This window comes from Centruroides vittatus, unplaced genomic scaffold (assembly GCF_030686945.1).
Source record: "Centruroides vittatus isolate TY-2023 unplaced genomic scaffold, ASM3068694v2 scaffold_2906, whole genome shotgun sequence".
In the NCBI taxonomy this organism is placed as follows: Eukaryota; Metazoa; Arthropoda; class Arachnida; order Scorpiones; family Buthidae; genus Centruroides; species Centruroides vittatus.
The window spans coordinates 204,478-276,566 of NW_027122695.1; the positions used below are offsets into that span (position 1 = coordinate 204,478).

Genomic DNA, 72,089 nt, shown 5'->3' on the forward strand with positions numbered 1-72,089 from the left:
TATGTAAGTTTTCCCTATTTTAATTTTTAATTATATGAAATGATTGGTATATAATATATTAAGTTTAGTATTATTATTGTAGAAAAGGACAGAAAAGCCTTGCATCTTTATCACAGATAAATAGAGAGATCAACAGAGTTGATCAAAATAATGATGTTAATGCTATTTTCACCCACATTCAAAAGTTTAGTGCAATTGGAGTTTTTAATTGCACGAAAATGATGCAAGACAATTATACTCTTCACATTCTGGCAAGAGAATTGTAGAATTTGGCCTGATTATTTCACCAGCTTTGCCATGGTTAGGATATACCCCATTTATTTGTTTATTTTTTTTCAAAAATGGTGGTTGAATGACTTCTATTCCTTTTTCTAAACAAAGTTTATCAATTAAAAAGCCTTTATCAACCATCATCAAATCACTATAAGGTGTTAATAAATTCAAGATGTCACTCTGTTCAAAGATTGCCTTGTCAGAAGTTCTACCTCCATATGCACTACTTAAAAATGTTGCAATTCCACCTGGCGAAACACCTTTAAAAAATTTTATTGTCGTGTCATCTTTATATCATGAGTAGCAACATATTCGACACTTTAAACGCTTCAGTCTCTGCACTCTAATTTCCAAGCGGTCCAAAATTACTCTTACATTACGAAACTCGTTGAAACATTTCGGCATATTTTCTAAAATATTTCTTTTTGATGGCCAAACAATTGCAGACTTAAGTACCAAAGCAAGGATTTTCACACCCAAGTAAAATATTCTAAAATATCTACTTACAGTTGTTACAGAACAATGAAAAAATAAAGATATAACAGAAAAAGAAATATTTAATTTCATTTTGATTAAAACCATAAAAAGTTTATCTTCAAAAGAAAAATTAGTATTACTGATTTGTTTTGTTTTCATAGTGTTGTATACGTTAGTTGGATCCCTATCGTATACAACACTGTGACAGGTTTTAGTCTGTGTCTCTGTGTTACGCACTACAGTGTTATTAGAAGTCGTTTATTGTGTTTTGTTTTACATACATCACTAAAAAGTTTAACAATAGCATTAAATAGTTTAAAAGTAGGTATACCAGTAATGGAATTGGAATTTAGTTGGGATTCCGTCTTAACGAAATTACGTATGTTTGCCAAAAATTCTGCGGTGGATATTTGTATGCCGACTGATCCGTGACATTTTAAATTTTTATCAGAATTAGAATTGCATAACATTAAAAATGTTTCTGCAGCTTCTCCATCACCAATTTCTGACTCAATTGCATGGAAAGTTTCTTCTGTTTGATATGTCGTTTCTGAAAACTTATTTCTTTTAATTCTTTTAGAACATGTTTTTGTACAAATACCGCTCTCCGGCAAAAGTAAACTTGGTACGGCAGTTTTCTTTAATTGTCTTCTTTTACATGCATATGCTAAAATTTAAATAAGAATTATTTCACAATTTGAATAGAATTACAGTTTATTCAAGATAATCCTATAGTATAGTTTAAAAACGAATACAAATATTAAATTACTTTATATTTAGAATCTATGCAATCTTTTTCGGTTTGATTTTTGGTTAATGTTACCTTAGGTAGCAAAGATGGCGGCTTGTCTCTGATTCCAGCAATAAGAAGACAGGGAACAGTGGGGATGCATGTTCTAACCTAACCTAACCTATTCTAATAAATTATCATAATTATCAGCAACCAAATTATTACAATAGGTTAGAACGTGCGTCTCCACTGTTTCTCTTCTCCTATTTGCTGGAATCAGAGACGAGCCGCCATTTTGAAACCATAGATAACATTAACCCAATATTCTAAACATATTTATAAAAACATGATAGCATACTTACATGACAAAATATAATCTTCAACAGTAAAATGTTTCGAACATACTACCATATATTTCGTAACTTTTTTGCCAATTCTTAGCAGTCGAATCCACTCTTTCCGTCGGCTACATTTCTGAGATTCTCCGAATTCTGATTTACGAAAAATCATCTGTTTTTCATGTGGGAATACATGAAAACTTATATCGGGATCACGCATGGCTTTGGAATTACAATTTGGAACACAACAGAAAGCTTTACTTTTCCTTTTACTTGTCATCTTTACTGATAACAATACAGGACAATCAAACGACCCAGATAAATTAGTTTTATTTTTAAACACCAGAGGGCGAGCGCGTTTTTCACCGGATGCTCGCCCTCTGGTGGTCATGATCACCGCCTCCGAATATAGTACAAGAATCAAATCTTACATTAACTCAACTTTGGTGTTGAGGAATTAAAACTTACGAAATTATCTGAAATAAAATGTTCGTTACACAAATAGATATATTTTGTGGGAAGCCACTTCGAACCATCTTCGTTGATTCTTTTCACAGCATTAATCCGTTTATTTCGCTTTTCTTCTTTAATAGGAAACACGTGAAGATTCACATTTTTGTTTCTCATCGTATTCCGATTATGACAACTCACTGCGCAACAACTTTTTGGCATTTCTTTCCCAAATAATCCGATCGCCGACCACGTGTTCGCACTCACGTATGTCAACCCGATCACAGACGCCGCATTTCTCTATACACCGGCTCGAGAAGCGCTTTATAGCGAACACACTGAAACTGGTTTCTAATTGGCCAACACTGCTCGTGACGTCATTTCGCTGCATAAAGAAACGCGGGGAGAGTATACACAAACAATCCGTCGATAGGCGGAGCTTATGTGGGCACATGGGAGTACAGCCAGAGAGGTTTTCTTCCATAAAATTAATCGATTCTGGACTAATTTGACTGCAAAATTTCTAAACACGTATAATTTTTCGGAAATGACACATATGAAATACGCTATAAACAAAAAATGGTAGGAATACTTGACGAATATACACTTTTCGCAGACGCCGTTGCTTAAGCTGGTTTTCGTCGCGGAGCGGCACACAGGAGGCGGACGCTTACGAAGCGTGTCACGTGACATTTCTCGGGGCCATTAAATCAACACCACCTAGCATTTTTGTCTAATACTTTTTGAAAAAAATTAGGATTTAAATCAGTTGTCAGAAATTAAAACCATCTTTAAATATCGTCTAGTGTAATTATAATTGACAAATAAAATTAAAATCCTTTATAATCCAGCACTAATTTTACTTTCCTGGCTCTGATATACGTATATAGCGTGACAGAGGGGGAGGCCGATGGCCGAGCGGCCAGGATGGCAGCCTACCGCTGTGGGAACCCGGGCTCGAATCCGGTCAGGTCGAAAAATTCCAGGGAATTTTTCGGAGAGTGGTCCGTTCGGTTGTCGGGCCCCGTCCCTCACCTCCCGGCCGCCCCATATGAGCCTGGCCGAACCTATAATGGGCTTACAAAAAGAGGCCCGTTTAATACCTGCAGGGCGAAAAGAGTTTAAAGAAAACACGAAAAGAGGGAGTCATGTGCCATATCTCGAATGAGGTCAGACTTCGTGAAGATTTTACTCGCTATTAGCATTTACAGTTTAAAATAATAATAATAATGATAAAATTCATCTCTACTCTCAAATTTATGAGTTTTGCCATTTTACAAGCTCTAATAATATACGGAATTCAATAAAATCCCCACCTTATGTGGCCGCAGGTATTCCTCGTATAACACGTAGTTAGGTTCCTTAAAAGTTCCGTATTGTACGAAACAAAGGACCAGTGCAAAGCGTACGATTAGGTTCCAAAAGTTAACGAGCAATTATTTATCGTGATGCCGGATTACAAATTTTAATCACATTCTTAATATATTTAAAATATACGCTCTCCACCTCAAACTAGTAATGTCTTGCCCTTGTAAATCATACTTTTCCAGTTAGCAATGGAGTCGTTCCGGTCATCTAACTCCTTTCAGCGGGAACTTTATGAATTGAAATCACGTCTATAGTTAATCGGGGCCTTCTGCCCTTAAGCTTTCCATATTGGTCTCGACTTTTATCTAACTCCGTTCTCGAGATTATCAAAGGAGGACAAATAGATAAGGGAAGAAAGACAGTAGGAATTTTGCCTACGATATTTTCAAATTGGAACATTAACAATTATTAACAAACAATCATTATTAGACGTAGTGTATTATACGTTAATGTTAATTTTAGTAAACTTTTCCACACACTACTTCAAAGGAACCAATATGGCGACTGCCGCAGTCGCCATATTGGTTCCTTTGAAGGGCGTTTTCTTTTTACAAAGTATCGTCGTTTTCTGAGCTTTATTGTTGGTCTTGCTCAGAAATACCAGCAAAATTTTCATATTTTTTATTTTTATCGTAAAAAATTTATGGATGAAATAATAAAAATACGTATTTATTTGAATGCATAAAACGGTTTTAGAGTAATTAAATGGTGATCTTTAACTTTGTCAACGGAACTTTTGATGCACTTCTGCTCATTAAACTTACACGAATGGTATTGAATATGATTTCAAGGCAACAAAAAGTTTACGTCCAATTTTTCTTTCACGACTTCCTACGCAACTACATTAATTATAAACACCCTGTACGTCAAATTAAAGTTCACAATTCAAAAAGATAAAACTCGGGAACTAATCAGCAGAATGACTTCATACTTCACACAGAGACTTTGTGATGATGAAATTTTATTTGAAGCAAAAAGTTAGTTACATAAATACCCGCTAGGTTGATAAATGGTACTGCAACACCATAGTGACTAGCTCAAAATGTATTGAAAAAAAGAAGAGACGGTTAGCATTCCCCTTGATATGGACAGAATGGCCTCTGGGCCTCAACACAAATATTGTTAAGGCACTGCCACCTACTTAGCCGGCACTTAACCAAATTTTGAGGTCAGATGGCCGAGCAGTCAAGGTTAGCAGCCTGCCACCCTGGGGGACCCGGGATCGAATCCGGACAGGTCGAAAAATCCCCAGTAATTTTTTGGGGGGTGGTCTGTCGATCCCCGTCCCTCACCACCCGGCCGTTCCATTGTGGGCCTGGCCAAACCCATAATAAGCTTGCAATTAGGGGCCCTCTTAGTGCCCACAGGGCGGAAAGAATTAAAAAAAAAAAAAAAAGCTCAAAACGTCACAAAACGTATGATGTACCGGTACATAGTACACTAGATGAATATGCAAGAGAAGGATCAATATGATGGTCTCCATTGTCGGCAACTTGCTGAAATTTCCAAATTGCACATTCGACGACAGCACTGTATTTTTGAGGCTAATATGTCAAGCATACTCATGTGTAACAACACTGCACACCGTATGCATCACAAATTTTGAGACATTTTGAGATGGCCGTGACGGTGTTGCAGTGCCATTTACCACCCTAGCGAAAATTTTGAAACTAATTTTTTATTTTTAAGTAAATTCCAAGACTTAAAAATAAAAAATTAGTTTCAAAATATTACGGTAGCTAGGTCTTGTGAAGTATAAAATCATTCTGCTGAGTAGGTCCCAAGGTTATATCTTTTTGAAATGTGAACTTTAATTATAAACACCCTATACCTTTAGACCCTTTTGAAAAGAAATGGATACAAGGAACTTTTGACTTATCCTGCATAGTTTTAATATTTAAACAAATCTTTGCACAAATCAAGATTAATATATTCAGACTCTGCTAACATTTAATAGAATTTATTGTTATTGTTACAATAGTGATATAAAAGTAAAATTTGGTTAACCATATCAAATTCAAGACCTAGCTACAGCAATGTTGAAATTCCTGGCAATGTTATGCAAATCTCTTCTTTTCAAGAGACGAAGTCGCTGCAGCCCTTCGTCATCAATGCCCAAATTTCGAATTTCATCCAATATATTTTGAAACGAAACTCCATCTTTAAGCTTACCTGCAATTATTATGAATATGAAATCATTATGCAAATTATTCTAAGCTCGTAATATAACTTAAAAAAGCAAAATACATACGTGCAATTTCCATTCTTGTTTCCTTACTCAAGTAAATGCGTTCTATATCTATAGAATGGCCAACATGTGTTTTCCAAAATTTGACTGCGATGCTGTTCTGATTTTCCAGTACTTCTATTCTGGAAGGGCACGCTGTACCAATTTTATTTGATCCCGAACTCTTCAAGGACCTAATATTTTGCCCAAATTTCCTGTAGTGATGCGAACGATGGCAGTTATAAAATTTCTTTTGTGTACCATCAGAGAGTGTGTTCATAGATGTATGCAAGACGTACGACGACGAACTTCTTGATTCAGTTTTGCGCTTCCAGCTTTCAAACTCTATCAGAAAAATGATTTATTTATAAGCAAAAGAATCTCAATTATTAAATTAACAACATGCCATACCATTTTTTGAATTAAATTTTATTTCTTTTAGCAGCAGCTCAATGTTATGAACATTGGTCAGATGTTCTCGTAGTAAATGATTGTGGTAAAATTTTTGAGAACAATTCTCTACGGGGCATATCAGCCGTCGCTTATATTCTCTCTTAATTTTCATACCGTTAACTCTGTGAATATTTTCAACATGGCGTCGAAGAGTTGATTTGCTAGCAAAGGTTTTGTCACACGACGAACAAACTTCATTTCCTTTTATTTTCTTAATAGCCGGATCCCTGTCTTCTATAAATTTATGTATTTTTCTCTGATGGGCATATAAATTTTTCTTTAAAGTAAATTGTTTGTTGCACTCTGAACAAACAACAGTTTTCTTTTTGTCTTGTGATTTTGCAGTAGAAATTGTTGCCATTTTATTTATCTGCATACAAAATAACATCACAGTAAATGAATAAATAAAATATTGACTCCTACATTTAGTAATAGTTGTAGTAATAAACTGGTGGAATTACTAAACAAATTTAAAATTACTAGAATAAACTAGTTGATCAAAATTTATATTGTGCAGAAGATAAAGTGCATTGCAGTTTTTCTAAAATTAAATACCATAGAATATTAAACAACTAAGTGAAATAAGTAATGATCAAGAAACATCTCTCACCCATAGAGGAAATATCTCTTTCCTCCATGGGTGAGAGGTGTTTCTTGATCATTAGAGCTGATATTGCATTGTTCTTGATGGATTCAAATGAAATAAAGATAGAGTCTATTCTGCCATCTTGTTGCAACCAAAACTCTGCATATAACTCTGAGAATAAAGTTTTAAGTTAGTTTTTATAGAAAACGTGCCGAGTTGCATCAACATCGGTTGTACTAATTGATGTGAAAATAGAACTTCTCGTATAACTTTTCATAAGTTTAATTGAAAGTTTGTATAATTTATGTTTAAACATAACAAACAATTTACCTTATCCTAAACCTCTTGATTGAAATATGAAATATGTCATATAAGTAGAATATTTAACATGGAATGTACGACAACCATGCAACATAGCTAAACGGGTTATATTTGTAAATTGATTAATCAATTTACTGTAACATTTCAGTATTCTCTGCTAACTCCAATGTTAAATTTAACGTTTGATGATGTATTAGCAGCTTGAAATAAAAGCTTCTCTCCTAAGTGAAAACTGGTTTTGGATTGAAGACAATTTTGTATTTTCGATACATCTATTGAAAATAAAAAATTGTCTCCATCTTTATTATTTATAAATAATTAACAGATAAAAAATAAATATTAAAGTAATGATAGCATGTCTGTCAATCGTGGTCTGAAATGAGGGACAAATTTCACGCTCCGAGGGACATACTCTGTGTGTTTAAAAAAAAAAAAATTTCTTTGAGAACAATAGTAGGGCATTTCCACTTTAAAAATATTCTAGAACATGAATGTTCTCATTCTTTAGAAATCAAGATAGTATAAGTTCGAAGCTATACTAGTTATTGTTTTTCTCCGCTCTACGTGAAGTGGTTTATGCAAGCGGCAGACATGAACTAGGTAGCTACTACTGTTTCCCAGTGCAGGATGTATCTTCCTTCCTTTGTCTTAATGTGCTTGGTACTCTGCAGCCACTTTAAGGGGCAATGTATCATCTATCCTCCTGTGTACTAAATGAATATATATTCATACAGAATAAAGAAGAAATGAAGATCACAGACCTATCAAACAGTGGAGGGTATAATAGTAAAATAGATTAGAGTTAAAAGTACTGACAATTTCAACTTAAGACAACTATTATACAGAAAACCCTACATACTGTGCCTAGACAGCTACGAATTAACATAACCTAGTGTTAATGCAGTTGAACTTACAAGTTAGTTAGTGATGTTTCACTGTAGAAAATTTATGATAGAATGCAGTTGAGAACTTTTTAAGCAAATCAATTTTCCAGGATTTCAAGGATTTCAGTCTAATTATAAGTAGAAAATTTTCTTAAATGGGAACATTTTATATAAGAAAAATTTACATATCTCTTATAGGAGAAACTAACAAGTTCTAATACATTAGGAATTGTACTAATGTACTAAAATGTTCTTGCAAAGTAATAAAAATTTAAGATAAAGTATTTAGTAGTAAAACTTTTTATTTAAATCCTTAGCAATTAGGCAAACTTCATACATTTTTCTTTCGTACATTTTCAATTTAAAGAAATTGCTTGTTAAAGTTTTTTTTTTTAAATGTACCACAAAAATACAGCAAAATGCTTAACTAATTTCTTATTGAATAATATAATATTAGATAAAATGGTGAAACCATACGTCTTGCATGCAGTTGAAATATACACAAAATGAATGTAAATATGTTTGATTTATACATTTCATCCATAAAAACCACTTAGACGTCTTTTAATCATTTTGAGTATTTTCAAAATTTCAAATCAATTTCTAAAAGAATTTATCTGCCAAAATAAAAGCAGTTATCAATAACTAAATATTCATGTCATCGCTATCGATCATCGACTCGTATTTTTGTCTCAAATTCTCGATATCGGAACTATCAAAGCATTTGCCTGTCTCGTCCCAGAAGTGTTGCTTCCAATCTCTAGTGGAAACATCACACTTCATGAGATCCTTACATTTGATTTGTTCGTAACGATGTAACAAACGTAATTTCGGATATAAACTAAAATACTCTGGTCCGCAGGGATGATTTTTATGTTGTGACATAACGGCACTTATTCGGTACATAAGAACCGGTTTGCGAATTAATGATACCGACACTTTAACGGGGCACTCACAACCTAAAAATTTCTGGTTTCTTCGTAGGTTTCTGCTTCGACGGCGAGCTTTGCCACAATGAATGCATGTGTATACTATGTAGGAGTAGGGATAGTCGGTGTTTCCGTCGTGTGTCTTAACTGAATTTTGAGTTCTCATTGGATGATAGTATTTCTTACACCAATTCTTAAATGCGTTAGAAAATGTAAAAAATGTTGAAAAAGTACTTCCGACTACAATTTCGTCTGGCGAGTCCATTTCTTGAGTAACCTGAAAATTTAAAAGAAATTTTTGTTATAATGTAAGTAGTTTATGTTATCTTTAATATAAATGTAAAACTGTGTTCAGACTGGCAATTAAGCCGCGTAAGGATCAAGCGCGACGGCCGTTCTCAAATGCAGAAATATTTTTGGTAAAGATGTTTTGTGAGCAGCTCCCGAACCATTAGCAAACTTCTAATTTCAGTCTATATGTGGCTTTATGTTACATCATGTTGAGGTTGCATCTCTTCATTGTTACATAATGTACCTGTATGAACATAAAGTTTTACAGTTAGCCAATCAAGCATCAACAGTTTTATAATTCTTTTCTCTAAAACTGTACGAAATGGGATCTTTTTTCTATTTCGATAATTAGGTTTTTATCTTTTAAAATGCTTTCCTTCATTTTTTCTTCCTGTCATTCATGTTAGTCTTGGTTAATGAGTGAGTGAGTCAATACAATGAACTGTAAATCAGTTGTGGTATTTTGGTCGATTCTCTGTATTCAGCATTCTTGAAACATCAACTCAGTGTTTGTGTGCTGCTTTCACAGACTGAAACTTCATATTTCAGTATACATTATCAACAGATAAATATCATCAACTTTTTCATTCAGTTTAAGTTATGAATCTGAAAATAGTAACACAGAGGGAATGTTTGTAATATCATATAGAGAGCTGAGAGTTTTGTTGTATCAAACAAGTCAGGCATTACACTCATTGGTTAAATTTCAACTTGTTGAAATTTAAGTGTATGTGAATAGTGAGGTTGAGGCCGAAGTTTTAAACGCGAAAACGTGTATGTCAGACATTCAGTGCCGCTTTCCTGTAAGCCTAGAAGTTTGACAGTGGTGTTTGGAAAGTCAGTGGAATCGTGCTCGACATTCCAAACGCCATTGTCAAACTTCTAGGCTTACAAGAAAGTGACGCCGAACGTCTGTCGTACACGTTTTCGCATTTAAAACTTCGGCCTCAACCTCGCTAATAGGGACATCCTGATACCAATACCTTATTGATACTTTCAATACCAAGTGCTTTTTGTACTTGATACTTTTGGTCCGATATCAATATTGATACTTTTCCTTGGGTATCATTCAATTTTTCACAGACGGGTAGGATCCAATTGAAATTGGATTTTGCAGCTTAATCCAAAACCAAACCTTATAATATCTTTGGTTTAAGTAAAACTTATACAGGGTGGGCCAGCGAAAACGAAACGGCAGAGTGTTCGTGTTCGTCCAAGCAAATTGCTCGGACAGATCGATTTTACTCTCGAGGGGACATCTTTTTAAATAAAGTTTTTGTGATTCTGAATACAACAGACAACAATAAATTCTAAAAACTCATTTATTTTGTATTAACTAAACAAACATTTATTTTGAAAAAAATGTTTGTTTAGTTAATATTCAGAATCCCAAAAACTTTATTGCAAAAGATGTCCCCTCGAGAGTAAAATCGACCTGTCCGAGCGATTTGCTTGGACGAACACGAACACTCTGCTGTTTCGTTTTCGCTGGCCCACCCTGTATAGTAAATATTAATGACCAAATATCTGTAAATTTATTACAATGAATTTCATTTTCAGAATCTATAGCTCAGAGTTCAGATTATTATTTATAAATAACTTGCTAAATATTTGAAAAACTTGGAAATAGATTAAAATCTCAAATCAACTGATACAGTACTGGTAATACTTAATTTATATTAGAAACGAGTTTTAATAATTTGTTAATAATAAATTATATACTTTATTCTAGTTAGTTATGTTAAAATTAAATGTTTCAACTACACAAAATGTTTCAAAATCAAGCCACAGACTGAACAGCAACAGCCAGCAAGATTTCCAGTTTTGATACCTGATGCAAATACTGGTTGATATCAATAACAGTACCGATACTGGTATTGATACTTTAAAACTACTCTTGATACCAGTATTGACACTTTTGTGGTATCAAATGTCCCTATTTGTGAATAGGATTTTGTCAACAAATCTTGTATCAAAACAGCAAGTCAACTCACTTTATTAAGTGAATTGACTTGCTGTTTTGATACATGATTTATTTGAGTGTATTGTTTTGCACAACAGTATATTTCCCGTGCACACACAGAATTATGAAACAATTTTGATTGGCTGAACATGAGATTTCTCCCATTAAAATCAACTTCGGATTGATTTCAATTAACAACATTGCCTCCGAAATGGCTTCCCGGCATATAACAGCATCACATTTAACCACCCGTGTTACGTTATGCATGCCTGTCTGAACGCAGCTTAATTTGAACTATAAAATAGTAAATGTTTTGGTTTATTATATTTTAATGCAGAATAAAAATATTCAAGAAATTTGAAACAATCAGTAGCCTATTTCTCTATATATCAGTAACCAATAAGAGTTGAAGAAGCAGTTATAGGATAATACAAAACTTGCAAATTTAAAATTTTGTATTATCCTTTGAGTTTTCTCATCAAATTGGCACAGAGAATAATCTGTCATAATTTAAGCTAGACCTGCTGTGTTTCTAAGTGATAAACATCCACTAAGCTACCAATGGTACGGTTCGTTTTATATGAAAAAGAACTATACCATTGGCATGTTCACTTAGCTGCTTGTCACTTAGATCCATGCAATTTATAAAATTTGCCTTTTCTGTTTTAAATGGAGCTGTGGATCAGAGTTGATAAAAATAGATGTACTCAGACGCCCATTTTTTTATTATGTACTTAAGACCCTAACAGAGATGTTAATGCATCATAGGAGCCTCCTGTAATGCAAGATCTTATGATGATTTCCTCTACTTCCTGATCTTTCTTTGCATATCACTAATTACTATTGATTTAGTTTTCAGAAAGCTGATGCAATTAAAGGAGGGGAAAAGAAAGTAGAGGTAAATGTGATGTCACCAAATATGTAATAATGATAAGCCAATTTTCTGAGCTTTTCAAACATATTTGTTCTGGATTGTCATCATAATGAAAGGTTTTTTAGTGTAAATGCACTTGGTGTTTGGATCTCGGAATTGTAGAAATTGTTTTTTATTTGTTTTTGTCTCGAAGACGAGGTTAGAGTTGAACACACCAGTGGGAGAGCTGGAATACTGCATAGCACAATTGGGAAAGAAGAAGGAGCATGATTCAAGATTTATTGTATAACAGTACATCAATGTAGAAGCATAAAATGTAGGGAAAACAACAGCACATAAACAGAAACAAAACTAAATAACAAACTTGTTTACAGAAAAGTGTTTACAAAACTAAATAAATGTACATAAAAGTTTAAATACATGCATACAACTAATATAAACACACTAGACAATACTGAAACATACAAACATGAAAGATATTCTTCCATGTTTGTATGTTTCAGTATTATATACATAGTTAATTTCAGTATATACATAGTTAAAAATAGAAGTGTATTTTTGAAGCAAATATATGTACAATTTGCAGTAGAATAGAATAGTATGCTTAGGCCAAAACTGTTAAGATAGTAAAAAAGGGGAATAATAATTATTATTGTTGTTGTTGTTGCTACTGTTATTATTATCATTGTTACTGTTGTGATCTAGGTAATTTTAATGTTCTTTAATTCTGCTATTTGTGTTGTGGGTATTTCCCCACAGATGGCGCTCTGGTTCTATGTATAAAAACAGAACCCTTTGTTGTAGCTGACCCCTTTTTTCCTTTGTGTGTAAAAGAAGACATGTGCTAAATAAAAGTGTTATACTAAAGTGATAAAATCTAGTTCTTTGTCCCTAAAGCATTAAAAACTTGAACAGGTTATGGGCCCAGGTTTCTCTTGCTGAAGAAAAAAAAAGGAAAGAAAGGAAGAAGGAAGAAAAAGAAAAAGTAAAATAATTGAAAAAAGAAATGGCAGGAGCAAGCATGAATGTTGAAGACATTACACACATTGAAAAGCTGGCTGATGTTTCTGACTTCCAGGTATGGAAATTCCAAATAACTATTTTGTTTAAAGCAAATGGGCTCTACAGTATAGTATCAGGGGATGTAAAATTTGAAGATCAAAAACTTGAAGAAAAGTCAAATTGGTTGAAAAAAGATGCAAGTGCTCAGAAGATTATAATTACTACAATTAGTAAAAAACTACTTATGCATATCATAAACTGTTCCACAGCAAAAGAGATGTTTGAGAAACTGTGTTTATTGTTCGGTAGAGACACTGAACAAGAGAAGTGCCAGCTCATGCAACAATTCTTCTCATATACTTATGAAAGAGGAACTGATATCGCTTTACATATAAGCAATCTTGAAAATCTTGCTTTTAGATTAAAGTCTGTAAATCAGCAAATAGATGATCAAATGATAGTTTCAAAAATTTTATCAACATTGCCGGACCATTTCAAATACTTTGGAACAGCCTGGGAATCGACCCCATCTGAAGAAAGAACCCTGACAAATTTAACAGCAAGATTGATGGCAGAAGAAAAGAAATTAAAACATAATGAAATTTTAGATGCTGTTGCCTTCAAATCAACAGAAAAAAGATGCTTTGTCTGCAAAAGTATATCTCATCTCTCTCAATCCTGCCCGAAACGACGACCTCTCTCGCAGAAAGGATGTTTTATTTGTAATGCTAAAGGCCACCAAGTGATAAATTGTCCTAACAAAACCAGATCACAAATAACATGCAAAATATGTAAAAAAGGTAACCACACTGACAAAGACTGTTACTTCAGGGCAAGATCTAAGTGGTGTGGTGTGTGTAAGAAGAACAACCATGCTGAAGAGGACTGTTATTTTAGACCTAAAATTGATCATAATACATTCAACAGAAGAAGTAGCCAAGAGAAAGTGTCCTTCTTAGCACAGTCAAATAGAATCCTAAGAGATAAAGAATTTGTGGTTGATTCAGGTTGTACAACACACATGACAAATGACATCTCTTTGTTGGAAGGTTTTTCCAGAAATACACAAAGTGTGATGGTAGCAAAGGACTGTGAATCAATGAAGGCATATGGAGTAGGAAGAATTGAAGGTGAAGACTTTATACTCGAAAAGACATTATATGTGCCTGATTTATGTGCAGACTTGTTGTCAGTTAATGCTGTCACTGAAAATGATGGTGAAGTCACATTTACTAAAGATAAAGTTATCATCACAAAAGATGATGATATTATCTGTGAAGGTGTAAAGCAGGAAAATGGACTTTACACAGTTGCCCTAAAAACGACAAGTAAGGATAGCTCTATGATAGTCCAAAGCAAGACTAAAGCAAACAGTAACAGAAGTATACCAAAAAAAACTGAAGCTCAACTTTGGCATGCAAGATTGGGACATCCTGGAATTAGCAGCATAAAGAAAACGATTAACCTAGTCAATGGAATGAACATATCAGGGAGAGATTGCGAGGAACTGGATCATACATGCCAAACTTGCATCAAAGCCAAACAAACGCGACTACCTTTTGTTAAGGAAAGACAAAGGGCAGAACGAGCTCTGCAAATCCTGCATACTGATGTGTGTGGCCCTGTAGAACCAGAAACATGGGATGAAAAGAAATACTTCTTAACGATTATGGATGACTACACCCATTATGCAGTGATATATCTACTAAAAAACAAATTTGAAGCCTCTGAATACATTAAAGAATTTGTACTGGAAGCAGAAGCTCTTCAAAATCTAAAAGTGTCAAAATTGAGATGTGACAATGGAGGAGAATACTCCAGTAATGAGTTTAAGAATTGGTGCAAAAACAAAGGAATTGTCCTTGACTACAGCATTCCCCATACCCCTCAACAGAATGGAAAATCGGAAAGGCTCAATCGAACGATTATGGAGAAAGCCAGAGCACTACTGTATGAATCAGGGGCTGAAGAGAGGCTCTGGGGAGAGGCTGTTAGAAGCTCAGCTTATCTTCTTAATCGTTGCCATTCAGACACAGTAGAAGTGACACCTGCTGAAAAATGGTATAAAAGAAGGCCAGATGTGTCAAACATAAAAGTATTTGGTTGTGAAGCTTACGCCAAAGTGCTAGGACACATAAAAAAACTCGAGTCTAGGAGTAAAAGACTGATTTTCATAGGATATGCTCCAAATGGTTTCCGTCTGTGGGATCCAGAGAAAGAGAAAGTAATTATTGCTAGAGATGTAGTGTTTAATGAACACAGAAGAGAAAGAGCCGAAGAAAAAAATAAAGAGGTGTACATAAGATTAAGGGAGGAAGCAGAAAATAAAGAAGGACAAGATACAGAGGAAGTGCAGGAAACGCAAGAACCGACAGAAGATGATGAAATTGAAGAGGAAATCCCTGAACAAATAGAAGTTGAAGAGAGCAAGACAAAAAGAGTAAGAAAAATTCCCAGCAAGTATCATGATTATGTTCTGATGACGTATCAAGAAGCAATTGCTGGAGATGAAAAAGAAAAATGGATTGCAGCAATCAAGGAAGAAAAGGAATCGCTAAATAAAAACAATACTTGGGAACTAGTTAATGAAAATGAAGCCAAAGGAAAACGAATCTTAACAAACAAATGGATATTTAGACAAAAAGAAGATGGACGATACAAAGCAAGGTTAGTAGTTCGAGGGTGTGAGCAAAAGAACACTCTAGATATTGAAGAAATATTTAGTCCTGTAGTGAATGCGAGCTCTCTCAGAGTTATCTTTGCATTAGCAGCCCAGAAAAATTACTCAATGATCAAATTTGATGTCAAGACTGCTTTCCTGTATGGTGAAATTCGTGAAGAGGTATTTATGAAAGTACCTCAAGGCTATAATGAACGAGGAAAGATCTGCAAGTTGAACAAAGCATTGTATGGTCTCAAACAAGCACCTGTAACTTGGAACAGAAAATTTACCTCAGTTATGAAAACTAAAGGATTGATGCCAATAACTACAGAAAAATGCATCTTTAAGAATAACAATGGTTCTATTATATTAGCAATATATGTTGATGATGGAATAGTAATAGGAAAAGACATCTCTGAGTTAAGAGACCTAGTGAAAAGTCTTGAAGAAGAATTTGAAATTAAAAAAGACGATGATCCAACAACCTTTCTGGGAATGGAAATACATAAAAATGAACATGGAATAAGACTGACTCAGACCAAATACTTAAAAACAACACTGGAAAAATTCAACATGGAAAATGCAAAAATAGTGAACACTCCAGGATTGAAAAATATTGATAGAGGCATAGAACCAGAAAAGAAGTTCCCATACAGAGAAGCTGTTGGAAGTTTGCTCTATCTTGCTACCAGAACACGTCCTGACATTGCTCATTCAGTTAACATAGCAAGTAGATACATTGAAAATCCCACAAAGGAAGATGTAATTGCTTTAAAAAGAATAATGAAATATTTGATAGGGACAACAGAAAAGGGAATACAATATAATCGAGAACATGATGCAGAAACAATTAAAGCCTTTTGTGATGCTGATTATGCTGGAGATGATGAAACAAGAAGAAGCACTACTGGATTTGTAGTAATGTATGCAGGAGGACCAATCAGCTGGTGCTCAAGGCGTCAACCTATTGTTGCATTATCATCCACGGAAGCTGAGTACATTGCAGCTGCAGACTGCTGCAAAGAAGTGCTATACCTAAAATCCCTCATCCAAGAACTTATATGCAGGGAAGTAAAAGTTGAATTAAACATAGATAATCAGAGCTCAATCCATTTAATAAAGACTGGAATAATAAACAGACGCAGCAAGCACATTGATGTACGCTATCACTTCATTCATGAAAAGTTTCTGAGTGGTGAGGTGGATGTGAAGTTTTGTCCCACTGAAGCTCAGATTGCAGATGCACTCACTAAACCCCTTGGTAAGACTAAATTTGAGACACAAATATCAGCAATAGTCAACTGAAGAATTAAAAAACTCTAAAATTAGGGGAAAGTGTTAAGATAGTAAAAAAGGGGAATAATAATTATTATTGTTGTTGTTGTTGCTACTGTTATTATTATCATTGTTACTGTTGTGATCTAGGTAATTTTAATGTTCTTTAATTCTGCTATTTGTGTTGTGGGTATTTCCCCACAGATGGCGCTCTGGTTCTATGTATAAAAACAGAACCCTTTGTTGTAGCTGACCCCTTTTTTCCTTTGTGTGTAAAAGAAGACATGTGCTAAATAAAAGTGTTATACTAAAGTGATAAAATCTAGTTCTTTGTCCCTAAAGCATTAAAAACTTGAACAAAAACGGGCATGTGAGTGGAACAATAAGAGTACAACACAGCCTGTGTCCTATTGGCTACAGTCCACACAAAAAAACTAATAATAATGGTAGTCTAGGCTTACGTGATAAAAGCAAAAGTATATATTACATATACTGTATATAGACACTGCTGACTAAGCTGAGAAAGCTTAGCCCCTTCATAACCCCCATAGTTATGGCTCTGATTAGATTAGCAAAGACATTAATAATGCACAAACAGAGAGTTAGGTTGCTTGTGTGTGGTTCCTTTTCTAAATATGAGGAAGAGTTTAAAATGAACTGATCTTTCGGCAAATTTTGTCACACAAAGAAAAAATGCTTACATTGCACCACCTTCGAAAGCAACTCCTTTCGTAACTGTATATTTCTGCCAACAGCCGTACCACTTGTCAAAACAGTCCTAAGGGGAGGACCAGATTTCTAAATTGGCAACAGGCCCGAGTCTATAGTCACAGATTTCAAGGGATGGCAAAATCGACAGGCATAGTGTAAAAATTCCACAAAAATGTAAATAATTCCAAATATTGCAATATTTATAATTAATTATTAAGTCATATTAAATAAATAAATAAAATGATTTAAATAATCTAATTACATCAGATAGATTACATTGTAAATAGTCAAAGCTAACATATGCCAATGTGCATTGTAGCCTGTGTGTATGGCTACAAAAGGATTAAATCTGGCCCTACCTAGAACTCATTTTTGTGATGTGTTGAACAGCTTTCATTGAAGACATTCAGCTTTCACCTTTACTACTGACTGTATGCTGTATTAAATAACAACACACAACACCGGAGTATAGTCAATAACGTACCCTATAAACTGATGATCGGTGTGCGATGAAAAAACAAACAAAAGAAAAATTCATAACTAACATTTTTGAACTCCCGAGTTCTTCTTCAGGTGTAAATGAATGTCTGATGAAATGTTAAAGCTTTTGGAATACAAACATTCAATGAATCATTAAAATCAGACATGCATGCGCATTTGGATGCCAAACAAAGCTTAACACTTAAAGGTTGGTTTTGTCGGTAGCCTGGCAGGTGCTGATTGACACTAACCTTCAAGTGTTGAGCTTTGCTTGGCATCCAAATGCACATGCACGACACGATGTTTAAATATTTTTAGTGCGTCTGATTCAAACGATTCATCGAATGTTCGTATTCCAAAAGCTTTAACATTTCATCAGACATTCATTTACACCTGAAGAACTCAGGGGAGGGAGTTCGAAAACGTTAGTTGTGAATTTTTCTTTTGTTTCTTTTTCATCGCACAGTGGTCATCGGTTCATAGGGTACATTATTGTATATTGTATAGTAAAACCTGTAACAAAAGTTTGGTTTTGTTGCACTTAGCTTAGTACAATCTCTTTAACCTGAACTTTTAACGCAGTAGTTCTCAACTGATGTTCTATAGAAAACGCATTCTGCAAACTTGCCTAGTGTTCCATGAAAAGAGATTTTAAAGTTTTTATTGCAGATTTATTCTAATGTACTACAGATTGTGTTATTTGTAGATAATTACATGTTTATAATTTATTCAATACAAGTTTATTGATTCAGTATTTTGTGAAAATCATAAACATGGAATTTTTCTTCAATTTTTGAATATATTGATAGTAATGCCCCTGTATAATGAGCAATTTTCAGTATGTGAATGGTGTTCCATGGCCTCAGAAAGGTTGAGAACCACTGTTTTAATTAATGAAAACAATCATATGAGAATTAGTTGGATAGTAAACAATGCAAGATTATAAATCATGTAGTAAAAAGTTAACTCAACTCCCACTGTATCTCTCAAATTTGGATACAAATCGTATTTCTACAAAATTATTTCTTCCAGCATGCAAAAATTCTATAGAATAAAGAAATCATCACATCTTCCTTATCAATGGAGCAAAGTATGTAGTATAATGCAAACTTAATTATAATGTGTACCAAATTTTTAGACCCCATCATATGTGTGATATTGGGTTTACAGTGTATTATAAAAACAAATATTCTTTAATGAAAAAATAAAACATTTATATTCAAAATTTTATTAAAACCAACTCTCTGGTATTCCCCAAGATTTCCAGACTGCTAGACTTGCAATCTGCAAATCTTGGTAGACTCTAGAGAGGATGTATGTGTCTACAACATAATAATTTATTGTGTTTGATAAAATCCTATATTGTACTTTAATATAATTTTATAACTAAGTATCATAAATTTAACCTAAAACAGGTTAATCAATTTTCCAGTATGCTTGGTTCCAAAGCCTGTCACACTGATGGTTTTACTGGACTATGAGTGAGAGATCAGATAATTATAACTCAACAATACATCCTAACCCATTCCCATGTGAACTTTAATTATGAACACCCTGTATATACACAACATACATACCCATGTTACTACCTCCTTGGTTTCAAAACTCGCCTGCAGACCTTACTTATACCCCGTTCGCACCGAGCATTTCAATCTAGATTGTGACCAAGGTCGGCGACTATGCCCTGGTGCGACCTCCCTCGACTGTTTCAATCTCAACTGAAACGAGGTTCAATTGCGATCGCCTCAAGAGAGTTCTTGAAACTAGATCCAGTCATAAGAGAGATCCCACAATCCCACGTGTGCGAGAAAATACAAGATAGCTGCAGAACACACGTCGAGCTATCGACAGAGAAATAAAAAAGATACTGTATTTGGAGAGACAATGACATCTGTCTATTATTACATATATGGCAAAAAAAAGTACTGTATTTATTTCTAACCAAAACTTCCATTTTGTTTGTTGGTGTTCGTGACTTACCACATAGTTATGTCAGTTTTATCATTGTGTGTAATAGCCGAGTTGTTCTCAAGCGGACTGCCTGTGTGAACAGCATGACGTTCGACTAGCGACAGTCACAATCCAGATTGTAGGTAAATCGAGATCGAAGTGAGTCGTGGATAGTGTGCAAACGTAGTATTAGGAAGAGAAATGTAATAACTGCAAACACCGCAGCATATTTACTGTTATTAAGCTTCTTTTTGTATGCATTAATTGCAAGGTAAAGAAAATCACAGGTAAAATAAATGGATATGGCAGATATATGTATATATATATATATATATATATTATCAAACTTACTAAGGAAAAGAGTTTTATTTCATAGCATCAATATAGAGAATGCTTTGGCAGTATGTTAGAGAGCACTGACTCTACACTGAATAAACAAAATGCTATGGCATTGACAATGGATTCTAGATAAGGTCTAGGTTTATTGGAGAAGCCCTATATTTATTTAAAGCTGGTGGATAAGCAAACAATCTGATTAATGGAGCAATGTTACGTACTGTATATCTTATGCAAGCTTAGAATTATTAATGTCCATGACTCCTTTGTCTTAAACAGTAGTTGGATTGCTATTTTATACTCATGATAAATTGAAAAGGACTTTTTGAATAAAAAAGTCCTTTCCAATTTATCTAGAAACAGCATCAATACTTGGGAAGTGTTTGTTGAAGATATAGTGTAGGTGGACATGAGTCTACATTTAACATTGTAGTGTGTTATATTTAATCCAATTCAAACTTTCCCTCTAGGTCTTTGCCACTTTTATGAATCCGCTGCAAGACTTCTCTGCATCTCAATGTGAGTGTGCAGATCTTCAGTTAAACAGACTAGTTCATCTACATTTCCTTTAATGAGCTCTGGTGACATCTGCCAGGGGTCCTTAGAAAACTGTTATTATTCTTTAAAGGCATCAGACTTCCAAAGCAATTTCTTGTGGAATACAAAATGAACCTTTTAGATCTCAGTGTTTTTGGCTTTACCCTCACCTGTACAATTTACAATCAAACCTCTCGTAACTGTCTAAATTAAACAAGGTGCAAGACCATCAGATGCTGGAAAATTGATAATGAGCCTGTAGTCTGAAAAATAGTTGTATTACTTTTACTCACCAAGTCATCAGCTTGAATATTATTATATTCTTCAATTTCAATACTATTATATTTATCCTCCAATCCGATTATTCTATGATGATCATATACGATATCATATGGCTCATCTTCCTCTTGGACTATATTATCTTGATCATTTTCCATTTTGGCAGTGTCGTAGTGTACTTCGACAATACTTTGATCATCTTCGACATTGACGACATTGTATCGTTCATCTTCGACCTTATACTGTACATCTTCCACTTTGACAAAATTGTATTGATCGTCTTCAACTTTTATGTAGTAGTCGTATTCTTCATCTACATTTACAAAATTGTTTTGTTCATCTTCCACATCAACACAATCATACTGTCTGTTTTCTAAACCAACACCTTTATAATCTTCACATTTGGGCATCCGTCTAATGCCGACGTTATTATTCCGATCCGATTTCCTTCGAACATTGAATTTATTTCCATCAATATCTGTAGGAAGAAAAAATTAAATATAAATCAATATTCAATTATTATAATATCTTCCGAAAAGAATTCTGCCATTTTAAATTAGTGTAATTGTGTTAATTATTATCAGAGAATATTGTAATGTACAGTACATTAATATATTGGAAAATCATACAAGTTTCACATTTGTCCATTACAATTTCTCAATGTGTACATTTCACATCACGTGTTAAGCATTCAACCAATACTCAAATTCTTCCTATGTTTACTACAGGATATCTGTTGTCACTACTCTCTTGACAGCCCCGAGTCTATGATTCCTGCGGATTACTTGTGCTGCATGACAACAAGCAGTTCTGACTTTGCAAATTGCAAAATGCATTCTTTGTGATGGAGTCATCATTTCTGTTTATGGTATTTCCTAGAGGCAGTAGATGATGAGATGTTCAAATGCAGACAGGAGATTAAACTCAAATGGTTACTCTATTGATTGGTGTATGTTTCATTCTTCTTGGAGAATAATTAACATAATTACAGTAATTAAAATGGAGGTAATGATTTTAAATGACCCTGTATTATAATAACTGATTACTAATAAGCAAAATGATCACCGTAATGAATTGGACTACTTCACTGCTACTGTTAATAATTAAATTCTAAATAAGCATTAGATCCATCTCTTATTAAATTTAAAAATTATAATTAAATTAATATTTACTAATTTAGAATATTCTAGAATAAAAGAATTGGCCTGGAGGGTGTCTGAAACCCACAACTCCTGCTTACTTTGCAGATGAGTTGCCAGTTTACAGTACCCAGACCTCTGTCTGATCCTTCACTTCCAAACATATTTAATTTTAGATATAACCATCCATGGTTACTTATTATGGCAATTGCTTATCTTATCATTAAAAACATTGGGCTTCAAGATGTCTATAGATCCTTATTACCAATTTTTTACATAATCAATTGCCATTTTAAACTGACAATCTATTCAAATTAGTTTCACACACAGGATTTTGAAGCAAGAGCTTAAATAGTCAGGTCAGAGGTGCAGAAGCTGTAGCCTTTTGCAGCTTCTGGTATAACCCAATATAATCTAAAATGGCATAACATCAAAATAAATTTTTGAGCAGTTGTTTCCTTCGCTTTTCAAATAAATTAATTAAGAAGTGTACAAACTAATAATAAGAAGACATTTTCATCATTTATCTTTATTATAAGACATCTGGGATATTGAACATATACTGAATACAATATACACTGATATAATCTCTACAAAGCATATGGTCTTACTGGATCCTTCTAAAATAGAAATGATCTTCTGATTAAAATGGTTCTCCACCACTGAGCTAGGTTATTACTTATCAGAGATTAGAGAGGGAAACACAAGTCAGTTTTCAAATATTAAAAGAAATTATTGACTATGTTCAAAACAAACCCTAAAGAGTGAAAGCAAAAGACAAACCCAAAGAGCCGTAGCATTTTCATTTAAGAACATGTTAGCGATCTCTCAATTTTACTTCATTAATGTAAATTGAAGCATCATTATCCAAAACATCTGGAACTGGAAACTCAAAGACATTATTTAGATAAAGGTCTGTTATAATGAATGCAAGCTTCCCAATCCATAGGATTGGGATGATGATTCAATTTCATTCAAAGACATTATAATTATAAAATCATGGCCTACTGCTATCCTTCTTGATTTACATGGTTACTTTGTGAAGGTGCTGTGCACATACACAAAGGAACAGTTAAAATATAGTAGTGTGTCATGGTGTGGTAGCACCATTCCCTGTCATGTTTAGTTGTAAACACGAAGTTTAAACTGGCAGCAACCACATTCTATTAGTGTATTTTTTAGACACAAATAAAACCGTTTTTTAAAGGTAACATCTCTCCGTATATGACAATACTACAAATCTCTAGAGAGCTAGTTATTTAATTAATGGGAAGATGAAAGAAATGAAAGTACACAAATTCAAAGATCACGGGCAAGTTTAACACAAAAAAAATTGTTGTAACTAATACAGGTGTACTCATTTGCTAATAGTTAATCACATTAATCAGTTCCTCCATTGATTAATTGTGAAGTGACTGGAGTAATTTGTAAATAATTTTTCCATTGGAAAACATAATTTAATAAGTAATAAACATTAAATTATGATAGCTTTATTAATAATGATAATTCAAGAAAATCTTGGCAACACATCCCAGTTTTGTTAGAAATGGCTAGCTTTTTATATGTCCTTAATTTGAATCTCTATTCAAGCTGAAAATGTTCTATTACATTATCAATAAATTTTTAGAAATTTATTCTTCAGTCTTATTTGTAGTGAATTATTATATCTGCTCAATTTGCAGCCTTTTGACAAGAATCTGAAACCGTGACCAAAATCTGTTTTATATAAAATATGTTCTTAGTCATTAAAACATTGCAAGATAAGTCATTTTGTGGGAGAGAGATGTTGGAAAATATTAAACAAGAACAACTTCAAAAACTAGTAAAATGTATGCCTGATAGAGTATTTGAATTAATTAAATCAAATGGTAGACCTACAAATCATTTTTTATGCACCTGTATTTATATCTGTGATAATTTTTTTTTTGTAATTGTCAGATAGCTCTAAAAATTTCAGAAAATGTTTGAATTGATGTTGTAAACAGCATACCAATATAATAAAACCATTAATATTGTTAATGTTTTTATTATTGAAAAAAGTTGGGTGTGTTTACAATTTTGAAACAGACTGTAGCTGTGACAGACGTTATATAAAAACAAGCAGAAATATTAACGGTTGCCCACGTTATAACGAGTCGCACATCCCACCATGGCATCATTTTGACGCCATGTTGGGATGTGCGATTCCTTATAAACTAGAATAGAGTGGAGTAAACTTAAATACAAAGTACGAAAATTTAAAATTATTTCAGTTCCCAGCACTACACTCGGATCGCTATGCACATAACTCCAAATTTAAATTTTATAATTGGGCTAATAAATTTATTAATATCTAAACGAATCTGGCATCGAGATAAGTATCGCCACCTGGTGATAATTTCGTGGAATATTTTAATAATTAATTTTAAAAATTTTATTCAAAACTTCTAATAAATAATTTCATTTTAGAGTGTAAACTTAGGTGCAGAAATCATATAAAATTATGAATTTAACTTAGAAAGAATAATTTAATGCATAAACAGCATAGTTTTATCAACAGCTCATAACCGAATAGCATATTCATAAATACTGAAGGGTACGAGTGTTGTCTATGCTAATTTTACCAAAACACGTGAATTATAGCTGCAACATTATTTAAATATTTAAATAAACTTTAAATACTTACTCTTTGAGAAGTCCATAATCGAAATTAATCATTTGTAGTGTTAAGACAGCATACACAGTTAGAAGTAAACAATGCAATCCATAGAGGTACTGTGTTTCGGTAACTTAATCGAACCTAATTCGAATCTAAACTTTCAAAAACTATCAATAAAAATAAATGTTAATTAATGTTATTTATTGCTAGTGAAATTAATATAAAATATTTACCAGCCAACTTGAATAATTAAATTTAATTTATATCAGAATAGAAAGATCGAGTAGCGACGGTTTGTAGTAGCAGAAGCTCCTTTTGTTTTTATCCAATCACAAATACTCCACTTCTGTCAATGTTTAAGTGTTGCCAGTTTTCGGTAAAACGTTACCGCCAAAATACCTCTAAGTATGATTGAAAATACCACGGATTAGGATCTGTGATATTTTAAATTTTTATCGGAATTAGAATTGCATAACATTAAAAGTGTTTCAACAGTAATTTCAAAATCAATTTGCACGGGAAGTTTCTTCTGTTTGATACGTTGTTTTTGAAAACTTTTAATTCTTTTAGAATATGTTTTCGTACAAATGTTGTACTTATGCGTCTACAGGCAAAAGTGAACTTGGTACGGCAGTTTTCTTTGTCTTCTTTCATATGCATATGCTAAAATTTAAATAAGCATTATTTCACGATTTGAATAGAATTACATTTTATTAAAGATAATCCTATAGTATAGGTTAAAAACGAATACAAATACTAAATTACTTTATATTTACACTCTATGCAATCTTCTTCAGTTTGATTTTTTAATACTATCGAATTACAATATTCTAAACATATTTATAAAAACATGATAGCATACTTATATGCAGTGGTGATATTCAGCGGGTTCGCACAGGTTCGGCCGAACCCGTTGTTAAAATTTTCAGTTTTCCAAACCTTGTTAAACACACGTAACATTTCTCAGTGGTTTTGTTTCTTTTAAAAAATATATTAAAATATACGTATTATACTCTGTAATACTACTAAACTAGAACCTTATACCGTGTTCGCACCGAGCATTTCAATCTAGATTGTGAGCAAGGTCGGGGACTGTCTCGACCGTTTCAATGTCGACCGAAACGAGGTTTAATTGCGATCGATTCAAGAGAGTTCTAGTAACTAGATCCAGTCATGAGAGAGATCCCACAAACCCACGCGTGCGAGATAATACAAGATGGCTGTGGAAGACGTGTCGGGCTATGGACAGCGAAATAAAAAGGATACTGTATTTCGAGAGATGATGGCATCTGTCTATTATCAGCAGTGCCATTCGGGGTAAAAAATTTCTCTGCCTAAAAGAAAAAAAAAAAGGTCGACAGCACTAATATACTATTGTTACATGGTCTTCGCCCAGGGCTCGTTACGTTTTCTCGAAAAGGTGTTGTATTTATTTCTAGCCAAAACTTCCTTTCGTTTGTCGGTGATGGTCAGGGAAAAATTTTCTGCTAGCAAATCGTTTGTTAACTATTTCGAATATCACCACTGCTTACATGACAAAATATAATCTTCAGGAGTAAAATGTTTCAAACATACTACCATATATTTCTTAACTTTTTTGCCAATTCTTTCCGTCAGTTACATTTCTGAAATTCTCCAAATTCTGATTTACAAAAAATCATCCGTTTTTCATGTGGGAATACATGAAAACTTATTTCGAACACAATTTGGAACACAACAGAAAGCTTTACTTTCCTTTTACTATTCATGTCTACTGCTGACAATACACAAGGAACATTCAAACGACCCAGATAAAATAGTTTTGTTTTTAAACACCAGATGGCGAGCATCCGGTAAAAAACGCGAATATTCTAAGGCCAGGAACACACATGCGTAAAATTGTGCACCCTTTGTACAGTACCTTCCATTTTTTCTCCGCTTCCTCTGCTATAATATAGAAAATTTAAATCAATACACTTGTATTCCGAATTTAAATAAAGAACGTGTGATCTAAATACTAGGCCTATATATCGATTCCATTAAACCTACCTGTTATTTGAAATTTTACACCTACAGCCATCCATAAACGTTGTTTAAATACAATGTCTTTATAAATGACACTGATGTGGTCGAACAAATTCAAAAAACCCCTCTATTTAATTTATTTTTCGTTTTTTCGAGACCGTCACAATTATAGGGTTAACCCTCATTGCCGCCATAGTTAGAATAAAAACCACGTGTTTACTTTGACGTCACACAGAAAATTTCTCTTTATTGGAGTAATTTTGACGTAACAATTCTACAGCATAAAAAGTAGAGACACGCTCTACTCTTTTTTCAGTTCTGTTTCAGCCAAAATGTCAGAAAAATTTCTCGCCTTTTGTTTTATACTGGATTTTACGCCGAATTTTACGCATGTGTGTTCCTGGCCTAAATCAGTGGAAAATGCCGCTAAACAAGCCTCCAAGTCAGAGGTCCCCAAACTTTTAAAGAGGAGAGCCATATTTCTAATTCTGACAATAGCGCCGGGCCTGAGCAATTTAATATTACAAATACACATACAGTAAATGCTGTATGTAAATGAAAAAGATAATAATAATAATAGAACTTTATTAAAAATTAATAAAATACATTACATATATCGTTTATTTTAGAAAGCAGTTACGTAGTAATCGAAGTTTTGAATTTTCCGAGAAAACGAGACCACTGTTTTAAGTAAATATTGCTTACTCTCTCTGATTTTAGTTCGAATCGTTTAACGCAACAAATTTTTTTCTTTTTTTAAATGGCGACATGTTTTAATTGTCTAGAAGCAACACAGCCGTACTTTGAGATCCTCGCTTCAAATCAATGCCTCTAAATGCGGGTTTCAAAGAATCCAGCGACAGGCTTTTTTAAACTCTTTCCGTCCTGTGGGAACTAAAAGAGCCTTTTTTAGCAAGCCCATTATGGGTTCGGCCAAGCCCACAATCGGGCGGCCGGGTGGTGAGAGATGCGAGCCGACATATCCGAACGGACCACACCTGTAAAATTTCTGGGAATTTTTCAACAAGTTCGGATTCGATCCCGAGTCCCCTACAGCGGTAGGCTGCCATCTCGACCGCTCGGCCATCTTCAGCAACGAGTTGAGCAACTTTATCGGCTGTTAAAAGTTATTTTTTAAAATCTCATATGTTATTAATCATCAATTTTGCGTGGTACATTCAGTTATGAGATTTTATTACAAAAATTTTTATACTGTTACATAACGACTGATGAGTGTTATAAAAAAAAATGAATGTAAATGCTAACAAGGAAAATTTTCCAACCTGTCTATCGTCTCACTCCTTCAAAATTTAATCACTAATGCTCCAAGTGACCAAACGTCACAGCAAAATTTCGACAAAAAGCGAAAGATTTATTAATTTTCAAAATAGTGTGAGCAACAAACATCCATACTTACACAAAAAATTCTCGAATTTTATTTTCGTTTTTGAATTTCTCAACGTTTCAAGCGGTTGAAAAATATAAAAATTTTTGGGGATCATTTTTCGACCAATCGCCACACTTTCTCTTTGTTATATATAACAACCAAAAAAGAAAAAATACAATTTTAATACCGACATATCGAAAGCATTCGATATCATTCCGATTCATCTACGAGTGTTCGAGTTGATAAAACCGCCGAACACTGGTAGTTAGTCGCGAGTTCGCGTCTCATCAATGGGCTGGCCACGTGGCGTTTTCCGGGTTTTCTTCACGTTTGTAACACCTAAATAGAACCAGTTTCCCATAAAATTCCTTTCACGAGCATCCTCCTCGGCAGATTGTCCACGTGTGATGTTGCCATTACCAAGTAAACCAAACCATCCCGGTTCAACTACACGATATTCATAAAATCGGATTCGTCACACCCGATAAGCATTGTGAATTTCTACGATTATCATTTGAAATTTCAAGCAGACAAGTAATGGTAACAATAGCAATTAAGTTAGGTTAGTGTATCTTAAACTGCAAAGTTGCAAATTTGAAACTACAACGATAGAAATGTGGTATTTGCAGTGGCGTAGCTAGGATGGGGCAAGTAAGACAAGTGCCGAGGGTGTCTTTCAAAGGGAGGCGCGCAAAATCGCAAATTATTAAATTTAAAAATCAAAATAAATCAATTCATATCAAACAATCTCGTCCGCGACTCACGCGCTTCGCGAATGAGTGGTGCGCGCAGGCGGTGCACTTTCTCGTTCGAATTTGACACTTCTCGCGCAGTTGTTTATTTTGTTTACATGTGATTTGTGATTCTGATTTAAATACTTCCGAGCGAGCGAGCGTTATTGAAGCTACTTGGTTTGTTATCTAATCGTCAGTGTCGAGATAGAATCGTCTGGACGCACAGTACGATTCCTGCCTTTTCTCGTTTCTTTTTATTTTATTTCAAATTAGTCAACGCTGCAGAAGTCGGTTGGAAAACGACCAGTAGTTTTAAATACACGATCGCTGATTGGCCGCGGATCATCAAACCATAGCCGGACCAACGACAGAGCTAGGTAGCGCTGATTTGTTAATCAAACTTAACTTTAATCTGTATAAAAGATTAGTTTTGGCGGGAAAAGGGGCGTTGGCCAAACAGACTGTTTTATTTAGTGTATCTGTTTTTTTATATTAAGATAATTTACGAAGGGGTGCAACTTTTAATGCGTGCCTTAGGCGCCATTTTCGATTGCTACGCCCCTGGGTATTTGCCTCTTCTATTATCTCCCTCTTCGCCGTCTTATCACTCCCCAAGGTTTGGTTTATTTGGTTACGGCAACGCGATCTGCCGAGCGGGATGCCGTGAAGAAAAGCGGAAAAACTTTACGTGGCAAACCCGTTGGCAAGACACGAACCCACGACCGTGTTGTGCTTTTATCCACCCTGCCACCAGTGGGCCAGTCCCAATAAAATAGTTCCCGATTAACGAGTGTACTGCCAACAACTGCAGAGTGAACAATTCCAGAGGTTGAATATTTTTTTTTTTGCCGAACGCCCTCTACAGTAGCGTTGATTTGAAACGTTTGGTATTTTGACGTCACATTTAGTGGAGGATTTCATTTACGCTACCTTCTGGTAGCCATAGCCAATCAAAGGTAGCTATGCCCACATCACAAGTGAAAGTACAGGTTATTTATGCGACCATTTTCGTAATCATGTATCTAAATCTGGAGGTAAAAGCTGGAAAATGGCAACCTTACATTGTCTTTTCAACCTAATGAGAATTGTGTTCTGGCTTTGCCTTCAAGTGTTGCCAACTTGGGAATTTCCCAGATCTAAAGGAAATTAACTATGCAGGGGCAAAATTAGGGACTTGTGTTGAGTACATGTTCTGTTTAGTTTAATTTTACTCAGTGGCGAGCATATTGCCACTCTGCTTCTGTTCTGGTAAGACTAGCAGACCAGATAAATACAGTAAGACCCCGCTTAATGCTAATTCAATATAACGTGGTCTGCTTGAAGCCTATAGTATGCTCAAAATTTATGCTGATTCAAATTATCAGCATTTCATTGATTCGTATATAATACGACTATTTACAAACACAAACCAATCAGCAAAAGGTGGCAATTCGTCGTAGCACTGTACTTTCCTTAAATCTATGTTTTTGTTCAATTTTGGAAAAAAATATATCATGATGAATGCCATAGGAAATATCGACTTCGCTTGGCAAGAACGAAGTGTGCAAGAAGTTATGACTAGAGGTATCCAAGAATTTGCAACGAGAAGAACCTATCGCTCTATCGTTAGGTTGACAATGCCCTTTCCCTATGTACAGTACTCTGTTAAAATGACCTCGTTCAACGCTTTGTCATCTAGGAACGCATCCCCCGCATTAAGCGGGGTCTTACTGTACTGTCCCAACCGTTAATTTATGTGTCATGTCTCCTTCATGCATAACGTGTGATTACACCAACTCCAAAGATGCTGCACCATCTTAATCAAAATATATATGAAGATATAATGTTTTAAGCCTTAAGTACCTGAAGGCTTAAACTAGGACATCACGCAACAGAATTATGGCGGAACCAAGACAATCCTCGTGCCAATTTTTTGTTAGGTGCGCGCATTGCTGTTTTTATTTTTGCCGCCTAAATTCCGCTAGACGCACTGAACTGCGTCAGGGAGTATTGAATATGCCACTTTGATCCCACTTTATCTCGAAAATGAAATTGTGCATCCCCATTTTATTACATTTCTGGATTCTTCATCGCAGTTAACAGAGAATGTTAAAGTATAATCAAAATCGATCGATCAAACTTGGAGAACGAACAATTCTGTGAGCCACACAGTAAACATTCATTAACGTTCCGCCTTGATTAAGGATGCAGTGTTCAGCGACTGCTGAAGACCAGGTAGGCAGGGACTCCCAAGAGAAACATATTGCTCTGGGGCCCGACAATGTTTTATTAGATATTTTAACTTACAATTAGTAGACAATCCTTTATTCTTCCCGATAAAAGAAAAATAAAGGATCATCTGCTAATGTGGCAACTAAAACTGTGAAAAGTTGGTTCAAAGATCAAAGCTTATTATCAGAGTACCAGAGCCCCCAAATTCTTTTATATGGTTCAGAGACTTCAAAAGTATGATCCAATCAGGACAAAGTGTTGTCATACCTCCTGTTCAACCCTAAGATTTATGATGACGATGATGAAGAAACTGGCGTAAATTCAATGTCCTTTTCTGACATACCTGCTAAGTTACCCAATGCAGTACCCATGAATTTCAGTTTGGGCTACTTAAAATGGCAGTTTGAAATTGTCAACACTAAACAATAAGACAGACTGCAAAGATTTCAATGACAAAAGAGATGATTTCAATGAGAAATTAAACCAAAATTCTTTAATAAGAGCCCCTTTTCAGTGGAACATAGGATGTTGGGCCAAAACCAGAAACCAGAGGAAGTAAATAGAGAATGGAGGAGGAGGAAGGACTTTTTCTGAATAGCAGATATTGTTTCCATAAGGCTGAAACAAGCTAAGTAGCCCACACTATGTCTGTCCAGCAACATCTATCAGGCATTTGTGGTTATACTCTGAGAGATAAAAAATAATGCATAAATGCATAAATGATTCTTCCAACGTAAGTAATTTATAGAAATGGTTTTATTTTAAATTTCATTGAATCGACGTCTTCTTGTATTTTTCTATCAAAACTTATCACTGAATGATATAATAATACGAGGAAGGAACAATTACATTATATGGCACGTTCCAAACAACACCATTATTAAGCTGAGGTGTTGGTAAAATAAATATTACGGAACTAGAATTCTGCAAATGATGGCACCTCAGATGCTCCGAAAGATCCTTCTCGGTTAAGTAACAGTTTCTGCAAAAGTTGCACTGATAATACTGTGACGTATTTACAAAAATGTTTCCTAGTTGATTGTCTCCGGCACCAGATCCCCAAAACTGGATATTTGGCTTGTTGCTGCAGTGTTTTTCGTGGCTTCTCAACTTTGAGATCATCCTGAAATTCTGCTTACATATAGTGCACTGAAAAGTTTTCTTTCTGCATCCAAATTTTTGATGTTGTGCTATAGTTTTTGCTCTATAACTTTTATTACAAAATTTACACTGAAAAAATCTCTCGGTGTTATGATAATTTACAGAAACAGTATTTATCCCAAAATTTTTTTCGCATGATTCGCAACAAAATAGATTTTCTTTTGAATTAGGATTTTTCCTACTTACTAAACAGGTTTTCGTAGTGAATCTCTTCTCGCAGAATCTACACTGGTATGACCTTTCTTTTGAAAAATACCTCTTGTGGTGCAATAAAGTTTTTTGGGTATAAAAGTAATTTTTACAAATTTCGCATTGGAAGGATTTGTTTTTCGAATGAATTATAATGTGATTCTTCAAATTCTTTTTAAAACTAAATGATTTTTCACAGATTTCACATTGAAAGGGCTTTTCTTTGGTATGAGTCTTTAGGTGCATTACTAAACTTACTTTTGCTTTAAAGTCCTTCTTACAAATTTCGCACCTGTAAGGCCTGTCTTCGATGTGGCATCTTTTGTGCACTCGTAAAGTTGATTTTAATTTAAAACTTTTCCTGCAAATTAGACACTCGAAAGGCCTTTGCTTGGAATGACACTGTAAATGAATTGAATAACTGTATTTTGTTTTGAATGTCTTTTTACAAATGTCACACTGATAAGGCCTTGTTTCAGAATGGCACTTTTGATGCGTAAATAAGTCTCTTTTCTGGATGAAACGTTTTTCACAAAGTTCACACTGAAATGGTCGCTCTTTGGAGTGAGAGTGAGTAGACCAATGATGCATTAAACCGGATTTCATTTTAAACTGCTTCTCACATAATCCACATTGAAAAGGCCTCTCTTCGGTATGGCACACTTGGTGAAATACTAAAGTTGATTTTGCCTTGAAACTTTTATTACATTTCACACACTGGAATGGTTTCTCATCAGAATGAAACTGGCGATGCTTTGCTAAACACGATTTTGTCTTAAAATTTCTACTGCAAAGTCTGCACCGATGCGGGCGTTCCTCGGAATGATATTTCAGATGCTGCGTTAATTTCTTTCTCATATTAAAACTCTTTTTGCAAATTTCACACTGAAAATTTCTTCCTCCAGAATGGCGTATTCGATGAATGTACAAATCTCCTTTTACTTTAAAACTCTTTTCACAAAATTCACATTGATAAGGCCTTTCTTCAGAATGGTATTTTTCATGAATTAATAAATTTGCCTTCACTTTAAACTTCTTGCTGCAGATTTGACATTGATAAGGACACTGAATCGAATGAAGTTTGCCATGTGTTAATAAACTAGACTTTAATTTAAAATTCTTTTTACAAATTCCACACTGGAATGGTTTTTTGTCAGAATGGACTACTGCGTGCACTTTTAAAACTGATTTTAATTTAAAACCTTTGCCGCAAAATTCGCATTTATATGGTCTTTCTTCAATATGACGTTTCTGATGAACAATTAAATCCTGCTCGCAGTTGAATTTCTCTTTGCATATCCAGCAATAGTATGGAATTTCTTTCCTGTGAAGTTCTTTATGTTCTCTTAAATGGAATTTGTAGAAAAAGTTTTCCTTACAGATATCACATGAAAAAGGCCTCTTTCCAATATGTACAAAAAGATGATTTGAATAAATAGCTTTGTAGGAAAAAAATTTTGTGCAGATTTTACATTGGTATCTTTCTCCTATACGAGAAGGGATAAATAAATATTTTTTTAAAAATGGCTCCTTTGAAAATTTCCTTTTACATGTGATATGTTTCTGAATTTTTAATATGGAGAAAGTCAAGGGATCTGATTTGTAGCTTTCACTCTTGTAAAAGTTCTTTCTGTTAAGACCATCACTTAACTGAAGATCACATTTACTTTCTTCTTTTTCATCTTCTGTAAATATAAAACTAATATAATTTATTTGAAATTAAATAAATATCTAGGGCTACTCATTAATTTTGTACAGTTCTGAGTCACTTTAAACCACTAAAAAAGTGCATGTGGACAGTGCGTTAATTTCTCCCCATTGTGTAATGTACTTCCTGCGACTCTCTCCTCTTCAAACTGTACATGTATTTAATGGATGGCCCCTTATAATTATTAATTACTAAAAACAAAATACAAAATTCAGAAAAACTATCGGATAAATGATATTTTATTCATGTTAATGATGCCATTTGACAATTATATTATAATCAAACAATTCTTGTAACTTAGGAATTTTATTAGAGATCTGTATTCATGGATTCATCTTTATATGATGACAGTTGTAAAATTTATTGTATAAAAAAAATGTGGCTGCTGTTCTCCACATTTACCTTGAGCAATAGCAGGCATGTAGCAACTTCAGTAAGATAGCTTGTTTTGTGAATACCCTGTTGCATGCTTTGTTATTAACTAACTAATAAAATTTTGATACAATATTTCAGAAATATGAGTGTAAAATGTAACTCATTATTGTAAAAAATTGTACATTAACAGAAAAATGTTTAAATGGTTTTATGTTTTACAATATTTTTGAACAGATTTAAACATTTTTCTATTAATTGTAAATGTGTAAGTGTTTACACATATATAGAAAATATCTGGAGTTGTTTGGGTGAGTACATATTTTCATGGAATTTTACACTTTTGTAGAGTCATGACATGTAATCTCCATAAATGTGGTAAACGAAATGTAAATACTTTTTGCTTTTGTCAGCTTGCTGTGAAGCTTATTTTGAAAATAAATCTTTGTTATAAAAATATGGCCAGGACAAATTTGAAGAATCCTTTTTAAAGATTTTTTTGTAATAAAAATAAATCTTTCATTTCGTTGGTGCACAAGAATAGTGACACAACTCAAAAAAATAGTTCCTCCAGAACAGCCACTTAAAAGTTTTGTTTCCTGTAAGGCTTTGTCACAATCTTGGATTTTTAAAATTTTCATATCTATTTTGGAAATAAATATTACTGTTTGTTCTTCCACATAAAAAATATAGGGAGTTTGCTATACATTTCTACAATAAACTCAAAATTGGAATTTTTTGAGTTGTGTCACTATTCTTGTGCACCAACCACAATATAATAAGACAAATCGTCTTATTATATCAATTAAACATAACAATGTTTTCGTACCCAAACAATTTTCTATATAATCAAAATAACTTCTGTTGTAGCAATTTTCATCTGTTAGATGACATTACCAACAATGTGTTTTTCATTAAACATAAAACCAAAAGTCTAACTTTAAACAGGGCTTAACAACCACTTTGAAAATTTTTAATTGCATCTTTATTCAATAGACTAATGAGTAAAACATGGAACATAAAAGAAATCCAGAATTTATAGATACCTTTACTGTGTTCAGTTTTCACTTGATAACGTTTCAATTCTAAGAGATTTTCTGAAGAAACGTCATTTGAAAAGCTATGTGTAGTTTTTCTATTGAATCTGTTATCGCCATCTTCAGAGATAATATCAATTCTTTGTAACTGCTCAAAATAAAAAAAAAATATGATTATGAAATATTACACTGCATTACTTGTGACAGTTTAACTCAATTGTAAAAATAATTTAGTTTCTTTTTCTTGAATTTTATCTTAAAATAGCAGGATTATCTTTGTGTGAGAACCTTGGCTAGTATTTTGTTAATTTAGGACATTTAATTGTTTAATGTTCATTCAAAGAAAAGAAAAGTAAGCCCAAGATGACAAATACAACAAAGGAAGTTTGCAAGATTTTCTCTTTGATAACCTTTCCTTCATAAATGACATCTTTCAGCAAAACCTACTCATCAAAGAAACTTTTGCCAAAAATTGATGATTGGATTAGCTCCCTGTTTAAGTTCAAATTTGGGCATAAGAATAGAGGGGGCAAGACCCCAAATAAAAGGAATGGCGAGAGGTCACACACAGAGAGTTTGTCCATTCTTTTATCAACTTGATGACTAATCATTCATTGCAATACTCTGCTGCTGCTGACCTTTTCGGTCACCTGTCTTATTTACTGGATCCTTGCTGCTACTTCTGGGTTCTCTGTCTTTCAACTCCCTCCTCTATCCCTTACCTGTAAGCAGCTGTCAATAAATTATGTCCACATTTTTCTTGAAAGTTTTATATCTCTTCCCCATACTAGAAGATCATTGGTTTTGGGATTTATTTGTGATCAACTCCTACAAATGAGACTGTTTAAGTATCAAGCCAAGAATGAATACGTCATAAATTTGCACTAGGCTCCCCGAACCCTCCACCTAAACTTTGTTCTCATACAACAACTTCCCAGACTCTCAGCGATTGCCAGAAATCAAGGTAATACAGGTATTTATTGCCATATGCGTAATTATAACTGCTCTCTCTCAAGGATAGGCATGTAAAATTGCTTTAAACTCACTCTATTTGTTTTACATGTATTTAGGATAAGATTGAATGAAATAAATGTTTGTTGTTTAATTGCTAACCAATCTACAGTGCATTACTTCTGGGTTCTCTGTCTCTCAACTCCCTCCTCTATCCCTTACCCATAAGCAGCTGTCAATAAATTATGTCCACATTTTTTTTGAAATTTTTATATCTCTTTCCCATTGTCCCAGTTTGTCCAAGTTTCTGTAACCCCTCCCCTCTTTGGATGTCCAACAAAAGTCAATCCCCTCAAAACCTTTAATATTTTATGAATGATATAATGCATAAACTGTATAAAATTTAATGATATAAAATGGATGTCCACTGAAGTTCAATCCTCCTTTGTCTGAATTGTCATAACCCCTCCTCCCAGTGTGGCCATCATTTATGGACAGCCCTAAGTTTCCTAATATGCAACTGCTCATGCATTTATTGAAAGTTTCCTGTGAGCCAGAAGTAACAAGTAGTGGCAGAGCTAACCTGAAGAGCACTGTTGACCTTTTACATTTGCACTAAAAATTTGAGATTAAATAAACATAAAATCAAAGATTAACAGTAGATAAATTAGTATTAAATTATATTGTACAAATGGCTGCTTGAACAACCAACAAATAATTAAATAATAACTTTGCATATAAAGGTTTGAGAGTGGTTATAGAAGTTGAAATCAGTTTGTGATAAAAACAATATAAAGATTAAGCATTGGGCTTTTGGGCAAGCTAAAACTGTATATTAAAACAAACTGCACATTAATTAAGAAGAACAGAGTTACTCTAATTATGTAAATCATAATAGTAATAACTTAATTAAATAAATAAATTGAAAAAATTTTCTCAATGCTTTCATTTAACTTAACAATATTCAATTATTTAAAATTCATTATTTGATTAATATGTTTCAAAAGGTAAGGTCATTAGATTAGGGAACAATGCTTTAACAATATTTTTTATGAGTTTTAAAAAAGTAAAGATTTCCCCACTAGATTTGACACTACTTTGAGTTTCTATAATTGAGTTTAAGTTAAGTATGAATTCTTTGTTTTATATCATTGATATAAAAAAGCAACTCATACAAGGAATTCATACCACTGTGGTGAAAATATAACCGTACTAGTTATTATATGACATTCAACATTTTAGAGGCATCCTAAGACATGCTCGCATGAGAAAAGGTGGGCATTTTTAACATCCACTCCATTAATTAATTATCAAATATCGTTTGACAGCTTGTTTTCAGGAGGTACAGTACTTTATCCTGTTAACACAGAGCATTTATCTGCTCATTATTCCATTGTTAGTAATTAAAATGATCACAGTTTCTTATGCATTCTCTTTATTAAACCAAAAAGCAATAAAACTTTCTAAACATTATTTACTCTATACAAACTCCTATTTACATCTGGATGTATTGCTTGATAAAGCAGCTTTAATACAGCTGGATAAGCAAAATAATGACAGACTGTTTTGTGAGAATCCGAATATACGATTAATTTATTTTTCTAAAATCTAAAACTTGATGTAATATTTCATCATTAAATTATGCACTTTTCCACCTTTTGTGGGAAATTTGGGGAGAACAAGGAAGTAAAACTTCCTTTCACAACCGTTTACTTCCTAAGAAAATTACTATTGCATTCGATGACTAAACTCCTAACTCGACTCATCGTCAGATGATCATAATCCGAACTCCAAATTGGAGAAAATTTCTGAATTTAATGGTTTTACACATCTGATTTGAGATGAATTTGGCCGTTCCAGCCAGTTCTCCAGAACTTTTATCTGTGCCTAGTCTCCTCTGATTTCCCAACCTCTGCATCTCATTCGAATCATCAAAGAAAGCAAGAACAGCGATTATATTTAGAGGTATTATGTCAAACTTTATGGAAACTCTCTCTCGCAAAGATTAGAGAATTTAGGAGTCGTTTATCTCTTAGTTATTATAAACTCTTGTATTTTATTTTAGTTATCTTTATTAAATTTTGTTGTTTCTTTATTAAAATGTTCTCAATGTCAGTTCAATCAAAATCAGACACCTATCAACTGATCCACAATCTCCCCACTTACAAGAAATCGAGCCCTCCTTTTTGAATGAATGAATTTTAATATCGCACGTTATGACACAAATATAACTATCCTAACTGGTGTCAGCAGGGATCTCACAATCCTGTGACAAATTCTAACGTATAGCCATCCAGTGACAAAGTGAGCGGTTCTTATTGAATCATTACCAATTAAGTGTCAATAGAATATCCCTATTGACCCAGTTCTCAGTTTCACCGTGTCATTGGCTTGCTCATCCAGCTGTATTAAAGCTGTTTTATCATAAAAAGCATCCTTGTCTACTCAATGCATTATTTATGCTACATAAACTCCTATTACTTCCTGGTCCATATACCCTCATCTTTTGAAACACCTCATATAAAAACACACTTACATTATCAGAATCCAAATATTTTAAAGTAATTTCAGTTCCATTTTCTTTTAAATCTAACTGATTTAATTCAGTATTCTCTACAGAATCAGCATGCCAATGAGGTTCAGTTTTGATATTCTGTACCTGTAAAATGTTAAAAAAAAAATTTGAAAAATTCACAAAATATATTAAAAACTGAAAGTTTATAAAATAAATAAAGAAGTTAAAACAGATTTCCAGAGTAATAATAAATTTTTTAATACGTTAAGACATTTTATAAAAAAAATTATAGTAATATTGTAGCATTGCTAATAATTACTGTAATTTTAAATATTAAATAATATTAGATCACATCACTCAAAATCTATTAATGATAAAGTGATTTAATACAAATGATATAAATTAATATATTTTAAATCTAATCGATTAGATAATTTCAAGTTATCAAGTAATAATTATGTATTTATTTAGGTTAAGATGTAAATATAAAAGTTACATAAAGATTATATAAAGTCAGAAAATACAGATGAAAATAAAATTTTTAAATACGATGGTGCCTCATACTTTGAATTTCATTTGTTTCAGGAGACCATCTGAATTCTGAATTGCCCTCTGTGTTGAACTCTGAATTGAATCTTAACAACACAATTAAATGCCCTAAATAATAAATTAAAACATGAAAACAATGAATAAAATATGTAAATACTGTATAATGAAATGAAAATTACATTTACTGTACCTTAGTGAGTTGTTAAGATTCCAATGTGGCTGGTGGAGAGGATGGTTAATTGTTGGAAGGGGAGTCAGTTTCCATAAACACACCAAATAATTGTTCCTCTGGTGTTCTCTCACTTTTCTGCCTCTTAGTTTTACTGGCTGAGGGATTAGGTTTGCTTTCCTGGTTTTCTTTAGAGAAGAACCTTTCCAATGTAGTTTGGTGTCGACGACGTTTCTGGATGTTCCTAAAGTAGGCCATTACTTTGTTATCAAAGAAGTTGATGCTCCTATTCACTGCTGCTATGTTAGGGTGCCATTTCTCAACAATGGCCTGTGTTCTAGCCCAAAGAGAGCACAGTTCCTTAATTTCAGTGCTGGAAATGCTGCTCTCGGCTTCTTCTTCCTCACTTGAATAAATTTCCTCTGCCATTTCTTCTATGGTTAGTTTTAGTTTGGTCTTGTGATCATCCACTAACTCCTCCACATCATCTTCACTTACTTCCAACCCCATGGACTTGCCCAGACACACAATTTCATATACCACAGACACTGGTTCAAAGTCTTCAAAGTTTGTGGCTGAAATACAATCTGGCCAGAGTTTCTTCCAAGCAGAGTTCATTGTCCTGAGAGAAACTTCTCTCCATGCTTTATTGATGTTCTTTAAGCAATGAAGGATGTTGTAATGATTCTTCCAAAAATCTCTAAAAGTCAGTTCTGTCTCATTGTTCACCTCAAAGCACATCTGAAACACAGCTTTTATATATAGTTTCTTGAAATTTAAGATGACTTGGTCCATGGGTTGGAAGAGAGAAGTGGTATTGGTGGGCAAAAACATTATCTTGATAAAGCTAAATTCATGCACCAAATCTTCCTGTAAGCCTAGAGGATGAGCAGGAACATCGTCCAGCACTAGAAGAACCTTCAGTGGTAGATTCCTTTTGGTAAGATAAGCTTTCACACAAGGTGCAAACTCCTCATGAATCCACTCAGTAAAGAACTGCCAGCTAACCGATGCTGACACGTTTGCCCTCCACATAACATTGAGCCTGCTCTTTGTTATATTGTTCTTTTTAAACACGTGTGGATTATCAGAATGGTACACAAGCAAAGGCTTTATCTTACAGTCCCCACTAGCATTACCACAAATTAGCAGAGAAAGCCTATCTTTCATAGGCTTATATCCTGGTGTAGCCTTCTCTTCTTTTGTAATGTAGGCCCTCCCAGGCAGTCTCTTCCAGAAAAGGTTTGTTTTATCACAATTGAAAACTTGCTGAGGCACAAATCCCTCTTCATCCACATACTGCTTAAAGCTTTTTACAAACTTCTCATCTTCTCCCACATTAGCAATCTCCTCATGCATCACAACACCATGGATTCCGGATCTTTTCCGAAATTTATTGAACCACCCTCTACTCCCCTTAAACTCTTCACTTTCAACACTGGTTCCAGGTGTGCGTTTCTTAATGTCATTATGCAACTGCTTGGCTTTCTCACAAATAATCCTTACAGAAATAATATCCCCAGCGGACTGCTTCTCATTTATCCACACAAGGAGACGTTTTTCCATCTCCTCAATAATATGTGATCTCTTGGAGGTTAATGTCGTTACACCTTTAGCCACATTTGCTGCTTTTATTGCGTTCTTGTTCTTAAGAATGGTGCAAACTGTTGACTTTGGCATCTTGAACATGGCTGCTAGATCCTTCACACGCATACCGCTTTCGTGCTTTGCAATAAGTTCCTTCTTCATTTCAATTGTTGATATTACAATCTTTCTTTTAGGCTTCATTGTTTCCACATTCTTCTTGGATACCATGGTTAATAAATAAATAAGCATTGTATATATATATATAAACACAACAAAAATGTTTGGTTGTATGCACCAAACTATTTTTTATCTATACAGCCAAACATAAGAATAAAGTAAAAAATGCATGAGAAAACATGAGCATATCAATTTTCTCAGTTGTCATCAGAAATGCTTTCACAGTGAGAGTAAATGACAACTTGGATACACAACAGATGGCATTATGCAGTGTGTGCCTTTTTCACTGAACATGCAGTTTGAATGCAGAAGCATTGCTTGAATTCTGAATCAAATTTCTCTTGAATTTAGGATTCAAACTCTGGAACATTGGAAGTATGAGACACCACAATATTTTGTTATTTTAACTATATTTGGGCTTATGTCTTTGTTCTTTCACTTGATGCGGGTTACCTTGTTCTTGTTTATTTTGCATTAAAAAGTACTATTCTCAAACATTTTTGAATAAAGAACAAAGGAAAAATTGTTAAGGGAAACCTAGATATAAAAAAATTTACAAAACAAGGATATAAAAGAGGAAGTGCTTGAGATTAAAACATGAGTTGTTCTTATATATGTATGTGGGTAGATCAGATTTGTGACACTCTGACTAGAATGAGCAATCATATATAAAAAAACCATCAGCATATCAGAAAGACGTCTCTCATATAGCATCAACAGGAAAGATTTGGATTTGAAAGACGAAGAAGAATTGTAAAAGAAGACAGGTGAAGGAGTGAGAGAAAGCATTTTTTCTGTTTATTACTATAAACAGAAAGAATTGTCATCATTATAAACCTGCTGAAGAGGGACCTTAAGGTCCAAAACACAGTGTGTATGGGTGAAAAACCAAGTGAAAAATAAAGATTTTGTTTTTCTGAATAATATCTCTATTTGCAAAAGCTGAAACAACACCAGTATAATAAGTCCTATTAATATATTAACTAAGTCCAACGTAGATAATGATATAATAAAAATTTTAATACGGAAAGGACATAGAGACAAAATAATCGACAGCAGAAATGTTCATGACCTACTACAATGGGTGTAAACACAGTTGGAACCTTATCATAGCCATAGACCAGGCATGTCAAACATGTGGCCCGCCAATACATAGGTTGCGGCCCGCCGAGACTTTTTAAAAATTTTTAAATACTGAGCTTTGACACTTCAAGTTGGAAAGTTTGAACTTTTTGGTTGATGCTGGCGTTGCTTGTGGTCGCGTGATCGCTCTGGATGCAGCACGCTGGCGCGAGGTGCCAAATGAAAAGCAGCGGCCGAAGCCGAACGGAAATAAAAACACAAAATGATTAGAAACATGATAGAATGTGGAGCGATCTAATCTGACACACAACACGTTTGTGTGGCCGTCAGTCATACTGATATTTGTATATTTGTACATATTTTATTATATTATGTTAGGCTTAAGAATCTTTCTTTGTTCTTTGTTCTAACTGTTCTAGAAATTGTTGATGAAAACTTACAAATGGAATTAATTGAAATCCAATGCAATAATTTGCTGAAGCAAAAATGTATGGAAGTTGGAATTCCAGATTTTAATAAGCCTACATATTTATCTGTAGATCGGTTTCCTAAAATGTTATCGTTTGTTACGCGTATACTAGCTATGTTCAGAAGCACTTACTTATGCAAGCAACTATTTTCTTTAATGAAAAGTAACGAAAATTCATAAAGGTCAAGATTAACCGATCAACATTTATCATCAATTTTAAAAATTTCATCAGCTGAATATATTCAACCAAATTTTGATGACTTGCTTTGTGAAAAACGTTGTCAAATATCTTCTAAAAAGTGATACTAAACTGTGACTTTGTTTATTTCTTATTATATCTTTTATTTTCGTTTTTTATAAAAAATATAAAATATTTATAGTTTAAGTTTAAAAAATAACATGAAATACAAAATGTCTATGTATGTATAATATACAATACCTTGAGTCTAATAAATACATAATATAATCATTCTAAAAGTTGTATTTTATTAATTTTTTGAACATTGAAAACATGCGGCCCTGACTTAATACAAAATAGATCACGTGGCCCGTAATATCATATGAGTTTGAGATGCTTGCCATAGACCATGCCTATAAGAGTAAAAAAAGTCAAAGGAACTAATGGTCTGTTAGCTTATTTTATGTTTAAGAATAGGCTAATGGCCTACATGTTAGGATTAATGGAGCTTGCAATGTGATTCTGACCATGTCCTGGAAATAGTAGGTGCAATGGCATTTCTCATGTTTTATGAGTTTTTAGTCATCTCTAGTAAAGTGGGAAAACAGCTGATTTTTTTCACTTTTAAATTTTACCCCATTTTTGAGGGTCTTCAAAAGTCCAGTATATCCCACCCAAAATCAGCCTATCTTGCAAAAGGTCACATACAGATTATCAGTTCCTTTTAACATTTTCATTCCTATGAGCATGGTCTAAAGCTTGAATTAGATCCCAACCACCACATTCAGAGTTGCATTTGTACCCTACAAAAGTATAAAAATATCCTTTATTATGACATTTATCTAAATCACAAGACAACTAACTCAATAACACAAAACTAGCAAAATGAACACACACAGAGAACTCAATTTAACACAGCAAACATTTTCCTCCATCTTGAATAGATATCTTCGTGCTAACATTCAGAAATAGAACCGCACATTAAAGTTTGAAGATGGAGCTGCTTCACATATGTTCTTTCTGCTGGATTTGGGTTATTTGGTTACTTGTCTCATGTAGTTAATCCATCAAGAATTTAACAAAAGTTTTCTCAGCAACATTTTCAAAATAAAATTCAGTTGATAAAGTTAATTATTTGCAAACAGCATAACAAAATCATCCAAAAGTATACAAATATACTGTAAGTGAACTTGATAGTAATAAGAATAAACACAATTATTAAAACTAGAAAGAATTCTATTTATTTCTTATATAGAATAATACACAGGTCAATTTACTGAGGACTAAATACTTATGTGAAATATTGTATAAAATGAAAAGTTAAGCATGAAACAAACAGCAATTGTTTCATTATGAAGCAGTCAACCAAGTTATGTTTTACATCAAGCATCATTTAAATGTGACTATGCAATTGCAAGGCATCAAAGAAACTGTTTAGTCTTGAGTAAACCCTGCAGTATTGTTCTTTTAATGAATCTCAAAAATAAACTTTTGTCTACAGTCTCACTAATCCTAGGGCTGCCACCAGTGAAAGAACAATGCAAAAAGAGCCTACTATGAGATGGCACTCCATTTCATAGTAAGCTCTTTTTGCATTGTTCTTTCACTGGTGGCAGCCCTAGGATCACTACAAGTTGGCACCAACTCAACAGCACATAACAGGGACAATAAAAAATAGGAGAGGAGAAAAAAGACATCAAGAAGAGCCAAAAAAGATATCAAAAAGGGCATGTTTTTTAAAAAATGATCGTTTGAATATCTTATATTATTTTAAATAAAAACTCAAGACTACATTGTTGTAGACTTACATATACAATTGTCTTGTACACAGTGCGGCAATTAAATTCCGGGACTGAAGCTATATCTCAGCAACCAGTAGCAACATCTGTTTAAATTTTATGTCATATGAAGTTTGGACATATATGAACATAACCTAAAACTTTTATTTAAATCAGTTGACATTTATCATTGTTTTTGATATTTTGTTTATCAGTTTATTTTGTTACATGTCGGAAAACAATAATGGAACAACGTGCTGTTATTAAATTTCACACTAAACTTGGCACAAGTGCCACAGAAACGTTCAAAATGATGCAAAAAGTGTATAGAAGTGAGTGTTTATCACGGTCAAAGACTTTTGAGTGGCACAAGCAATTTTTGGAAGGCAGACAATCACTGGAGGACAACAAACGTGTGGGAAGGCCAATAACAATTCGAACAGCAGATTCGATTCAAAAAGTGCAAGAATTTGTATCCAACGATCGCAATGCAACACTGAGAATGATGGAACAGGCATTAAACATTAACAAAGAGACAATACGACAAATTCTTAAAGAAGATCTGGGCAAAACAAAGGTCTGTGCTAAATTTGTTCCGCACACACTAACCAAAGAGCAAAAATTGATGAGACTAGAACATTCCAGAGAGATTGTACGAGCAGCGAATAACAGCTCAACCTTCCTCAAATCAATTGTTACTGATGACGAGACCTGGTGTTTTCAATATGACCCATAAACAAAACGACAAAGTGCCGAATGGAAGTCAAAATCATCACTTTAAGCCAAGAAAACACGAAAAGTTCCATCAAAAATCAAGATGATGTTCATTGTTTTCTTCGATAGCAAAGGCATCATCCACCGTGAGTTCGTCCCACAGGGTCAAACAGTTACCGTTGCTTTCTACTTGGGAGTTTTACAACGATTAATGAGAAGAATTCGTTGAATTTGACCAGAATATCGCAATTCTGATGACTGGTGTTTGTTACACGATAGTGCACCGAGTCACACATCATTGATTGTTCGTCAATTTTTGGCACGAAATCAAGTCTGTGTGTTGAATCATTCGCCGTATTCCCCCGATTTAGCACCATGTGACTTCTCTTTATTTCCAAAAATGAAAATGAAGTTGAAAGGATGCATTTTTAATGATATTGAAACCATCCAAAGAGAGTCTACGCGCATATTAGAGGCAATACCGAAAATTGAGCTTGAGCAGGCATTTGAATCACTATTGAATCGCTGTAAAATGTGTATTGAAGCAGGAGGAGAGTATTTTGAATAATTTAATAAAAGGATTTGAATAAAATTGTTTTGTTTCATTTTTATAGATCCAGTCCCGGAATATAATTGCCGCACTGTGTATATATAAGTCTACAAATATATTAATTGCACATAGTTTGATACCACAGTAATTGTGGTAAAAAGTTATTTATTATCTGCAATTTTATTCATTTGTTACTTTGAGTTTGAGTCTTTTCTGTAACAATACAGGTTATAATTGGTTTAAGGGAAAATAAAGGATGCATTAGTAATTTATCAAAGTTCTTACAAACATTATTGAACAATTTTATTTAAATAACAAATCATTTATTTACAAAAAAAAACGTTAAAAATGGCATCCAACAGCTTGAATACAGGCTTCAGCTCATTGACATAAGGATAGATGGAATTTTTCTGTTCAAACATTCCTGAGCAATTTTTGATTGAATTGCAACTATCTTCAATTCATTGCTGGAGTTCTACAAGATTCAGAATCTCTGCACCATACAACATAGATTTTAAATGGTCTAAAACAAAAAGTCTAGGGAATTCAGATCAGGTGGCTGTGCAGGTCAAGCAACACTCCCACTTCAACCTATCCACTGTTGAGGATAAGTGGTATTGAGGTAAGTTCTGGACAACAGGTTGAAAAGTGCAAGTACACCATCATGCATGAACCAGATGTCCTGTCAGATCATTACAGGCACGTCTTCAAATAATTGCCATAAAAAGTGTTCCAAAAAGTGCTGATAAGGACCAACGACGGTCATTACAATGCAGGCTGGGGACACATTAATTGCCCACGTCCTCCCAAAGGCACTCAACCGGCCATCGCAAACCCCGGCAAGGCGTATATATATAAATAAACAACAACTAACCCGTTATATATAAAGACCAACAACTGCCGAATTATCGGGCTAGCAAATGGCTATAGTAATATTAATAATTTAAGTCCGGGTAGCGTAACTGGTAACCTGTCTGCACGGATAGCAGAAGTTGCGGGTTCGAGTCCCGCTTTGGGCCGATTCTTTTCTTCCAGTTAGGCCTAAATTTATTTAAATTATTTAATTAAAATTCTAATTATTAAATTTAGCAAGAGATGGCGCCTAATGCCTAACTCTAGTACCAAATTAACTTAAATTATTAATATTACTATAGCCATTTGCTAGCCCGATAATTTGGCAGTTGTTGGTCTTTATATATAACAGGTTGTTTATTTAGTGCTGATAAGTAAAGCCAGTTGGGTTGCTGAAATAATATATTAGGTCCAATTAAATAATCATTAACAATTCCTCACAAAACATTTACAGAAAATTGCTGCTGATGACATCATACAATACAGAGGTTGAGGCACACATATTCAGCCCAAAATGTGAACAGCGGACGGATGAGCGCCACCATCTGGCAATTCTATGCGGTCAATAATGGTCTTTGCTCCGTCTAGAATGGTGAGTAGACAATCGAGTTAAACTTCTTTATTTTTTTATGTTTGTGATTAAAATTATGACCTATTTTATTAAAATAATGATTATTTAAGCATTTATACATAACATTGTAAAAACTAGATGATTTTAATTCAGAAATTATTTAATTATTTAATATTTTTTAATGTCATGTGAAGTGACCACACTCTCTAAGGCTGTGTTCACTTTTTCTTTTTTTTCATTTTCACACAGTAAGCATTTAATTAAAACTATATTTGTAGTCTAGTGATGAGGTATTACTGTTGTTGGATCAGTATGAATGTGATCAAGAAGCCATTTTATTACATCATATCACTATAGATATACCTGTGAAAAAAGCAAGAATGAATTTAAATAAAATGACTGATTCTCATTGCTTGTTTTATTTTCGGTAAGTGATATATTTATAAATTAAAGTAAATATTTAAAAAAAAGATTAATACTTATAAAATTTTATAATTTTAACAGGTTTTCAAGAGCTGATTTGTTTCATCTGCATTCTGCTTTATGTCTTCCATCCGTTATCATTTCTGAAAATGGATCATTCTCGCTTGGAATTGACGCATTATGTATTTTATTATGAGGATTAGTTTATCCTAATAGATTTGATGATATTTGTTTTGTTGGGAGAACAAAAACTGAACTTTCACGATTTGTGCACGAAACACTAAATATTATTTACAATAGCCATTCCAAATTGTTATTGAATATCAACGAAATAAAACTAACAAGAGAAAAATTAAAATTATTCAGCCAAGCAATAGCAGCAAAAGATTTTCCTTTGACAAATTGTTGGGAGTTCATAGATGGAATGGCACGTCCTATTTGTCAACCAAAAACGCATCAAAGCGGGGCTGTAAGTATTCAGTGGCTGTAAATGTATACATTGTTTGAAATTTCAATCAGTGGTTACACCCGATGGTATGATTGCTAATTTATCTGGACCAATAGAAGGAAGACGTTGTGACAGTGGAATGTTAAGAGAATCTAATTTGTTAGAGCACTTGACTGCAATTCCTTGTTCTGAGAACGGGACCCAATTTGTTTTATATGGAGATTCTTGTTATCCTTTGTGTCAACACCTCATTACACCATTCTGAGGTGCTAGTTTAACACCTGAGCAACAAGTATTTAACTCCAGGATGAGTTCAGTAAGAGTGTGTGTGGAATGGGTATTTGGGAAAATAATTCAAATATTTGCTTTTCTAGATTTAAAAAAATTTTGAAATTGTATCTTCAGACTGTTGGTAAACCGTACATTGTTGGTGCACTACTTACAAACTGTCACATTTGCTTATACGGTAGTGCAACGTCAGATTATTTTAATCATTTACCCCCGAAATTGGACAAATACTTAGAATGTAATCAATAAACAAATAAAGAATTTCTTCAATTTTATAAAAGTTTTTATTCAATTTTTATTCAAAGTTTTCAAAAGTATTTCTAATAATGCTTCTCTTTCTTTTCTCTCTAAATCATATTTTTCTAAAAACATTCTTCTTTCCTCTCTATCCCGCTTAAGTCTTGCTTCTCTCTCCCTTCTCTCTAAATAAAATTTTGCCTTTTCTTGTTCCAGTTTCAATCGTTCTTTATTTAAATTTAATTCTTCTTGTTTCAACTGATGCTCTTGGTCTTGCTTGCTTTGTAAGTATGAGACAAGAAAGTTATGCTTTCTTTCTTTTGAAAAGTTGGTATCTTCATCTAAAAATAATATATTTTTAGAAATGTATAATTTTTGTAGTAATTATATTATAAAGAATTTTTAAATTTACCAGATGGAGACTCGGGGGATGATTCTTATAAAGATGCCGTGGCCGCATCCGTGACTTGCTGCCCAAGCAAGGTTTGTGGTGTTGATTTCTTGGTTGATATCTGGGCCTCATATTTTAACTTTTTATTTCTTGTAGAAGTTGATTACGTTCTGTAAATTCCTCTTCTGTTCCAGATCTTTGTAAATGGCTTGATCATTCTGAGAAGAAAACTATGATGAACTATTTCATAATGCACAGCTATAAAAATTTTATCAACACTTCACATCACTTGCTAAAAAATTGAATAATTAAATAATTTCTGGATTAAAATCGTCTCTTTTTTACAATGTTATTTGTAAATGCTTAAATAATCATTATTTTAATAAAGTAGGTCATAATTTTAACCCCAAACACAAAAAATTGAAGTTTAACCAATCGTATACTCGCCATTCTAGACAAAGCGAACGCTATTATCGACCGTATAGAATTGCCAGATGGTGGCACTCAGACCATCCACCGTTCACATTTTGCACTGATACGTGCACCCCAACCTCTCTATTTATACTTCTAAAAATAGGGTATGTTCTACAGTCTGTTACAAAAGTATAAGAACACCATAAATTTTGTTTTTTAAAAATTTATTTTGAAACTATTACTGGAAATATTATTTAATTATTTTTTATCATTATTTTAATTATTTTATCAGGTTTTTTTTGCATTTCATAAAGCAGCGTAAATTTTTTTTCACAAATATTCATTTTTTATATATTCAACTTATATCATGTTTAACATCCAGGAATGAGAGAGAAGTTTTGAAGCTTATAACTAAAAAAAACATGTCAACGAGGCAAGCTGCTGCTGAAATACCAATAGATGTATCTCATGCAACTGTTTGGAGAACGTTAAAAAACTATGACAATGTAAAATACTTAAAAATGAAGTTGAAACCACCTTTAACTGCCAAACACATATCAATGCATTTAAATTGGGCTAAAGACAAGATGGGATGGACTGAAGAATGGCAAGAAATAATGTTTAGTGATGAGAAGTTTAATTTATATGGCCCTGATGGGTTTTCATATTATTGGCATGATTTAAGAAGAGAAAGCAGAGTTAAAATAAGCCAGTAACAAGGGGCTGGGTCTGTAATGATTTGGGGTAGTTTTGGAGGTAAATAGGATAGATGGGAAGGTAAAACTAATTTAGTATTTGTTGACAAAAATATGATTACATTAAGTGCATTAATTGGAGGTCATAAATGATAGTTTCAACAAGATAATGCTCCCATTCATGTCTCAATATCATCAAAAAATTGGTTTAAAAAAGAAAATATTGATGTAATATTGACTGGCCTTCATGTAGTCCAGATTTAAATCCCATTGAAAATTTATGGAGATTTTACCAGCCATTGTTTTTTAAAATGGGAAACAATATGAATCTGTAAATCAATTGAAAATTGCAATAATGGATACATGGGATGAAATTAAGAATGAACAATTAAAAAAATAATGAACTCCATGCCTAACAGAATTTTTCAAGTAATTGTAGCCATAGGGGGTGAAACCAAATATTAAAAGTGTTTAAAAATATATTTAAAATTTATTTTTATGTAATTTTAGAAAGTGTATCTATACTTTGGTAACAAGTAAAAAGTACTAACTTTTTTGTTGAATTTCGTCTTTAGGTAATTTTTTAATTCAATCAAAGAAGACACAGTCTGGCACACAGTCTTTTTACCTGGCGACCTAGCAGCCTCAAAGAAAAGGTCCAGTCGTCGAAAGGTGTTCTGGAACACGTAATAAGAAATAAATGGTAAATTCAAAACTATTTTTGAACAGACTGTGTTTGTTACTTAAGTGTATTCTCAACTGTTTTTTATCTTCTGATTTTCCTGGGATTCATCGAATAGCACTCTATTTCGGCTATAACTTCAATTGACTTTGAAAAAATGGGGAAGTTCATATTATCTCCATACGACAATAACCGTAAGTAATCATTCGGGACATCAACGCTTGTTAAATTTATAATTAATTTATTTAACCATTCTTCTTTATCTGCTATTGAAGGGTAATCAAATTTTTTCGTTAATTTAATACTCTTCTTTACATTATACTGATCATTAGTATTCATATTATTACTATTTTTGCTGTTATCAGTTTTCTTCATTAATTTAATTTTTTTAGATAATAAATACATAATAAATACATGTTTACCTTTTTTCTTTATTACAGACTTTATAATTGATCTTTCTATCTTAACTATGTCGCCATATCGAACGCTAGTCTTGATAGACTTCGGTAGCTGTAATGTTATAGACGTATGCTGTTCACGTAAAAAACATTTAAAGTAATTTCTATCGGTCTTCAATCTATCCATCTTCAGCTTCAACTCCTCTATTTCCATCTTTCTGTTATCAAACTTATTAAATAATAAACAAATATGAAGCAATGGGATCGGTTATTGTATACGTTAAAAACAATAATCTTTAAAAAATTGTAAATTTTCTAAAAATAAACGAGTTTTAAAAAACAACTCTTTTTTATCCGATTTCGAAATGAGCGAAGGACTGAGATGGACACTTTAAAAATTAACAAATATTTCTTACTTTATTGTTCATTATCCATACGTTATTATCCAAATTATCCAAATGCATTTCACAAAATCGTTTGCCTCTTCAGTGGATATTACACCTTTACAACACTGTTACATTTATATTCGATCAGACTATCCCAGCATGCATCTACAGATAAACCAGTATTCAAATTGATGACATTTGCATAACTTTTGATGCAATAATGTTCAACGATGCGTCTCGTTACAATATTTTAATATTATTTCTATTTATGATACAATTCTTATTTTTACAATGTTGATGCCACGGAGATTCGGTTCTTTTTAGTCGAACTGCCGCTTCATGCTCTTTAATACGTTGTTCAAGCTGTCTTCCTGTTTCGCCGACATAGATTTTACCTTCTGGACATGTACATATTAATTTGTAGACGACTCCCGCTATTTTCAAAGGGTCCCTTAAATGTCCTACCATTCCTCTATTCACCACATAAATACTTTTGCTTAGTCTATTTTTCTGTTCACCCACTAAGTTGACAGAACAATTTTTAAAGTTATTTCTATATTTTTCAAAAAATTTTTTAATATATGGAATTTTAATGTATAGATTATTACTTTTCTCTTTTTTTACATTATATCTACTGATGGTATAATAATTGTACCACTTACGTATTAATTGTTGCGGATAATCGTTAAGCAAATATTTTTTAAACAGGTTTTCAGTTTCAAGTTCTATATGCTTCTGCAATGTTGTTCTATTAAGAATTTTTCTTAGTTCCATCAGAAAAACGTTTCTTTTTATACCTAAAGAACAGTACAATTTATAGTTGATTACTTTATCATTATTACAACTCTTTGTATACTTGCGAAATAGTAGTGTTTTTTCTTGTCGTGTGATTGTAACATCTAAATAGTTAATTTCATTATTTCTCTCTTCTTCGTAGGTGAATCTAATATCATTATTTAAACTGTTTGCATAAGTTTCAATGTTTTTGGCTGTAGTAATATTGGAATCATACAATGTTGTTTATTATTTAATAAGTTTGATAACAGAAAGATGGGAATAGAGGAGTTGAAGCTGAAGATGGATAGATTGAAGACCGATAGAAATTACTTTAAATGTTTTTTACGTGAACAGCATACGTCTATAACATTACAGCTACCGAAGTCTATCAAGACTAGCGTTCGATATGGCGACATAGTTAAGATAGAAAGATCAATTATAAAGTCTGTAATAAAGAAAAAAGGTAAACATGTATTTATTATGTATTTATTATCTAAAAAAATTAAATTAATGAAGAAAACTGATAACAGCAAAAATAGTAATAATATGAATACTAATGATCAGTATAATGTAAAGAAGAGTATTAAATTAACGAAAAAATTTGATTACCCTTCAATAGCAGATAAAGAAGAATGGTTAAATAAATTAATTATAAATTTAACAAGCGTTGATGTCCCGAATGATTACTTACGGTTATTGTCGTATGGAGATAATATGAACTTCCCCATTTTTTCAAAGTCAATTGAAGTTATAGCCGAAATAGAGAGTGCTATTCGACGAATCCCAGGAAAATCAGAAGATAAAAACCAGTTGAGAATACACTTAAGTAAAGATCTTCATAAGTTTAAGGGTAAAGGTGCGTATAGACTGTGTTTTCTTTGATTAAATTAAAAAATTACCTAAAGACGAAATTCAACAATTAAAAATTTAAAGTTAATTCGTCACCAGAGGGACACCATCGAAATCTACATTAAACAGCGCTCTCTAAGTGGATATAAAAGTCTGGAAGTCCCTTACTGGATAGGAGAAAAACCTGAAGATGTCTGTAAGATCTGCCAGTTCCAAACTTTTTACTCTTGTTTTAACTTTGTTTCTTTAAAAAACACATAAAAAAACACCAATTTTTACCTGGCGACCTAGCAGTCTCAAAGGAAAGGTCCGATCGTCGAAAGGTATTCTGGAACATGTAATAAGAAATAAATGGTAGATTCGAAACTATTTTTGAACAGACTGTGTCTTCTTTGATTGAAGTACTAACTTCTATTATATTATTATTAAAAAATAATAAGTTTAAAAATGATATTTTTGTAATTGTCTTAAAATGTATAAAACTGTTTTCTAAAAAAAATTAAAATAAATTTTGAAAAATCACAAAATTTGTGGTGTTCCTATACTTTTGTAACAGACTGTATATTTGGGAGGCAAGATGGCCACCTACTACCTTGTCATAATATTGTAGAAGTAAAGTTGTTCTTTCCTGGCATCTTCTACCGTCAACAGTGTAATACGTCCATAAATTTTCAGATATACTTTTCCAAGCACCTTTTGGATTTTCATACACAGAGATTTACAGTCACTACTTCTCTGAACAGTAGTATGTAGTGATAACAGGAAAAACGCATTGGAACTTTCCTAATGTTTCTCGGAGGAAACACAATGCTAATTATAGAGAAAAATAATTATTTAGCATTATTAAACATCCTATAAATACTTTTAAACAGTTTAATTTGTTTATTTACCTTTGCTGGTAATCCTCCATGCCAAATGTTTCTGCCATTTTTTCAACTCATTTCCCATGAGTCAATGTGCGACGTTCACTGAGTCACATGATGTTGTGAACGAGCACCTCAATAATTTTTACTTGGACTTAAAACATCAAACGTATACTTCTGTGTGCTGTATAAGTTTAACATTTGTACTTGAGCCTCAACCTCTCTAGTAACACTATGGAATTTACTTCTGATCAGTAGTGCTTGTTTACAAATTAATAAACCCATCTTATGAAAAAAATAAGTCATTCAGAAAAGTGGAATTTTAAGCACATCGATGCAAAAGCCATTGACAAAACTCCATTCATTGAGAGTAATCATTCAAATTCAGCACCTGCATCTTCTGGACACAGCATGCATATGCTGTGCATGCAAAGTACTCCAAACCATATGACAGTTTGGAGTACTGAAAGATATCTAAGAGAAAAAGGGCAGTTATAACCCTGGTAAATGTGAGGGATGACCACCAAATGGCACCGGAATATCCAAGACTTGGCTTTTCAATTGGTAGAAAATGATCCTGGCACAACTACTAGGAAGATTAGTGCTTTTATGGTGTTAAATGCCCATAAAAGCACCAATCTTCCTAGTAGTTGTGCCATGATCCATTTACTAAGGAATAAGTTGTCTCACTTCAACTGCATTCCTGCAAGCTGTACATCAAATGTATCCTGTACAGTACATCAAATGTATATCAGCATATTCCAAAAACGTAAATTCAGACATTATTAAAAAAACAATCACTTCAGTCAACACAAACTAATTGCTGTTAACAAACAAATACAAATAATGCAAACACTTTCAACTTCAATTTAGTAAGTCAAAAGTTTATTATTATTTGAAGATATTCAAATATGGAAATTAGCATTAAAATTGGTAGTATATTTAAATGTTTAAAACATTCCACATTCAAAGATGTGCCAAGAACATTTTCAAATATGCAAATTTTGGCTAACTGTGGAACTTAGCACTAGCCTGAAGCATTTGTATAAAGTTAAGCCATATATTATTACAAAAAAAACCCTCAAAATTTAACAAATAAAATTTCAGATAATAAGTATGGATATTAAACTAATATGCAATTATCAACAAATATTTTCATACATCAGATTGCATTTCACTAAACAGGAAGTGATGTCACATTTTTTTTAATCGCTTATAACTCAAAACGAACACTTCAAATCAAAAAATGGCCCTAGTCTTTTTGATTTAAAATTACTATTTATTAAAGTACTCTGTATATATTAAAGCATTATAATTAGTAGTTATTCAGAAAGTGGATATAATGTGGATATTTATAAATAAGTTAATGCTTATGATTTCAACAGTAACAAGTTTTAAAAAGTTTTCTGTTACTTGTATAAAATTTTGTATTATTTACCAAAAATATTTTACTCACTTTTACATTATCTTCAATTGTAATATCATCATATTTTTCACATTCAATTTTAAAGTTTCTGTTGAAAATCTCAAATTCTTGTGTGGGATCATTGTCACATTCATAATCCCAGTCGGCTTCATTATCAATGATAAATTCTTCTTTCATTGCTTTAAAAAGAAATGTTTTTAACATCAATAATTTGTTTACGAATGTACTTATAAAATATAATCTTAATATGTTTTTTCATTTTTAAAACTTCATCTTAAATGATTATATTATCTATAATATTTAATTCTGGCAAATTAACATAATTATGGAGACTCCAGGTAGCAACTAACATTTATGAATGGAATTTAATAATGTCACTGCTATATACATTATTTTAAATTATTACTGTTTATTCTGAAAAATTCACAAACAACAATATTATTGCATAACCATGCAGAAACATGTCTGTCATATGTTTGATTAGGCCGCTGATGGGAGTGTCCAGATGGAGCAACAGGAGCCCATTATATCTGGCCCACACAGCTCAAAAATATTCCCGGAGTTGCATGTTTGAATTAAATCCCACATCTAAGGATGTTAGGTTGATGCCTCAATTAAAATCTTTAGGCTTGGCCATATGGCCAGCCTAAAGATTTTAGTTATCATTGGAAAGTTATAACCAGGGCCGTTGAGTTTGTATAACGTCTGGGAGTAGAGTGAGTCTTGTGGCTCTTTGGTGAGCCCACTAATTTTAATTTTTGTTAGTAAAATTAATATTAATTTATAGGAGTACGAACAATTACATACTCCAAAGTTTTCTCTGTGACTGGTGAAAAATCCCCAGTTCCACTCCATTCACGCCCTACTTATAACTTAAAACTCTTTAAGCCTGGAATAAATTACAATAAGTACTCGTTGAACCTTTAAATGCAATTCCAGGATAAATAATTAACAGTTCCCAATCTCAAAAACAAAGTCTCTAACGTTTTCGATCTACATAGGAGATCTTCCTCAGGATTCATTGAATTGGAATACGAATATTGGAACGAGATGTTTTTGAGATTGAAAACTGTTAATTATTTATCCTGGAATTGCATTTAAAGGTTCAACGAGCAGTTATTCTAGTTATAACTAATCTCTTTCACTGATAAAGCAAGCCTAATGCTGATTTCTATACATGTGTTAAATTAATATACAGCTTCCAGGAATAAGAATAAAATGAACATATTGAAAAAGATGTATTGATTTAATTTAATTATATTCATATTAGCTTAAGTATTTTTGGATCACACCTAGTAAAAATTTATTGCTTGCAAAGATGTTGAAGTACTTATTAATTATTGATAAACAGGCCATCAAAATCATACAGTTCATGAAAAATGATAGGCAAAAAGTTTGCTGGTTTCTTTAGAAACAATTTTGGGCAGAATAATTCACTTGTTTCTGTTCAATAACTCACATTAAATGATATCATCTAAACCTTGAATACATTAACCTAGTCAAGATCATTGCCAAGACTAAGAGCTACAATTCTTCTGGAAATTTAAACAATGTTCCCCATCTCTATTAACTCCAATTGATGCATGTTTATTTTCTGTTGGCATGTGACTTCTGGTGTCACATGCACTAACACCATTGGAGTAATGTAGAGATTAAAAAAGTGAACAGTAATTCTTTCATGTTTTCTTCCAAACTTTTGCAATTTCTTTTGTTTTTTACTCACAAGACAGAACACAAATATCCCAATCTGCTGTGTTTGCTAGCTGCTGCACCCATGCAAATGCACAATTTACTCAAGCCATAAGTCAAGATACAGAGAAACGTTGGAATTGGAATACCTCGGTTATCGAACAAAATTTTGAACTCCATATCTGCCCCAGTTACAGTACAATAACTCGGCTGCCGAACAAGCTACTCGGCAAGACCCAGCCACAGATCTGAGAGAGACAGATTGTCAATTCCACACACTTCCTTTGTTAAAGAAAGTCGACGGCCTAACAAATCAAAGACAGGTACCGATCATATGATACAATATTTTAATTACTCATTGCGTTCTCCTGATAATTGTCTTTAAAAAGTAAATACAAAGCGGCTATTTACGTATCCAGTCTTCTGACATAACAAATTCAAGATGGCGACTACGTAGCAGACGATTCTAATTCATCTCTATTACGTATCATTGCGAATGATATGTTTTAAATGATTTATTTAAACAAAAGTCGAATTTAACAAAGCAACAGTTATAACATACCTCTTGAATATTCCATTATTCTTTCGAATTCGCAGTAAATAAAAGAATTTCGTCACTAATAAGATAAACGGCAACCGATAAATTTTCGGCGCTCAGCGACCTCTAACGGATGCTTACTGTAATTTCGAATCGAATTGTCGACCGCGCCATCTGTCGAGGGAGAAATACGAACGAATTATCGTTCGTGCAGAATAAAAATTATTTTAAAAAAATAATAATAAATAAAAAAAGGAGAGAAATAGGTCAAACTATATTGAAAGGGTGTCGACACGCCGTCTATTGACAGACGTTGTTTCATTTCTGCACAAGCATAACCAATAATATTGAAGGTTAAATCCATATGGGAATTTTTCATTTAAGTGTTGCCAACGCTGCTTCATAATTTATTATACACCGGAGCGGCGAGTAGATTCGCTTAGTAAGTGTTGCAAGAAAATATTCCGATCGACTCTTGTCGTTATTTTTTAAATCTTTCCGCCTAAGATGGCCTTTTTTTGCCAGTCCCATTATACGTTAGATCGGGCCGAGTGACGAGAGACGGAGTCCTACGTATCTGAAACAAACAGTGGTGTGCCGTGACATTTGATGATAGGGAAGCTGTGTTTCTGTAAGAAGCCGACTTCCAGGGGCAATCAGTTAACTGCGCGTCAGTAATGGTCTAGGCTCCATTCGTACATGAGTAGTGGCTGTAGAGACAAAGACGACAAGTATCTGACAAAAATCGATTATTTTAACATAAAATAAACATATACTATGTACAAAATAGTTTGCTTTAGGACAATCAGCCGTTCAGACGTCCTGAGAGTCGATGTGGTTCTTCGATGGTCGATCGAAGGTGGTCCCGGGACAGTGGCGTTGACAAGTCTGTAAGGAACGGGGAGACTTCGTCCGTTGGCGTCGGGGACACGGTCTAAGTCCGAAGTGGCACGGGTTACAGGTTGGCACAATAGACGAGGAACTGTTTTTTTCTTTTTTTTTTGCGCGTCGACACACGTCGTTTTGGTTATTCGGAACGTTAACCGAGTGCCAGGTGTCCTGGATTGTCGGAGATTATATCAATCTCCGTTCTTTCTTTCATCCATTTTGATTGGTCGTTCTCCCTCAATCACGCTTCCCGAGTAGTTGATCCCTGGTTACTAAACGTAACGAGACTCTTACCTGGAGAGTGAGAAAAATCAAAATCGAAGACGAATTCGATCTTCCACCGATCATAGGACGACTTCCTTCTGCGATTTATGGTTTCTGCCTGGCAGTTTGATATAAACAATGAGTGTCCGACTATAAACGACTTTTACCTGTTTTTTTAAATTTATAAATTTTTCTCTAAAATAACCGTTTTTTCGCGTCTTTCGTGACGGGTCAGACCCGTCCGGTACGTGACATTTCCATAAAAGTTTTAAACAAATACTGGAAATGACAAAAATAAACAATTTATGAATTTTAATTCTAAAATACAAATAATACATACATAATACAAATTGATACGATACAAACAATGATAGAAAAACTTGTTTTTTTAATTTTTTATAAACTAATTCTATTCGGCGATTTTTTCCGCAAAGTCGTTAATTACTTTATCATAAAAGTCGCTGGTCGTCGACTCCATCAACGTATTTAAAAGAACTTTTTCTATCGAAAGCAACGCTAGCGACGACAATCTTTCCTCCGACCGAGTGTTCCTGGCCAATGTATGAATTCGCTCCGTGGCGCTCAACAGACCCACTGGTAGATGGTACCGCAAAAATTAACGATATTAAATCATATAATTCTTTTATTACGTCTTCGTTCGGATCGACATTAATTATAATACTACTTTCTATGTCTAAGAGTTACTTGTCAATATAGTCCTGACACAAATATAAATATTGCGATTCGCTACGTAATTTAGATAAATCAAAAAATTTCCCATAAATTTTACTTAATTTAAAGAATTAAAAACACGCTTGGAAAAATTGTTAATAATTTTAATATTATGAAAAACATCTAAAAGTAATAAAAATTCTAAAGATTTTATGTCTGAAAATCTGTCAATATAATTATAATTTTCTTTTAACTATACTGTAATTAAATATAACTTTGCAAAAAAACGTACATAAAAATAACATTGAATACTCTTTACTTTTTAAATTTTAAACAATTCACTTAGTCAGATAACTCCCTACACAGTGGCTAAGAAATAGAATCGTTGGAAGCGTTACACGTGTATAGTTTCCACCAACTAAACCGGCCGAGGTTGGTGCTCTGTAAAGCGCATGCGCCAATGCCCTCTGGCTGCTTTACACCATTCAGTTATTCTCGCCGTGGAAGCTGTCTCGTAAGCGCTTCCATTCCGCCACTGACATTCGAATATACAATAGCAATCTTATCGTTTTTTTTTCACATATAGTATAGAATTTTTTAATAAGATACATAATGCGGTTATAATAAAATATTAATTTTAATTAATTCAAAGTACGTTAAAATATGAAAATTTATATTTTAGAAAATACAAGGGAAGGTCATTGGAAGGTGGAAGCGGCGCTTCCACCGCTTCCAATGACGGCACGCCACTGGAAACAAACTACCCCCGAAAACTTCCTGGAGATTTTGGATTGGATCTCGGTCCTCTAGAGGGGTAGACCGTCGACTTAACCGCTCGGCCACCGATTAGATTGGTTGAAAAAACCCGAATCAATGCAGAAAACTAACATTCGCAATTATTCCCGTTCAGAATCTGTAATAATTATTATCCAGACACGTAAAATGTATACGTAATTTTGAGGTTTCGGACAAGTTCGAATCGTCACGAAATTCATTTAATTTAGAGAAAAATTTTGTTTGTTTAAAACAGCAAGGAAAAAAATGTCTATGACCAGACATTCCTTTATGTTAAAATGCGACGCAGAGTCATAAATCTTAGAAGAAATTAAAACTTTTTAAATTCACAAATAAAATCTTTATAATCGAGATGGATTGATGATAATAATAATAATAATAAGCTCACAGCCCAAACGTTAGGAGTTAAAAGTTGAAATTTGGTACACAGTTATACTACGTTTGCACACTATCCACGACTCACTTCGATCTCGATTTACCTACAATTTGTATTGTAACTGTCGCTAGTCGAACGTCGTGCTGTTCGCACGGGCAGTCGGCTTGAGAACAACCCGGCTATTACACGCGATGATAAAACTGACATAACTACGCAGTAAGTCACGAACACCAACAAACAAATTCAAAATAAATATAGTACTTTCCTTGCCATTTATCTAATGTCATCGTCTCTTCAAATACAGTATCTTTTTTATTTCTCTGTCGATAGCCCGACACGTTTTCCGCCGCTATTTTGTATTTTCTCGCGCGCATGGGATTGTGGAATCTCTCTTATGACTGGATCTGGTTTCAAGAACTCTCTCGAGTCAATCCGATTGAACCTCGTTTCAGTCGAGATTGAAACAGTCGAGGGAGGTCGCACAAGGCATAGTCGCCGACCTTGGTCACAATCTAGATTGAAATGCTCGGTGCGAACGGGGTATTAGGATACATTACGAGAATGTACAATAAACAGAGATTTTTCGAAATTCTCCCCTGCAGGGGAGAGGGAAGGATTAAGGCTTATCCTAAAGAACTCAGCTTCTACTGTACTATTTTAGATGCAACCTTTTATTTTTCAACTGCGTTTTAGTACGGTACCACGTGGGTATGAAAGAAGTGTATTCCTTATCAATGGAAGTGTTAAGAGAAAGCGACGTGCAAGATTTACAGGTGCTGGGAGAAGAACTGGGCTTCTGCTGTACTATTTTAGATGCGGTTGGGAAATCGAACATATTTTTAGTCCCATCTAAAATTTCTCTAATTAGTCTGAAAACAGGAGGATCTAATTCTTGCATTCTGTGAAAACGGGTAAGATTGGCTATATTGTAATAATCTTAATCTTTGCTATCGTTACTTTTTGCCCGAGCAACGCCGGGCTTATCTGCTTGTATGCATATATTTTGTTTTTTAAATCGTTTTTTAAAGGATATTTTTTTTTAGTGAAATGGAAGTGGAAATTAATTGTCTAGACATTTTCTAATGTATTTCAAATAAATAAATTATTACTGTTAAATATACAGGTAAAACGTCATTATATTTAATGCCAATAGAATAAAATTTCAGTATAAAAAGAATATTTTCAAGTCACAATTGGCCAATCGAAAGACTTGGCTTAAGAACTGTCAATAAAAATCGCGGTGTACCAAGCTTTTTCCTATACTTAGCGTCCTCTGTATATCAATACACTGGGATGGGCTGGATTAAAAAGGTTAGAAAGTGTCAACGATGTCTAGAAGATGCTTCAAGTCAAAGCTGGATTCTTGTTTACACACCGTCATTTAGAATATTCTGGAAGAACCCCGAGAACCAAAGGCTGAAAATTTATAAAAGAATGATTATCGCAAGACATATGACTTTTTCGACAGGGCGTTCTGAAAGTTGAGGCATAACGCCACTTCTGCACTATGTCTTCCTGCTCTGCATTGGCGCGTCTCTCTCTTACTTGAACCCGGCCGCAACACTGAAATTCCATTGAGACAGTGCAGCACAGATTACTAAGCCTTCTCACCACGACAAGGTGGAGACACGACGGGGGAGGAGGACACGCTGCCTTGTTTGCATACTTTTCATCTGACCCACTACCAGACACCGACCGATCGTCTTTCACTTTAGAAGAGGAAAAACAGACAGATAGAGAGTTGAAAGAAAAAGACAGAGAACACAGAGAGAGGAAGAGCAAGAGAGAAAGAGTCTAGGTTAGATCCATGAGAGTGCGCAGACATGAAGTAACCGGAGGCACCACGAGGAGGAAGGCTTGAAGGATTTGGGTTTCCGCACGCATTTAGTCCGGAGACTTCGTATCGTCTCTCCGTATTAAATAAAGTCAAACAATTAAATGGCACTCTCGATTGTTATATTTCGTTGTTGTTAAAATAATAATTCTAAAAAAGTATATTTTCAGAAATAAACGAGTTAAAATTACTCTATTTTATCCGACTTCGAGAAATTTAACACAGAGATGGATCACAATTTAAATTTAATATTTATTTCTTACTATATTTTCCACGTTTTACATTTTTAGTACTTCTATACTCAATCACAGTATTCCAGCATGCATCTACGCACACGCCAGTATTTAAATTAATTGTATTTACATGACTTTCGATGCGGTAATGTTCGATAATACGTGTTTTTACAATACGTTTTATACAGTATTTTAATATTATTTCTATCAATTATATAATTTGTAATGTTACAACGTTGATACCACGGAGATTCAATTCGTTTTAGTCTAATTGCCGCCTCGTGTTCCTTCAATCGTGTTTCCAGTTTTCTTCCAGTTTCGCCCATATAATATTTTTTTGGTTGTACTGTACATGTACCAAAAACTTAAAGGTAAAGGCGCATATAAAGAATATACAGTAGATAAGAAAGCAATGGTATAATTGGTAAAATGAATAGATTAATTAAATTCTTTAAAAATAAACATATATCTATCATCAAAGCAGATAAATCTTATACGCTTATAATAATTAAAACTTCAGAATTACAATCAAATAAAAAAGAAATAGTATCTACTGACGAATATGAGCCTTTACACAGAGATCCAATAGTAGAAATTAATAAAGAATTAACTAAATTAATGAAAATGAATAAAAAAGAATTTACGAGTCAGGATTATAGGAAGATATTGAATTTTAATAATGTAAGAATTCCACAACTTAATATTAGACTTTTTAATAAATATTTTGTTGGTTTAGTAGGAGAACAAAAAAAAAAAAAAATAGATTAACTATACCATTAATTTAATTAATAAAGTAGATTCCAAATACTTAAAGAATACCTTGGAAATTGCAGGAGTTGTTTACAGATTGTCATGCACATATACAACCGAAAAATATTATATAGGCGAAACCGGAAGGAAACTATAAACACGATTAAAAGAACAGGTTAATGTTACCTATGGTTCCAAAATGGCGGCTCGTCTCTAATTCCAGCAAGGAAACAGTGGTACGACGTTCTAACCTAACCTATTCTAATAATTTGGTTGCTAATAATTATTGTAATTTATTAGAAAAAGTTAGGTTAGAACGTGCGTCCCCACTGTTTCCTTTCTTCTATTAGCTGGAATAAGAGACGAGCCGCTATTTTGGAACCATAGGTAACATTAACCAAAGAACATGAAGCAGCGACTTAAACGAAGTAAATCTTCACGGCATCAACATTGTAATATTACAAATTGTATAATTGATGGAAGTAATATTAAAATATTGTATAAAACGACAAATATTGTAAAAAGACGTATTATCGAACAATACTGCATCGTAAGTCATGTAAATACAATAATTTAAATACTGGCATGTGCATAGACGCATGTTGGGATACTGTAATCGAGTTTAAAAGTACTAATAATGTACAGCGTTGTATACACTGATGAGGCCAGCATTCAATGGTTTTTCAAATATGAATTTTGAATTAATTATAATTTAAGCTTTCGTTCATACACAAAATTCCATCGAGAAAAGCAATATAAAGAGCTCACCACAACCCACCAAGTTTAACCAACTGCAATTTCCCCCCAAGAAATGACTAATTTAGTTAACATATAGAATCCACGTGATAATAATAGTCCAAACTCCGTGGGTCGTAATGCTGCCCCCCCCTTATAATACAAAATTCAATTTCGAATTTTTTGAGTAAATATTCGATACATCTTTAAGTCGTTCAATTTTAATCTACTATTGTCCGCGTGACACATGCAAACATATTGATTATTGACTTAGTACACTGGTGCTAATAGACTACATATTTAAGAAAATTAAAATTTCTGAAATGAAATAGAGTTTTAGATAGAGAGTCTTTCTTTTTTGTTTGGGACAATTGTTATCGTGTTATACTTTAACCAAAATAAAAAATTTCGTACTTACCAATCAGAATGCCAAGCATATACACTAACAACATTGTTTACCTGGCAATAGAACTATACAGCATTTATAAAATGAATATTTATCGTATTACCAAAGATAAAGTCATTGTTTAAAATTCTTTCCAGTGGACTTTAATAGAGAGAATTTAAAGTGTAAGTAGTACAAGGTAAGTTCACATTTAAATTGAAATAATCACTACGTGCTCACCAGTGGTAGAGTGGATAAAAACCACTAAACGTAATAGTTGGCTTGTGAGTTCGTGCCTCGCCAACGGACTATCCACGTATAGTTTTCCGGCTTTTCTTCACCTTAGTATCACCTAAATAAGGGCCATTTTCCCATAAAAAAACCTCCTAGGAGGCATTCCCCTTGGCAGATCGCCCATGGTTTGCGTACAAATAGAAAAGACTCAACCATGAATATCTAAAAATAAATTTAAAGTATATTGCTAAGAATTCACATAATGTTTGAAATCTGTAAGTTTCACAAGTATAATTCACAAGGTAGAAGAATGGAAGTGAAAGATACATACTGTAGAACTTTTATTTATCGGACTAACGGGTATAATGTCAAATACAGTGTTACAGGCGGTCCTCGACTTTCGCACATAAGTGTGTGCGAATGTTGAATGTACGAAAGTAGAGGGATCTAAAAAAATAAGCACCAAGAACTTTGTTTTAAAGTATTTATTTATCAATCTATATATATAAAAACGAATGTATGTCTGTCTGTCTGTCTGTTTGTCCTTCATGCATTACTACACCATTTATCCGATTGCCATGAAACTTTGGGAAGTTGTTTAATACACTCCCGCGAAGGTTTGTGGCATATGTGAAGACCACCATTTCCCCCTTCCAAAAATATCTTTATATATGGATTAAGGCTTTCATGTCCAACAGATGGCGCTAACTTCCAACGACCTAAGTTTGCTTTTCTGTGAGGCATTATGCTTTTCTGTGAGAATGGACTAAAGCAGATCATTTTCTATCTATCTATATAAATAAAATATAACGTTCATTTGTTCCTACTGATTCCTTTGAAATTTTGACACAACGTTGCATTCGAATACGCACATGTTTTTATATAATACTAGCTGACCCGGCCACGCGTTGTTGTGGCTCAAAATGTATCTTTTATAAATGTGTAACACTTCCCCGTGGGGGGAATTTCAAAAAATCCCTTTTTAGTGTACAGTATATTCGGAGCCAGGATGTACATTAATTTGTACCTTTTAATAAAACTGAACTGAACTGAAACTGTACAGTACATTCTCTTAACATACCCTATTAAAACACAATCAAAAACGCGTTTAAAATAGTATAATAAAAGTAGAGTTCTTCACAGTAAGCCTTAATCCTGTCCCTCTCCCCGCTGGGGAATATCGAAAAATTCCTTTTTAGTGTATATTCTGTTGACGTACCCTATTAAAACGCAATTAAAAACCCAAAAAACCGCATCTAAAATAGTATAACAGAAGCCAAGTTCTTCACAGTAAGCCATAATCCTGTCCATCTCACCCCCAGGGGGAATTTCGACATGTATATTATATAAAAACACGTGTGTATTCGAATGCAACGTTGTGTCAAAATTTCAAAGGAATCGGTAGGAACAAACAAACGTTATATTTTATTTATATAGATAGATAGAAAATGATCTGCTTCAGTCCATTCTCACAGAGAAGCATAATGCCTCACAGAAAAGCAAACTTAGGTCGTCGGAAGTTAGCGCCATCTGTTGGACATAAAAGCTTTAATCCATATATAAATATATTTTTGAAAGGGGGGAAATGGTGGTCTTTACATGTGCCAGAAACCTTCGCGGGAGTGTATTAAACAACTTCCCGAAGTTTCATGGCAATCGGATAAATGGTGTGGTAGTGCATGAAGGACACACACACACACACACACACACAGACATACATTCATTTTTATATATATAGATACATGACGAAATTCTCCCTACTGGGGGGAGATGGACGGGATTAAGGCTTACCGTGAAGAACTCGGCTTCTATTTATACTATTTTACATGCGGTTTTTTGCGTTTTTAATTGCGTTTTAATAGGTTATACGTCAACAGAATATACACTAAAAAGAGATTTTTCGATATTCCCCAGCGGGGAAAGGGACGGGATTAAGGCTTACCGTGAAGAACTCGGCTTCTATTTATACTATTTTACATGCGGTTTTTTGCGTTTTTAATTGCGTTTTAATAGGTTATACGTCAACAGAATATACACTAAAAAGAGATTTTTCGATATTCCCCAGCGGGGAAAGGGACGGGATTAAGGCTTACTGTGAAGAACTCGGCTTCTATTTATACTATTTTACATGCGGTTTTTTGCGTTTTTAATTGCGTTTTAATAGGTTATACGTCAACAGAATATACACTAAAAAGAGATTTTTCGATATTCCCCAGCGGGGAAAGGGACGGGATTAAGGCTTACCGTGAAGAACTCGGCTTCTATTTATACTATTTTACATGCGGTTTTTTGCGTTTTTAATTGCGTTTTAATAGGTTACGTCAACAGAATATACACTAAAAAGGGATTTTTCGATATTCCCCAGCGGGGAAAGGGACGGGATTAAGGCTTACCGTGAAGAACTCGGCTTCTATTTATACTATTTTACATGCGGTTTTTTGCGTTTTTAATTGCGTTTTAATAGGTTATACGTCAACAGAATATACACTAAAAAGAGATTTTTCGATATTCCCCAGCGGGGAAAGGGACGGGATTAAGGCTTACCGTGAAGAACTCGGCTTCTATTTATACTATTTTACATGCGGTTTTTTGCGTTTTTAATTGCGTTTTAATAGGTTATACGTCAACAGAATATACACTAAAAAGGGATTTTTCGATATTCCCCAGCGGGGAAAGGGACGGGATTAAGGCTTACTGTGAAGAACTCGGCTTCTATTTATACTATTTTACATGCGGTTTTTTGCGTTTTTAATTGCGTTTTAATAGGTTATACGTCAACAGAATATACACTAAAAAGAGATTTTTCGATATTCCCCAGCGGGGAAAGGGACGGGATTAAGGCTTACCGTGAAGAACTCGGCTTCTATTTATACTATTTTACATGCGGTTTTTTGCGTTTTTAATTGCGTTTTAATAGGTTATACGTCAACAGAATATACACTAAAAAGGGATTTTTCGATATTCCCCAGCGGGGAAAGGGACGGGATTAAGGCTTACTGTGAAGAACTCGGCTTCTATTTATACTATTTTACATGCGGTTTTTTGCGTTTTTAATTGCGTTTTAATAGGTTATACGTCAACAGAATATACACTAAAAAGAGATTTTTCGATATTCCCCAGCGGGGAAAGGGACGGGATTAAGGCTTACCGTGAAGAACTCGGCTTCTATTTATACTATTTTACATGCGGTTTTTTGCGTTTTTAATTGCGTTTTAATAGGTTATACGTCAACAGAATATACACTAAAAAGGGATTTTTCGATATTCCCCCCACGGGGGAAGTGTTACACATTTATAATAGATACATTTTGAGCCACAACAACGCGTGGCCGGGTCAGCTAGTATGTATATATAATGAAGTTAACGAGGCGTGTTTAAGTGCTTTCAAGTGTTTTCTTTATAAACTTGTCGAGAGTTAGTTGAATACTACTTTTTCTTTTCTTTTCTCGATAAAGATTTCTATAACATGCCGTGTCTTTTGGAAACAATCTTTGAAGATATATTTCCACAATTTTGAACGTATTTCTTAATTTTACTCTTATTTTTCAAAATTAAACATATCGTAGATCTGTTTACATGATACAAACGTTTAATTGAAGCAAAAGATTTATCGTTGTCAGAATTATTTCCATCTTTGTCTCGATCGTATGAAGTTTTACTGGCATGAAATAAAAATTGTTTGTAGCGCTATCTATTTTACATTTTGTTAAAAAAAAAAATAACTTTTATATTATTAATTATCATAAGATGGCAGAAAGCTTAATTTTGTGGGTGGAGATAAGTTTTATTTTTACTTTTTTAAATGTTAGTGCTAATTACGAGTTAAACCTAGATTAAGTCTGATCCCACTCCAGATATAACACATGATTCTTCTATCTCCTCACAACCTCAACCTTTAACCATCAACATTTCATAGCATCAATGCCCCTTATATACAAGTTTCTATGCCAAATTTTGTTTCTTCTTCACCCCATCCTGAGATTTTAAACACGTCTGCGGAATTTATTCCCGTAATTTTTACATTTTTGAATTCAGGAGGTCTGAAAACACGGCGATTTGCAAAAGACTCGGAGAATGAAATTTAATATAATTCCAATACTTTTCCGTGTTATAGATGTGAAGCCAATGTTTGTTATCAACTATTATTTTTATTTCAGATACCAAATATGAACTCACCGACAATTGTTAACGTAAGAAGTGATTCAGAAGAAATTGGGGAAGAGATATTAAAATTTTGGAAACCATTGCTGAAGAGTATGGCGTTGTTAGGTTTGAATTACGATAAAAACAGTTTCAATGCTTACAACATTACCATATTGATTATAATTAAGGTTTATATTCTCTACATTTCAATTATATTTCTCCATAATTTCAATACACTTTGGTCTTTTTACACAACCTGTACAGAATTCATGATCATTGTTTGTAGTTTGATGTCTTTGTTTTCGATTTATAATTTTCTCATTAATAAAAGGAAACATTTTCGTAATATAGAAATGTTGCCTTTTCCTCCGACATTTAAGTATTTTTCTCGTCGAGAACACAAAATTTTGCTGATTAAAGTAGAAATTATTTGGATTCAAGGTATAGGAATAGAAATCGTTTTTCATGTTCTTAGTCCGTATAAGGATAGAGAAGCTGATGTTCTGTATGTAACGGAATTATTCGGTTATAAAATACCAAAATCATTATCTCTCGCAATTCTCTTCATACTTGAGTTATTAAATATGATTTGTTTTTATATAAATCAAAACTTACTCTTTTTTTACTTTTCTTCGATATGCAAATTAATAGAAAAGTGTATTAAACAGTTGACGCACAAGATGTGTACGTGTGAAGAATTTGCGAAAGAAATATACTCGATTCCAAATTTGTACATGAAGACAAAAGAAATAGTAGAAGCCATTGAAGGAAGCTATTCGTGGATTTTCTTTCTTTGGACGTCTGTTTTAGGAGTTTACTTAACTATAAGCCTATGCAATTTTATACCTTCGATTAATGTCGCTAAATTTCAAGCAATTTCCTTTTTCTCTTACTGTATTTTTTCATTTATATTATTTGCCGACGTTTGCATCAGTGCTTCGAGAGTAACTGAATCGGCTGCGAAATTTTCGTCCGTAATTTATAAAAAGTCGCTGTCTTGTAACGACCGACACATCCAAGAATATGCGTGCAGATTTTCTTCTAAATGCTTAGAAGAATTGCCTTCGTTTTCTGCTTGCAATGCTTTTAAAATAAATCGAAACTTAATCTTGACCATTGTTAGTGTTGCTGTTACTTACACAGCTATTGCTAGTCAATATGCTTAAAAAATTTTCAAGTTCCGTATCAAAATAATATCATGTATCAATGGAGCACTGGTTTGATAGTAATGGTACTGAATCTAATACAAATTTTATCCTCAAAATATAAAAATATTAATGTAATTGTATTAAAAATAAGTCACTGCATTTATTATAGTATGATATAAGAAACAACATTGCATATTTAACACTCTTGCTTATGTAAACTCGGTAATTTGTCTTGTTTATATTCACGTGTAGAGAGCATTGAAATCATAAAGATGGCTTAAGATAGAGAAATGATTAATTTCAGTGCTCAACTGTGGCAATTGTACGAATATGCTTGACGTTAGAATGAACATTTATTTGTTCGGCCAAATTTTATCCAATAAATTGTTACATTCTGTGTTTAATGCAAGTATTCGATCTGTACTATCGTATGATATATAGAGATTTCGAGTGGAACGTGTTGTTTCTATTTGTTATAATTAATAAAATTACAGAGGCAGATTGTTGCACAACTGGAGGAGACAATAGAATAACATGGTTAATTAATAATTATTGTAGAGAAAATCGGATAGTGCTTTTTAAAAAAACTGTATGCTTTTCTCGTGTTAAAAGTAATTTTATAATTGCTCGGATTCGTATTCTTTAGTTAAATATAAATCTAGAGCATTTGCTGAATTTATATTATTTCAATAAAAGATTAATGTCTTAATATATAAATTATCCAATTGTATTAAGTATATTATTATTCTTCCTGTAAATACAAGGAATTTGTATTTAACAGGAGAACTTAGTAATGATACATCGAAGCATAATGATCTAGGTTTCGTCGGTTGACGTGCCTTAATGATGTTTAATGTAATTGGTTTAAGGTCATGTTTACGATTTAGTTAATTGTTATTAATGAAGTCATTGTAAATATTTGTATTCGTGTGAAATAAATGCTCAATAGAAAGTTTATAGGGATGTTGATTAAATTGTACTTATATTAATGAGGTTAAGATTTTAGCATT

General features: G+C 33.5%; 3 protein-coding genes, 2 long non-coding RNA genes and 1 other non-coding gene across 8 annotated transcripts; 1 reads left to right on the top strand and 5 right to left on the bottom strand.

The window, feature by feature from the left end:
• Positions 1-1,110: 1,110 nt before the first annotated feature.
• On the bottom strand, positions 1,111-26,952 carry LOC136987938 (uncharacterized). Its single transcript, XR_010882703.1, has 3 exons — positions 26,928-26,952; positions 1,843-2,098; positions 1,111-1,417 (listed from the first exon to the last, which is right to left on the bottom strand). It is a non-coding gene; the product is annotated as an uncharacterized lncRNA (long non-coding RNA).
• On the top strand, positions 4,681-4,801 carry LOC136987940 (U6atac minor spliceosomal RNA). Its single transcript, XR_010882705.1, has one exon. It is a non-coding gene; the product is annotated as a U6atac minor spliceosomal RNA (small nuclear RNA).
• LOC136987937 (zinc finger protein 800-like) lies at positions 5,581-25,515 on the bottom strand. Its single transcript, XM_067285707.1, has 6 exons — positions 25,407-25,515; positions 25,201-25,340; positions 21,411-21,874; positions 6,275-6,686; positions 5,888-6,208; positions 5,581-5,808 (listed from the first exon to the last, which is right to left on the bottom strand). Exons 2-6 carry the CDS (start codon positions 25,214-25,216, stop codon positions 5,654-5,656), a joined length of 1,368 nt encoding a protein of 455 aa, XP_067141808.1. The 5' UTR covers positions 25,217-25,340; positions 25,407-25,515; the 3' UTR covers positions 5,581-5,653.
• A 5,295-nt stretch (positions 26,953-32,247) lies between the features above and the next one.
• On the bottom strand, positions 32,248-40,018 carry LOC136987925 (zinc finger protein 271-like). The gene is made up of 5 exons (XM_067285695.1): positions 40,007-40,018; positions 39,464-39,586; positions 35,986-36,124; positions 34,359-34,577; positions 32,248-34,106 (listed from the first exon to the last, which is right to left on the bottom strand). The coding sequence occupies exons 1-5, from the start codon at positions 40,016-40,018 to the stop codon at positions 32,320-32,322; spliced, it is 2,280 nt and encodes a 759-aa protein (XP_067141796.1). The 3' UTR covers positions 32,248-32,319.
• On the bottom strand, positions 36,062-58,779 carry LOC136987933 (tigger transposable element-derived protein 1-like). 3 transcript variants are annotated; one of them, XM_067285703.1, is made up of 6 exons: positions 58,648-58,779; positions 56,427-56,575; positions 40,182-41,963; positions 40,007-40,099; positions 39,464-39,586; positions 36,062-36,124 (listed from the first exon to the last, which is right to left on the bottom strand). In XM_067285703.1, exons 1-3 carry the CDS (start codon positions 58,661-58,663, stop codon positions 40,227-40,229), a joined length of 1,902 nt encoding a protein of 633 aa, XP_067141804.1. In that variant the 5' UTR covers positions 58,664-58,779; the 3' UTR covers positions 36,062-36,124; positions 39,464-39,586; positions 40,007-40,099; positions 40,182-40,226. The 3 variants fall into 3 exon arrangements, with proteins under 3 accessions (XP_067141804.1, XP_067141805.1, XP_067141802.1); XM_067285704.1 differs by having other exon boundaries at positions 40,007-41,960; XM_067285701.1 differs by having other exon boundaries at positions 40,007-41,963.
• Positions 49,549-54,894, bottom strand: LOC136987916 (uncharacterized). The gene is made up of 3 exons (XR_010882697.1): positions 54,700-54,894; positions 49,928-50,124; positions 49,549-49,856 (listed from the first exon to the last, which is right to left on the bottom strand). It is a non-coding gene; the product is annotated as an uncharacterized lncRNA (long non-coding RNA).
• Positions 58,780-72,089: the final 13,310 nt, after the last annotated feature.

What these genes read in the sequence shown, in the direction of transcription:
- LOC136987937 (XM_067285707.1), bottom strand. An exon ending in AAAATTTAATTCAAAAAATG is followed by an intron (nt 6,209 to 6,274) that starts GTATGGCATGTT and finishes TTTTTCTGATAG; the next exon opens with AGTTTGAAAGCTGGAAGCGC. An exon ending in AACAAGAATGGAAATTGCAC is followed by an intron (nt 5,809 to 5,887) that starts GTATGTATTTTG and finishes TAATAATTGCAG; the next exon opens with GTAAGCTTAAAGATGGAGTT.
- LOC136987925 (XM_067285695.1), bottom strand. An exon ending in AATATTTGGATTCTGATAAT is followed by an intron (nt 36,125 to 39,463) that starts GTAAGTGTGTTT and finishes TATTTTGAGCAG; the next exon opens with TTACAAAGAATTGATATTAT. An exon ending in AAAAAAATATTTATTTATCC is followed by an intron (nt 34,107 to 34,358) that starts CTTCTCGTATAG and finishes TTCATCAGAAAC; the next exon opens with GTCATATTGAAGAAAGACCA.
- LOC136987933 (XM_067285703.1), bottom strand. An exon ending in CAATTGAAGATAATGTAAAA is followed by an intron (nt 41,964 to 56,426) that starts GTGAGTAAAATA and finishes ATGGTATCCAAG; the next exon opens with AAGAATGTGGAAACAATGAA.